This window comes from Lithobates pipiens, unplaced genomic scaffold (assembly GCF_037356315.1).
Source record: "Lithobates pipiens isolate NorthernLeopardFrog02 unplaced genomic scaffold, aLitPip1_a1.2 Scaffold_8, whole genome shotgun sequence".
Classification (NCBI taxonomy): domain Eukaryota; kingdom Metazoa; phylum Chordata; class Amphibia; order Anura; family Ranidae; genus Lithobates; species Lithobates pipiens.
The window spans coordinates 655,912,131-655,968,045 of record NW_027507903.1 but is presented as its reverse complement, the minus strand read 5'-3'; the positions used below and the strand labels follow the sequence as shown (position 1 = coordinate 655,968,045).

The 55,915-nt window shown below is 45.9% G+C and overlaps 1 protein-coding gene across 1 annotated transcript; it reads left to right on the top strand.

Annotated features, from left to right (window-relative positions):
• The first annotated feature begins 282 nt into the window (after positions 1–282).
• Positions 283–51,887, top strand: LOC143961735 (asialoglycoprotein receptor 2-like). Its single transcript, XM_077471076.1, has 9 exons — positions 283–404; positions 7,399–7,480; positions 12,128–12,199; positions 22,300–22,371; positions 23,844–23,882; positions 28,155–28,223; positions 29,377–29,528; positions 48,587–48,693; positions 51,234–51,887. Exons 2-9 carry the CDS (start codon positions 7,408–7,410, stop codon positions 51,382–51,384), a joined length of 735 nt encoding a protein of 244 aa, XP_077327202.1. The 5' UTR covers positions 283–404; positions 7,399–7,407; the 3' UTR covers positions 51,385–51,887.
• Positions 51,888–55,915: the final 4,028 nt, after the last annotated feature.

Here is a 55,915-nt window from a genome sequence, read left to right as displayed (position 1 = left end):
GCCCACCTCATTAATTTGTTCAGATTTTTTTGCAAGGTTTCCACATCCTGCGGAGAAGTTATTGCCCTGCTTAGCTTAGTATTGTCCACAAATACAGAGATTGAACTGTTTTCCCCATCCTCCAGAGTAGTAGATTAGTAGTGCAAACAAGTATATTATAAACCAATCATAGTCCGTAAATTACTGTGATTCAATAACAAGTTCATGAGTGGGCACACGTTTCTACAGGATATTACAGAAATACATGCACTTCCTCTTTATTGTGGTATTTCTAAGTTCCTAAAACTGAAATGCAGTATGTGGCAACACCTTATTTTAGGAAGTACCTAACTATAAAATCAACAGGGATCGAAGAGGCAGACTGAGCAGCGCACAGAATCGGGTTTGTCTGCAGAGGGAATCAGGTAGGTTGTAGATGTGATCATTGATTAATATTGAGGGGGGGAGGGGGGATAAGAATGGGGTCACTTTGACATAGTTGGCCAGCAAAGGGATTCATTTGATGCATTTGGCTAGTGAGGGATCACTTTGATGTAGTTGACCAGAAAGGGCTCACTTTAACACAGTTCACCAGGAAGGGATAACTTTGAGGCAGTTGACCAGAGAGGGATCACTTTGTTTCAGATGACCATAAAGGTATTACTTTAGCCCCATACACACTATCAGATTATCTGCTGATTTTTTCCTTCAGGTTTACCAAAGCCATGTAGTAGAAGGGCCTGCCTGATTGCATACACATTGAAACTCCTAAGGTTTGACCTCATATTATGTGGTTTTGGTAAATCTGAAGGAAAAACTCAGCAGAAAAACTGATAGTGTGTATGGGGCCTTTGATGCAGTTGACCAGAGAGGGATTCCTTTGATGCCTTTGACCAGAGATGTTTCACTTTGACCAGAGAGGTATCAATTTGATTCAGTTGACCAGAGAGGGATCACTTTGACACTGTTGGCCAGAGAGGGATCACCTTGATTCAGTTGACCAGAAAGGGCTCACTTTGATGCAGTTGTCAAGAGAGGGATCACTTTAACACCGTTGACTAGAGTGCGATTACTTTGATTCAGTTGACCAGAAAGGGATAACTTTGATGCAGTTGACAAGAGAGGGATCACTCCAATGCAGTTGGCCAGAGATGGATGACTTTGATTCAGTTTACCAGAAAGGAATACATTTGATGCAGTTGGCCAGAGAGGGATCACTTTGACGCAGTTGGCCAGAGAGGGATAACTTCATTAAGTTGGCCAGAGAAGGATGACTTTGATTCAGTTGACCAGAAAGGAATACATTGGACGCAGTTGGCCAGAGAGGGATCAATTGGATTCTGTTGGCCAGAGAGGGATAACTTTATTCAGTTGACCAGAAAGGGCTCACTTTAACACAGGGAGGGATAACTTTGATTATTTTGGCCAGAGGGGAATCACACTGGTGCAGTTGTTCAGCGAGGGATCACTTTGATTCAGTTGACCAGAATGGGATCACTTTGATGCACTTGACTAGAGAGGGTTCACTTTGACACAGTTGGTCAGAGAGGGATCACTTTGATGCAGTTGACCAGAGAGGGATCACTTTGATTGAGTTGGCCAGAGAGGGATAACTTTTTGGAGTTTGCCAAAGAGGGATCACTTTTACACTGTTGGCCAGAGAGGGATCACTTTGATTCAGTTGACCAGAAAGGGATCACTTTGATGCAGTTGACAAGAGAGGGATCACTTTGATGCAGTTGGCCAGAGAAGGATCACTTTAGTTCAGATGACCAGAAAGGGATCACTTTGACACATTTGGCCAAAGAGGATCAATTTGATTCAGTTGGCCAGAGAGGGATCACTTTGACGTAGTAGAATACAGAGGGATTACTTTGATTCAGTTGACCAGAGAGGGATCACTTTGACATAGTTGGCCAGCAAATGAACTACGTTGATGCCGATGGCAAGTGAGGGATCACTTTTATTCAGGTGACCAGAGAGGGGTCACTTTGACGCAGTTGACCAGAGAAAGACCACTTTGATGCTGTCGGCAAGAGAGTTGCGCAGTGTTTGAGCACCATGTCCATGTCGACACGCTGGACCCGTTTTCTCATCTAGAGTTTTTCTGTGCTTTCAGTAATTCCCACCATCTTCTAATTTGCTCCCAATGTGTCCCACCCTTCTTCCAGCCTTGTGCTCCCAGAGTAAGGTGACCAGATTTTCAAAATGAAATCCGGGGACATATTTTTTTATTTATTGGCAAATGGTAAACTATTTTATAAGCATATTTTCCTAAAATGATATATGCAGAGTATGTGGTATGTGTTTATGGAATGACTGCAGGCCCAGATTGGCCATAGGGCAAACCGGACAAATGCCCAGTGGGCCGGGGCGGCCATGCTGCAAGTACATGCGGGGCACTAAGCTCTTTGAGCCCGCGCCGCTCATGCAGCCTCTCCACGGCCGCCGAGCTGCCAGCTAAACTCAGCCCATCGGCGTTGGGAGGATGTAAACATAGAGGCCTCCCCGTGGCTGCCCGTATAGGTCGGCCATCGGTGGCAGCCTGCCAGGGGGCGTGACTGTGAAGGGGGAGGAGCCAGAGCAGACACCTGCTGCTGAGTCCTGGCAGAACACCGGATAACAAAACGCGAATTCCGCCCGTGCTCTGCGCTCACCCCCTTATAACCAGGATATGGGGAGCAGTGGGGGTGGCTGCATAGAGAACAATCATTCTCTCCATCTTCCTCCTGCAGTATCGGAATGCCTGCGAGAGGGAGAGGAGAAGCAGGAGACTGCAGGAGGAAGATGGAGAGAATGATTGTTCTATATGCAGCCGCCCCCACCGCTCCTCCTGTCCTGCTCTCTCTCTGCCACCCCCCCAGTGCGCTCCACCTCTCCCATGCCTTCTGCCACCCCCAGTGCGCTCCACCTCCCCCATGCCCTCTGCCACCCCACCAGTGCGCTCCACCTCCCCCATGCCCTCTGTCACCCCCCAGTGCGCTCCACCTCCACCATGCTCTCTGCCACCCCCCAGTGCGCTCCACCTCCCCCATGCTCTCTGCCACCCCCCCAGTGCGCTCCACCTCCTCCATGCTCTCTGCCACCCCCCAGTGTACTCCACCTCCCCCATGCTCTCTGCCACCCCCCCAGTGTGCTCCACTTCCCCCATGCTCTCTGTCACCCCCCCAGTGCACTCCAAATCCCCCATGCCCTCTGCCACCCCCCAGTGTGCTCCACCCCCCAGTGTGCTCCACGTCCCCCATGCTCTCTGCCAACCCCCCAGTGCTCTCCACCTCCCCATGTTCTCCACCACCCTCCCTGTGCTCTCCACCTACCCAAAGCTCTCCGCCACCCTCCCTGTGCTCTCCACCTCCCCCATGCTCTCCACCACCCCCCAGTATGCTCCACCTCACCCATGCCCTCTGCCACCCCCCCAGTGTGCTTCACCTCCCCCATGCCCTCTGCCACCCCCAGTGTATTCCTCCTCCCCCATGCCCTCTGCCACCCCCAGTGCACTCCACCTCCCCTATGCTCTCTGCCACCCCCCCAGTGCGCTCCACCCCCCATGCTTTTTGCCACCCCCCAGTGCGCTCCACATCCCTCATGCCCTCTGCCACTCCTCCGTGCGCTCCACCTCCCCATGCCCTCTGCCACCCCCACAGTGTGCTCCACCTTGCCCATGCCCTCTCCTACCCCCCAGTGTGCTCCACCTCCCCCATGCCCTCTGCCACCCCCCAGTGCACTCCACCTCCCCCATGCTCTCTGCCACCCCCCCCAGTGCTCCACCTCCCCATGCTCTTTGCCACCCACCAGTGCGCTCCACATCCCCCATGGCCTCTACCACCCCCCAGTGCACTCCAAATCCCCCATGCCCTCTGCCACCCCCTTGTGCGCTCCACCTCCCCCATGCTCTCTGCCACCCCTCCAGTGCGCTCCACCTCCTCCATACTTTCTGCCACCCCCCAGAGTGCTCCACCTCCCTCATGCTCTCTGCCACCCCCCCAGTGTGCTCCACTTCCCCCAGGCCCCCTGTCACCCCCCCAGTGCACTCCAAATCCCCCATGCCCTCTGCCACCCCCCAGTGTGCTCCACCCCCCAGTGTGCTCCACATCCCTCATGCTCTCTGCCAACCCCCCAGTGCGCTCCACCTCCCCATGTTCTCCACCACCCTCCCTGTGCTCTCCACCTACCCAATGCTCTCCGCCACCCTCCCTGTGCTCTCCACCTCCCCCAATGCTCTCTACCACCCCCCCAGTATGCTCCATCTCACCCATGCCCTCTGCCACCCCCCCAGTGCGCTCCTTCTCCTCCATGCCCTCTTTCACCCCCCAGTGCGCTCCACCTCCCCCATGCCCTCTGCCACCTCCCCAGTGTGATCCACCCCCCAGTGTGCTCCACGTCCCCCATGCTCTCTGCTAACCCCCCAGTGCGCTCCACCTCCCCATGCTCTCCACTGCCTTCCCTGTGTTCTCCACCACCCTCCCTGTGCTCTCCACCTACCCAATGCTCTCCGCCACCCTACCTGTGCTCTCCACCTCCTCCCATGCTCTCCACCCCCCCCCCCAGTGCGATCCACCTCCCACATGCCCTCTGCCACCCCCCCCAGTGTGCTCCACCTCCCCCATGCTGTCTGCCACCCCCCCAGTGTGGTCCATCTCTCCCATGCCCTCTGCCACCCCACAGTGCGCTCCACCTCCCCCATGCCCTCTGCACCCCCTAGTGCGCTCCACCTCCTCCATGCCTTCTGCCACCCCCCAGTGCGCTCCACCTCCCCCATGCCCTCTGCCACCCCCCCAGTGCGCTCCTCCTCCTCCATGCCCTCTGTCACCCCCAGTGCGCTCCACCTCCCCCATGCCCTCTGCCACCCCCCAGTGCTCTCCACCTCCCCCATGCTCTCTGCCACCCCCCAGTGCGCTCTACCTCCCCCATGCTATCTGCCACCCCCCAGTGCTCTCCACCTCCCCATGCTCTCCACCGCCTTCCCTGTGTTCTTCACCACCCTCCCTGTGCTATCCACCTACCCAATGCTCTCCGCCACCCTACCTGTGCTCTCCACCTCCCCCCATGCTCTCCACCACCCCCCCAGTGTCATCCACCTCCCACATGCCATCTGTCACCCCCCAGTGCGCTCCACCTCCCCCATGCCCTCTGCCACCCCCCAGTGCTCTCCACCTCCCCCATGCTCTCTGTCACCCCCCCCCCCCAGTGCGCTCTACCTCCCCCATGCTATCTGCCACCCCCCAGTGTGCTCTACCTCCCCCATGCTATCTGCAACCCCCCAGTGTGCTCCACCTCCCCCATTCTCTCTGCCACCCCCCAGTGCGCTCCACCTTCCCCATGCTCTCTGCCACCCCCAGTGCGCTCCACCTCCCCCATGCTCTCTGCCACCTCCCCCATGCCCTCTGCCACCCCCAAGTGCGCTCCACCCACCTCCCCCATTCTCTCTGCCATCCCCCATGTGCTCCACCTCCCCCTTGCTCTCTGCCACCCCCCAGTTCACTCCACCTCCCCCATGCTCTCTGCCACCCCCCTCAGTGTGCTCCACCCCCCAGTGTGCTCCACCTCCCCCATGCTCTCTGCCAACCCCCCCAGTGTGCTCCACCTCCCCATGCTCTCCACCGCCCTCCCTGTGTTCACCACTACTTATAGGTGGCAATGGTGGGCACTGATGAGGCAGCCGTGGCTCTCTTTGTGAGGGAGTGATGTCCCTCTGACAGAAGACAATGATCTGCTTTTTTTTCCCCTCACACTGACAGTGTGAGGGGAAACAAATACAGATTATCAATCTTTTGTTTACATTGCATGCTCAACTGTCATTGGCTGACAGCTGATCACGCGGCAAGGGGTCGTTATCACAGAGCGCGCCCCACGCAACCCACAGGGACATGCAGGCAGCTCATGCAGGGGAGGATGTCCATGGATGTCCTCCCAGCAATTAAGGTCCATGCTTTAGCCATCTTTCGGCTATAGCGCGGGCGGCAAGTAGTTAAAAGTCAGAGAGAACACTTTATCCCAGTCGCAAAGGGCCATATTTTAACCTAGCTCCCAGTCTCGGTCATAGAAGGGGCGGTCAGGAAATGTGTGCGATAATAAAATGCCATATGTTATAGATAAAGCATGGGGGCATTTTGAGTCAGAGAGGCACAACTCCTCAAACTGAGTTAAGTCCCCACAGAGACTTGACCTACTCAGCTCTTTATAAAAATTGCGTACTTGAAAATATTGAAGCCACTCACTCAGCCTTGTGTTCCCAGTGTGTACCAGCCTGCTTCCAGCCTTGTGTTCCCAGCGTGTACCAGCTTTCTCCCAGCCTTGTGTTCCCAGCGTGTACCAGCCTTCTTCCAGCCCTGTGTTCCCAGCGTGTACAAGCCTGCTTCCAGCCTTGTGTTCCCAGCGTGTACCAGCCTGCTTCCAGCCTTGTGTTCCCAGCGTGTACCAGCCTGCTTCCAGTTTTTCGTTTTCAATGCATTCCAGCCTTCTTTCAGCCTTGTGTTTCCATGGTTTCCCAGCCTGCTTCCAGCCTTGTGCTCCCAATGTGTCCCATCCTGCTTCAAGCCTTGTGTCCCCAGTGTGACCCAGCCTGCTTCCAGTCTTGTGCTCCCAGTGTGTTACAGTCTAGTATTCCCAGTGTGTCCCAATCTGCTTCCAGCCTTGTATTCACAGAGTCTCCCTACCTGATTCGAACCTAGCATTCCCAGTGTGTTCTAGCATGCTTTCCACAATGTGTTCCCAGTGTGTCCTTATCAACTTCCAGCTGCTTGATCCATCATCCCAGTGAGTCCCTAACTGCGTTTAGCCACGTGTTCCCAGTATGCCTTAGTAAGCCTTGCTATTTCCTTCAGCCTTATCTGTTGCCTTGTGATACATGTGCTCCTCCAACACTGCCAGGGAGTTGCGGCAGTGCAGTTGCGATCTGCTTGGGTGAGTCAGAGGACCACAGCCTGAGTATCACCTGTAGAACGATCTCTCTACCTCTAGATGGACCTTTTCAGGGCTCTCACTTTAGCGAAAGAAGCAGATTCTCCAAACATTCTGTGTCAGCTCTGTGGCTTTGGCCCATCTGCACCGCTGCCTCAACCAGTCCTGGTCATCTACTCCGACCCTCGTGGAAGATGCGTCTTAAGTCGTGATAGTAATAATACAATTAAATTCTAATGATCCCAAGGTTTTTCTGTTAAATGCTTAAAATGCTTAATTATACATTGTTATGTAAGTCGATATATTATAGAATTTATCATTGGCGTCAGTAACTTTTACAATTCTCCAAGAATAAATTCCCGATAGGTCACAATAAATGTCAATAGCATCATATTTCAGAAAAGCTCCATCTCTTATTGATAAAATGCTGTGTAGAGCGCCACTATATGTGAATTACATTACCTGAAAATCCCCCCTGGTATCTACAATATGTATATTAAGGTCTGTGTTCTTCTTCAGGGCGCTTTTATGAGAAAAAATACATATGCCAATATGGGTGATCTTCATTTAAAAAGGATGAAGAATGCATCAACAGCCAAAGGTAAGTTATTATAATGAGGGGGTATCCTCTTAATCTATTATGGACAGCTGAGGACCCGAGTCTTCATGTATAGGACACATGTCTACTAATACTAATACTGCTATAATGGCTCTACCAATCAGAAATCACTTTTTACTATATCTGTACTGAGGTAATAAAAAACAGAACCTCATTGGTTGCCCTGATTTAGTATACATTTTATACTTAAATATGATATACATGGTGATATACAATATATCTACATATTTTGTGGGAAATTAACTCAAGTGTAGAGATCATAAGGACTCTTCTTATAAGGCTTCTTCCTGACCACTATTATTAAAAACACAGATGTTACCCTGGTAGGGGGTATTGGGAATTGTTCAGCAAACAAACAATTATTAGCAGCTTCCTGGTTTGTTTTTGCAGATCTGTTGCTGTGGCCTCAAACATAGACTCTTATCTGTTCCTCCAGACAGTACCCTCTAAAACTGGACACGTGTTTCTAGCTGCCCCCTTGCAGTCATATGGACTCCTTAGGGAAGGGCAGTCTCTCCCAAAACAAAATTGCACAAGCTGGTTGCTCAAAACACACGGAGCCGAGATTGGAGAGTTCATCCCTCATAAGTCTCCACAAAGTCTCCGGGCTCTAGGACCCAAAGAGGGTTTTTCTAAACTCAGAGGAAACTGAAAATCCAGTTTCCTCCATATGACCTAAACCCCTTCGGAGCGCCTCAACCTGCCTGGGCAAAAACCCTGGGTGAGAAAAAGTCTGTGATAGAGTGTTGTAGTACTGTCACTATATATATATATATATATATATATATATATATATATATATATATAGCACCGACCCCTGAAGGAGCTGCTGGTTTAATTTGGGCTTACCGTTACCTCACCTGCTTCCTAGCCTAAAAATGTTGAAACTGACACCGAATCCTCTTTTGGATTATTTATTTAGAAAAAAGACAAAGTCTCTTAATAAAGGGTAGAGGGTTAAGGATGAGTTCAGGCACTTAAATTGCAGGGTGAAGGTATTAGAAGAATCTAGAGGATAAAACTGTTCCACAAACTGGATTCAACAACCCCCAGATAGACCTCTCTCACTAGGCCTAGCAGCTGATGGGATGCTCAGTAAAGTCTCTGCCACAGACTTGTAAGATACACTTGAGCATTACTGAGGGATTGGGATGAATTTAAAGAACTGACATACAGAACCAGCTTCTCTCAGCCAACCAGGTGATACCAAAGGAGTGTAGATCCAGGTTGCGTCCTTCAACTAAGCCTCCAGGCTCCTTCAGAGAAACCAGCCTTGCGCATGGTCTCCTCCCGAAAGAGTCCTTCCCTGGGGTTCTTCAATTGCTGGGCCTCTCCCTTCAGATGAGATGGCACCGGACCATCCCTGGATCAGTAGGCTCTGAAATTCGCTCGGGCCTATCCCTTCAGTTGCATCGCCTCGGGCCAGCCAGCCTCGAGACACAGAATGCATAGTTTCGCACCCCAGACCAGGAGGGCCACAGAGCTGGGTCAGGAGGACCACCAGAACCAAACAGACAGAAAATAATCCCCCCTAACATGGCGTTGGTACCTTAAATACCACCCCCCAGAATGCACAACAGGAAAACACTCCCACTGGGCTGGTTCTGAGAGATAAGTGGCATTCAATGCATCCAGCTAGACTTTCTACTCTTGCCGGCGGTGACAGCGACACCTACGGTCAAGGAGAACCCAGTGCAACCCAGCTGGACTGGTACTGAAACCAGAAATTTAGAGAAATTATCCTGAAGCCCAACTGTGGCTCCAGGCAACTTAATTTTTGAAAAACAATAGCGCCTGCTCATCAGGAGCCAGCGCTATATATATATATATATATATATATATATATATATATATATATATATATATATATATATATATATATATATATACAGAACCTAGGTCCTGAGGGATACTTAGTTGAAGGAGGTGCAAAACAATGCATGAAGCATTGCTGTCCATTGCTCCTCCTTGGAAATTGGCCAGCCCGGTGGAAATCCCAAAGTTCCCACAATGCACACATACACTAATATCCAAGCTGCTACCACCTACAAATGACAGGCTTGTGGGAGATCTTATTTCTGACACTCACAATTAGAGATACAGATTCAAGTGTGTAGCAATGCAGGTTTTGCCCCAAACTTTAGCTCCTTGCGTTTTAGTTAACAGGTCAACTAAATTACTTTTTCACCCACTGCTGTGAACCTCCTGATTCACAAGGAAGGTGTTCATTAGTAGCAGTATTACTACTGCCACTAATGAGTGACAGCTTCCCATTCAGGTCTGTGGTTGGCAGGACACTGTGGCTGTCAGGGGTTGAGCAACCAATGGAGCATCCCTGCCCCCATTCATCTGAATGTAGATAGTTTGACTGGGGATGTTAGTAGATGTCCTTGACCAAATATCACCACGTGGTTATATTTGCTCAGTGATGTCAGCCAGCATCCTCTGCATCAATGTTTCCATTCAGATGAATAGGGATGCATCATTGTTTGCTAGGACACCGGGGGTCACCAGCATCCAAGAACCACTATGCTGTCATTGAAGCTGTGCTGTCATTCCCAGTAAGAGGATCAGTGGCAAAAAATCATTTTGGGACATTTACTTTGCGGGACTTTCTTTGGACATTATTTTTGGGCATGATAGGACATTATTTTTTAGACATCTTGGTGCATAATTTTTTTTCTACATTTTAGTATATTATTTTTGGACATCGTGGGACGATTTGTAGACTTTGTAGGACTGTAGGACACATACTTTTTGGACATCAAGGGCCATTATTTTTGTACATCTTGGGACATTATCTTTTAGACATCATGAACATTATTTTTGGACATTGTGGGATATTATTTTTGGACATTAAGGGCAATTAACTTTTAGATATCATAGACATCATTTTCTGAACATCTTGGGACATTTTTTTTTTTTACAACATGGGACATAATTATTTTTGGACATAGTGGCACATTGTTTTTGGACATTGCAGGATATTATGTTTGGAAATCACAGGACATTCATTTTTGGACATTGTGGAACAATATTTTTTAGCCATCATAAGACAATATTTTTTGCACATACAGTAGTAGGACATGTAGTAGACATACAGTAGTAGGACATGTAGTAGACATACAGTAGCAGGACATGTAGTAGACATATGGTAGAAGGACATGTAGTAGACATACAGTAGTAGGACATGTAGTAGACATACAGTATCAGGGTATGAACCAGAACCTACACTCTCATTTGGCTATATCATGATAATGAAATAACATGAGGTGATAGTTACATATACGGTTATAGTGGAAGATTATTAAATAATAGATGTGATATAAATATAGATATATACATATAGCACTGACCCCCGAAGGAGCTGCTGGTTTTATTGGGCTTACCGTTACCTTCCCGTTTACTTCTCCATCTTGGGGGTTCCCATGGTAGATGGCCCAAAGAATGTGGAAACTGACACTGAATCTTCTTTAGGGTTATTTATTTGAAGCAGAAACAGAGTCTTTCAATAAGGATAGAGGGTTAGGAGCGAGTTCCGGTACTTTAGACTGCAAAAAATACAATGGAGTCCTTATATAAAATCCAGAGAATAAAGACCGTTTCACAACTGGATCGTACAACCACCCAGATAGACCTCCTCTCAGTAGGCCTAGCAGCCGGTAAGGTGTTTGACAAAGTCTCTGCCACAGACTTGTGAAGTACACTTGAGCGTAGGATGTTTGACAAAGTCTCTGCCACATACTCATGATGCACACTTGAGCGTTACTGAGGGACGTAGACAAATTGGAAAAGCTATCATACAGTTCCAGTATCTCTCAGCCGATCCGGCGATACCGTATGAGTGTTGATCCAGGTAGCGTCCTTCAACCTAGCCTCCAGACTCCTTCAGAGAAGCCAGCCTTGCGCACAGCCTTCTCCTGGAGAGTCCTCCCCTGGGGTTTTCCAGTTGCCAGGCCTTTCCCTTCAGATGAGATGGCACCGGACCACCTTTGGATCAATAGGCCCAGAATTTCATTCAGACTTGTCCCAGCAGTTGCGTCGCCTCGGGCTTGCCAGCCCCAAGACTTGAAATGAGTGGCTCCGCACCCCAGGCCAGGAGGGTCATGGGGGCTGGTCAGGAGGACCAGAACCTAACAGACAGAAAATAATCTCCGGAAACCCTGAAGCACGTGATGTCAGTACCTTAAATATCACCCCCCAGAATGCACAGCAGGAGAACACTCCCACTGGGCTGGATCCGAGGGAAATCAGTGGCATTCAATACACCCAGCTAGATTGCGTTTCTAACCTTGCCGGCGGTGAAAGTGACACCTGTGGCCAAGGAGAACCCAGTGCAACCCAGCTGGACTGGTACCGAAACCAGAAATTTAACAAATTAGTCCCAAAACAAATTAGTCCCAAAACCCAACTGTGGTTTCAGGAAATGTAACTTTGAAAAAAAAACCTGCTCATCAGGAGCCAGAGCTACATACAGTTATAATAAAAGATTACAGATTTGTATGCAGGGAACGAGCACACAGATGATCCGGGATGAATTTAAAATGTCTTTACATGAGATAAGAATTCTGTAGGATTATTATACCGCCTGATACACGCAGGATTATTCACTATCCTCTCTGTCTTTAGAGATTCCGGCTGCCAAGAATACACATCACCGGGTGATACTGATCCTGGGGATCCTCCTAATGTTCATTTCCTGTGAGTATCTCTAATATATTGGGGTATTGGGGTTTGGATTTGGCATCTGAACTTTGATTAAATTCATGAACTTACCTCTTAATCAGAACCTGTGATGTCCAGCTCATCACTAACTATCAGGAAACAAATATATAAAAGGCAAATATAAAAACGTAAATCCGTGAATAATGTTAAAAAGAAAAGTTGAGTGAGAAATTGTCTGGTTTTTACCCTTTTTAACTTCAAGAGACTGTTGGCCTCTCACTCCTGGGTTAAGCCCCATTCTGTTTTTCTCTAATCTTTCGAGATGGTCTTTTCAACCAGTTGGAGACCCTCCCCTCTATGTCTCTGTACATCCCTATATCTTCCTATTTATATCCCTATCTCACGTACAATCCTTGCACCCGTCACTTCCTTGAGTTGTGTCTCCGAACATTTGTCCTTTTTTTGTAAAGAATCATTTCTGGTTTTAGAAAGAGACAAGGTGGTGCTGAGGCCTAGGACTTCTTTTTTGCCTAAAGTAGTGCCAAGGTTGCGTTGCCGCAATAAAAGATATAAATATGTATTTTTTTTTAAATTCAGAAATAAATAAAAATAAGTGTAAAAACTGAACATACCTGCCATGGCCGTACCTGCCATAACCAGACAACCTCTAGTTTATAACAACACAGTGAGGAATCCCTACTGTGGACGAGTGTGGGGTGTAGCAAGATGGCAGCGGCGGAACGTCACTTCTGTAGCAAACTGCGACAGGTCACCGAATATGTCGTTACAACGTGTACAGCTGACTGTGGCTCCGTTGTGGTTCGTACTGCAGAAGCGCTGCGCCTGCGCAGTACAGGGGGGCATTATCCACCAGGGGACCTTTTTCAGCAGGACACAGGCACTTGTCAGCAAAAGAGTAAGTGTGCGTTTTGTATATATTCATATATATATATATATATATATATATATATATATATATATATATATATATATAAATGCACATTTACTTTTTTGCTGACAAGCCAGGCAGGGTTCATATTGATTTGAATTTTTAAATGTAATGTATATAAAATATATATATTACATATACAATCAGGGGGGGCGTGACCGGATGGTGATGGCGGCAGCCTGCGAGGAGTGAGAGAGGTGAGAGTGGTGTGTGCTCTCACCGCAACGCTGACAGCTGATGCCTGTGCCCGGTTAACAGAGCTTTGAGCTGTGATGCCCACAAGAGGAGAGGAGAGAGGAGGACGGATGTTAGTATACACTTCCTTAGTCAACTTGCTCCCATAGGCTGTTCTCACAGACTGGCTGGTACCTGGTGTCTTGTCCGTGGGGATCCTCCTTGTATACTGGAGCGGAGGAGCTGTTGGTCGATCCGGGGCTGTGGAGGCGCTGCAGAGGGGACTGCCTGTGTGGTCTAGCGAAATCCCGGTGAGTGCTCGGGAGACGAGGCGACAGCTCGATAAACACAACGAAGCCAGTCTCGGCATACCACATACCAGGTAAAAAAATTCTAAACCAAACAGCTAAGCAGTGGAATAAGCAGTGAAGAGAGACCTCTGGTGGCCACCTGCAATATTGTCTGGCATCTCCTGTATGTATCAGAGGTTATATATCAGTATGTGGAAAGTACTTGAGAGATATTTCTCTTTACCTAGTATAATATGCCTGCCAGCTACCTATAGTGCTCCAAAGGGAAAATAGAAAGTGTGGAGGAGTGGAACTTATATTGTCTGAACTTTCATGAATTAACCTGCTAACAAATGTGTAAGATCTGACCAGGCTTTGAAAGGAAGGAAAAAAAAAAAAAAAAAAAATGTGCCGCACCTGTTTTTGTTGCTCTTGTTATTAAGAGAGGGGGATCCTAGCTGGACAGTGGGAATTGTCGGAGCTTTTGGAGGCTATATAACTAAAGTGGATCCCCACGGCATTGCGGAGGCTGCGTTGTGAGTACCCCCCTCCCCTCCCTCCCTCTTTCCCTGGAGGAGAAGAGAGCAATCCCCCCTTTTTATTTTTTAATTTTTTTGTGTTCCTTGGTTATATACCGAATCAATTATGGCAGCAAGGAGGAGAGGGGAAGAGCTGGCAGGTCAAGAGAATGTTGGAACGCAATCTTTAAGGTCAGCTAAGGATAAAGACAAGGAAAAGAGCTCCCAGGCCATGGCAACAGGGACATCAGCAGCAGCAAAACTAGAAAAATATGCGCATACTTCTGAACATACGCCAACTAAGGGAGCTCAAGTAAAAATCTCAACAGATAGAAAGAGCCAAGGGCAATCAGGACTGGTAGGGGGAAAGAACGCAGTTAAACAAACGGTGGGTACTGTCGGGAGATCCGAAACAGTGTCTATGCAGGACCATTTGATTAATGGAGAAGGAGAACCCACATTAAAGGAGGTGTTGGGGGCGGTTAATGTGTGTAAACAATCTCTAGTAGAGCTATGTGAACAAACAAGAGGCATTAAGGAGGAGCTAGCTTTGATGCGGCAAGATCTTCAAAACACGGCTGATAGGATAACAGCAGCAGAGGGGAGAATATCTCAGATTGAAGATGAGGTATACCCATTGAATCAAGAGGTCAAAGACCTAAAAATACAGATGGGGAAATTCGCAGGGAAATTGGATGAAATGGAGAACAGGCTCCGGAGGGACAATGTGAGGCTGGTAGGTCTCCCGGAAAAATGTGAAGGCCCTGATCCAATCATATTTCTGGAAAATTGGCTTGTTGAAACCTTTGGAAGAGAGACTTTTTCCCAACAGTTCGCAATCGAAAGGGCGCATAGAGTCCCGGCTAGAATCCTGAGCCGAGGGGGCCAACCCAGATCCATCTTACTGAAATTCTTGAATTATAAAGATAAAGCGGCTGTGCTCCGAAAGGCCAGAGAAATGGGTAGTATCACTTATAAAGGGGCCAAAGTTTCATTTTATTCTGATTTCTCCCCGGACTTACAGAAGCGCAGAGCAGAGTTCGCTGAAACCAAGCGCAGACTTCAGAAATTAGATGTTACATATGCTCTGCTGTACCCAGCCCGGTTACGAGTTGCAGCCTTGGGAGAGACTTTATTTTTTGATTCTCCTGCTGGTGTGTCAGCTTGGGTGGAGGAAAAGGGGGATCGGTTGATAAGGAGGTGAAGGGTTAGGGGGGGAGGAAGGAAAGCCTCTTCCCCCCCTTCCTCCTTTTCTCTGTTTTTCCTTTTTTTTTCTTTTTTTTTTTTTTCTCTCTCCCCTTTATTTTTTTTTTTTTTTGTCCAGTCTGTTTTTTTTTTTTTTTTTTTTTGGTTTGTCCATCCCTTTACTCTCCTTGCTCCCTCCTGCTCTCTCTTCCCCTCACCCCTGACTGAGATCGTTGGGGGGGGGGGGGGTGGGTTTGGACGGGGAGATATAGTGGGTACAATGCACCTGAATTACGGGCACAATGTATATACACATGCAACGGTGGGAGGTGGGACACCCACAGTATAAAGGATTACATGAATGAAATTAGGAAGGGTAAAAAAAATGAGGCACAGGTTGGGTTTAAGGGAAGTTGGGTTAGGGAGGGGGGATAAGGTAGTATGTGAATGGGTGGGAAAGAGAAGGGAGTTTGAAGGTATGGGTGAGGTTGTAACGGTCACAGGAAAAGCCCCTAGGGGTAACCCAGAAGGGTATGGGGAGGGGTGGGGAGTAGGAACAAGGAATAAAAAGGGAAATATTGGACAGGAAAAGGGCAAAGATTGCACAGTAATAGAGGATAAATTAAAAATAACGTTGGGAATATATGAAAAGTTTATCTTTTCTCTTTCACTAAAGGGAAGTTCGGGACAGAATGGTATCACAATATTCAAAAGGATACACAAGGTTATTAGGAATTTTAGTTTGAGTAGGCTTTTTTTCTCTCCTTTTGTTCCCTCACATCTCGCAACTTTTTTTCAGAGGGGGCATAGAGAACATCCCTATGAGATCAATTATAATATTGAGATAATCCCTTTTTCCTGTCATTTTTTACTGTTTTCTGGAAAGGTATGCAGGATAGAGTTATGAATATTGGCTCCTGGAACGTTAGAGGGATGGGTACATCAGTTAAAAAAGCAGCGGTGTTTGATGCCCTCGAAAAATGTGATATCGGGTTGGTCTGCTTACAGGAAACGCATCTAACTGAGGACTCCAAGTTGGAGAACTACAGCAGGAAATTTCCCACTCAGTTTCACTCAGTCCACACCTCTTATTCAAGAGGGGTGGCTGTGTTGATAAGAAAAGAAGTAGCGTTTAACTGTCGGCAGACCAGCATCGATAAAGAAGGGAGATATGTATTTTTGCATTGTGTAATTGAAAATCGGGAGTATGTCATTGCAAATATTTATATTCCACCCCCGTTTAAACTGGATGTTTTATATAATCTAATGGAATTTATAGTAGGTAAATCTGGGATCCCAGTAGTAGCAGTGGGAGATTTCAACGAGGTTATAAATAAAAATCAGGATAGGTTCCCATCAGGGACAAATTTGCAGAGAGAGGGTGAGAGTCGGTTATCCAGGTTTATGCAAGAAGGGGGACTATTTGATTTGTGGAGAGTTCGGAATCCGGACCTCCTACAATATTCGTGTTTTTCAAGTTCTTACTCTTCACTCTCAAGAATAGATTTAGTGTTGGGGAACGAAGAAGCTAACCAAGTGGTAAGGGAAATAGTATACCAACCCAGGGGGGTGTCGGATCACTCATTGGTGACGGTATCGGTTAACTTAGAGGGGAGAAGTCCCCCGAAAGTATGGAAACTGAACCCAGTATGGCTTGAGATTATTGGGGATGCAAGCAAAGTACTATCCCAGCTAGAAGAGTTCATAGAGCTCAATAAGGATACCGCTGCAAGTGGAGTAATATGGGACGCATTAAAGGCCTACCTCAGAGGTATCCTTATTCAACAGGTGGCAAAAATTAAGAAAATATCTAGAGAATGGGAGAATACCGTTAAAAGTGAGTTAGTAGGAGCAGAAAGAGAATATATAGTAAATCCCTCCCCAGAGAAACGAAAGGTATGGTTAGATACACAGCAGAAGTATAAAGCAATGATTATCAGGAAAGCTGAGAACAAAAGACTATTCCAGAAACAAGTGGCGTTTGGGGAGGGGGAAAGTGTCGGGAAGATGCTGGCACACCTAGTGAAGACCAACTCCTCGCCATCCATCGTCCCCGCGATCAGAACAGAGAAGGGAGAAATCTCAACTCAGAATTCAGTGATTATAGATACTTTTAGATCATACTATGCAAAACTGTACAGATCGCAGGGGATGAGGGGAGACGAGGAGATGGAAAAGTTTTTTGGAAATATTAAAGTCCCTTCCCTTACCGAGGAGGAGAGAGAGACAATGGAAGCCCCATTAACATTAGAAGAAATTCAATCTGCAGTGACAGCAATGGCTAACCAGAAGTCTCCAGGACCAGACAGTCTTCCATTGGAAACCTATAAATACTATGGGAAAGTACTGCTTCCAGAGTTTCTCAGAGTGTTAAATAGGGTAAAGGAGGAAGGGAGATTGCCTACCTCGATGACGGAGGCAACGATAATCGTTCTGCACAAGGAGGGGAAGGATCCGTTGGAAACTAAATCTTACCGACCTATCTCACTTTTGTGCACGGACGCAAAAATACTAGCTAAGGTACTGGCGGCCAGACTGAATAAAATTATTTCTAGATTAATACATCCTGATCAGACAGGATTTATCCCCGGTAGATCAACTAGCATGAATATTAGAAGACTATACCTTAATTTACAGATACCAACGGAAAACATAGGGAAAAGGGCAATTATGGCTTTGGATGTAGTCAAAGCCTTTGATAGTCTTGAATGGAGATACATCTGGCGAGTTCTGAGAGAATTTGGCTTTGGCTCCTCATTCATTGAATGGATAAAAATCTTATACAATGGTCCTAGCGCTAGAATTAGGGTTAACAACGAGTATTCAGATAAGATATTATTAGAAAGAGGTACAAGACAGGGGTGCCCTTTGTCACCCCTGATCTTTGCCCTTGCAATGGAACCATTAGCCATTGCAATAAGATCTAATGCTGATATGGAAGGCTTTAAAAGAAAAGCGAGGGAAGAAAAGATCGCGCTATACGCCGATGATATTCTCCTCTATCTGGGGGACGTGGAGAAGTCAACCAGGCAGGGGATGAAAGTCCTCGGGGATTTTAGCAGCTTCTCGGGATTAACAATAAATTGGGAAAAATCATCTCTGATGCCTGTAGATACACTGGAGAGTCAAACTATATCGACAATCCCGCAGTTAGAAGTAGTGGAGAAAATAAAATATTTAGGAATATACATACAAAGTGATGCAAAAAGGTATATAAGTGATAATATCACCCCCTTACTAGTTAAATTTAAAAATAAAATCGAAATCTGGAAGAAACTCCCTCTTTCGGTTGCAGGGAGATGCAATCTTATCAAAATGCTATGGATGCCACAGTTATTGTATCTGTTGCATAATGTGCCGTTATGGATAGATATAAAGTGGTTTAAAAAAATAGAAACACTATTTAGAGAACTCATATGGAGCGGAGGTACCTCAAGAATAGGCCTACAAATTCTGCAATTACCGACAAGGAAAGGAGGAATGGCAGTACCTCACCCAAGAAGCTACTTTTTAGCTGCACAATTGCAACATCTGGGGACGAGCAATGAGTTTAGTGGAGATATAAATAGGAAGTTAATGATTACTAGGACACCTCATAAAACCATAGTAGAGGCCTTGGAGGCAAACTCATTTCCCTATAGAACGCCCACAATAAAACTCGCTCTAAAAGTATGGAAGGCAGTAAAAGCGATAAAGGGTCTAGAAGGGATGACCAAAGAAACCCCATTATGGAATAATCTGAACCTACAGGAAATGGGAATGATAGAGAGGCACAAAGATTGGGAAAGTAGGGGGATTGACAGACTGGCCCAGTTGTATGAAGGAAGTATAATAAAAACATTTAATACACTGAGAATGGAATATGATCTACCAAAACACTCGTTTTATAAATATTTACAAATCAGACACGCATTATCGAAACAATTTGGTACATCGGGGCCAGTGTGTAGCAAATCCCCCATCTATAATAGATTAAAATCTGAAGATAGTGCAAAAGGGTTTATAGCAGAAATGTATCCATATATTTGTGAAGGGAGCATAGAAACTCCAGATAAACTTAAAAGTAAAATAAAATGGGAGGAGGAAGTAGGAACATTCTCAGATGAGCAGTGGATGAGGATACTGGAGGGAGGACACTTGATATCTGTCTCACCAGCCCAGAGGGTGTCACATCTAATGCTGCTACATAGAGCCTATTATACACCGAAGAGGCTATACAGGTTTAGGCGAAGGGAAGATGATGGCTGCCCGAGATGTCAGGCGACAGGGGATCTGATGCACATGTTCTGGAGGTGCCCTAAACTGTTCCGTTACTGGTCAGAAGTTATTGCTGACTTGAATGAAACATTTGGAGTGTCGGTTGATGGGAACCCCAGAATGTGCCTATTGGGCCTGAATGAAGGAATAGGAGGGCCGGCCTGTATAAATAAAGCAGTAATGAGATGTATGTTCCAGGCAAGGAAGCTAATAGCGCAAAGGTGGCAGGCAAAAAACCCCCCATCGGTAGCGGAGTGGAGACAACTAATAACAGAGACGATCTGGAAGGAAAAAGTAGTATATGTAAGGAGAGGGAATTTTAGGGAATTTAATAAAATGTGGAAACCATGGTTAGACAAGTTGGGTTACACAGTATAAAGAACTGGAGAGAATGACGTTTGGAGGGAAGAAGGAGAGAGAGAATATGTGGTATAGGTGATAAGAAGTTAGTGGTATAGAGAGTAACACGGTCATAGTTTGGGTATGAGGGGCCCACTGCTTCTTCCTGTTATGTACGTGAGGGGGGGGGGGGGGAGAGGGGGAGGGAAATGTTAATGTGGAAAACGGAGTGTTTAACTGTATAAAGTTTATGAATGGAAAAATTATTATGGAAAATAAATAAAGATTATATAAATTAAAAAAAAAATATATTACATATACGATTCAAATCAAAAATCAATATGAACCCGGCCTGGCTTGACATCAAAAAAGTAAATGAGTGTGTGTGTATATATATATATATATATATATATATATATATATATATAAAATATATTTTACCCATACATACATTAAGTTGATTTTTAAATGTAATTTTTTGTAAATTGTTCTCACATGTGTTAAAATAACGCTTCAATAATTAATGTTGTTTTAACCACTTGCTTACTGGGCACTTAAACCCCCCTGCTGCCCAGACCAATTTTCAGCTTTCAGCGCTGATGCACTTTGAATGATAATTGCGCGGTCATACAACACTGTACCCAAATGAAATTTTTATCATTTTTTTCCCACAAATAGAGCTTTCTTTTGGTGGTATTTAATCACAGCTGGGAGTTTTATTTTTTGCTAAACAAACAAAAAAAGATGCAAAAAAAAAAAAAAATCATGTTTAATAGTTCGTTATAAAATTTTACAAACAGGTCATTTTTCTCCGTCATTGAAGTGCGCTGATGAGGCGGCACTGATAGGCTGCATTGGTGGGCACTGATAGGCTGCATTGGTGGGCACTGATAGGCATAGTTAAGGCGGCACTAATAGGCACAGATAAGGTGGCACCGATAGGCACAGATAAGGCAGTACTGATGGGCACAGATAAGGCGGCACTGATGGGCAAAGATGGGCACAGATAAGATGGCACGGATGGGTGGCACGGATGGGTGGCACTAAGGGGCACTGATAGGTACCACTGATAGATGGGACTGATGGGCACTGATAGGTGGCACTGATAGGTGGCTTTGATAGGTGGCACTGCTGGGCACTGATGGGCGGCACTGATGGGCACTGATGGGCACTGGTAGATGACACTGATGGGCACGGATATGTGGCACTGGGGTGCAGCACCGTTGTTGAGGCAGATTGTGGGCACTGATGGGTGGCACTGTGGGCACTGCTGGGTGGCACTGTGGGCACTGCTGGGTGGCACTGTGGGCACTGCTGGGTGGCACTGACGGGGGCACTTATTTTTTAATGAGGTGGCACTGGCAGGGGGCAGGTGGGCACTGGCAGGGCTGGCCGTGATTGGGACTGATGTCCCGATCACGGCCGCCGGTGATCGGCTCTTTTTTTTTCTCCTCGTGCTGTCAGCGCGAGGAGAAATAATAGCGGATTACCGGCTCCGTTGTATCACATGATCAGCTGTCATTGGCTGACAGCTGATCACGTGGTAAGGATCGACCCCTTGCTCGGATCCATGATCAGGCGAGTCTCATAGACTCGCCGATCACCACGGGACGACGTCAATAGACGTCGTCCCGGCAAAGGAGGTCCACGCTGTAACCGTCATTCGGCTATAGCGCGGGTCTCAAGTGGTTAAAAAAGAGCAATAAAAAAAAAAATGACATTTAAAAATCAACTTAACCACGACCTTTGGAAGATTTTCCCCCCTTCATGACCAGGCCAGTTTTTGCTATTTAACTGCACTACTGACAATTGGGCAGCCATGCAATACTTTACCCAAATGAATTTTATATACTTTTTTTCATACACAGGATAATACGTCCCCTTCACAGACTCAGGCGGTATATATAAAATAATACAAAAGGATCCATAGCGTAATACTGATTTTAATAAGCATACGCTTCCTGAGGATGTTAACAACCTTATCTTACCTTGGGAAGGAGGCAGATCAGGCAGACATGGATCCGGGCTGAAGCTCCTCGCTCCATTGCTTCTCCTTCAGGCCGGACAGGAAATTAGTCCCGACTGAGACCCGATTGGCCAGGGAGTCCTAAGATTCCCTGACCCATCGTGTGTCAGGAACTGTTTCCTGATTGGTTGGTATCTATTCTAGGGTGGGAAAGTCAATGTTACACTGTGAAACAAGTGATTTTTTTATTGCCTCTACATTGTGGATTCTGTAAATAGGCCGGGTGTGGCTCTCATGAGCTGTACTTTTACATTTTTTTATGAATACATTTGTATCATTTTATTAGCGGTTAACTGTATATTATCAGGCACCTATGAAGTTTTGTGTAATGTTCTGTGGGTGTATTGGGGTGTAGATCCGCAGTAATCTGAGACGAGCCACCATTGTTATCATTACAGGTTCTCATTCCAGTGAAGTTCAGAGCATCCGGAGAGCTGTGAGGAACCTGGAGGAAGTCCAGACAGCGATCAGTAAGATTATCTTATTCCAATCACTGGAACACTTACCCATCAAACCACCTTTCACCACAGTGTACAAACGGGACGTAGATATCACAAAGCCTCTCTCTGTCTGTTTGTAGAATGATGTATCCAGATATCAAACACATTAGGTGAATTTTAATAACAAAAAAACTGACATTACAGGTCCATGACATGATGGGTCCTCTTCTGTCCTCTGCAGTGGGTGGTTTGTGAGCCCTGACATCATGGCTCTGTGACATTACAGATCCTCTTCTGTCATCAGCATTGGGGGAGTCCTGACCTCATGGGTCTTCTTCTGCCCTCAGCAGTGGGTGGATTCTGATGTGATGGATCTGTGACATGATGGGTCCTTTTCTGCCTTCAACAGTAGGTGGGGGCTGACCTTGTGGGTTCTCTTCTGTCATCAGAAGTGGGTCCTGACATCATGGTTCCTATTCTGTCCTCAGCAGTGGGTGGGTTCATTACATGGTGGGTCCTCTTCTGTCCTTAGCAGTGGCTGGGCCCTGACCTCATGTGTTCTCTTTGGTCCTTAGCAGTGGGTGAGTCCTAATCTCATGGGTTCTCTTCTATCCTCCGCAGAGAGTAGGCTCTGATCTTATGGCTCCTCTTTTGTCCTCATCAGAAAGTGGGTTCTAAGCTCATGGTTCCTCTTCATTCCTCAGCAGTGGGTGGTTTCTGAACTCATGGGTTCTCTTCTGTCCTCAGAAGTAGGTGGGTCCTGATGTCACAGACTCATGACATGATGGATCCAATTCAATCCTCAGCAGTGGGTAGGTCCTGACGTCATGGTTCCTCTTCTGTCCTCAGCAGAGGGCAGGTTCTAACCTCTTGGTTCCTCTTCTGTCCTCAGCAGAGGGTGGGTTCTGACCTCATGGTTCCTAGCCTGTCCTCATCACTGGGTGAATCTTGAATGCTGCAGAGAGCAGACCTTACAATGACAAGGTGTTGCCCTCAGCAGCATGCTCCTGTGAACCCATGGATGGCATACCCACAAAGGTGTAGGACTTTGACACCCTTAGTTCACAGGAAGTGGGTTAAGCGACACTGGACATCATTCAATCTGGAAAACTGTTAAACTATAATTATTACTGCAAGGGAAATATCCAGAGATGCTTTTTATTTTATTTTTGATATTAAACTAGAGTTGGGCTTGAAAGCAGACCTTTTATCAAATAGGATTTCTACTGCCTGGTCCACCATGTTCCATAAATGGTAACAGTCCTGAAACATTGTATTACGTGTAGAAACCGCTTCTCCAGAATCCCGATATGGTCGCATGACTAAAAGCCTAGGATCAAAGTTCAAACTGGAGGATTTTTCTCTTTAGCAGAAACCATGTGAACCCAAAAGAGATGGGCAATGTAGTGGGTGCATCTTAAACGAATGTATGTAGAGTAAGAAAGGCGTATAATGATAAACCTGCTCATACTAATTGATGTTGGTTTTCCTCTCTTTCTCAGATTATGACGAGAATCCTAATTTACCATATGAAGTTATGGGTAATTATTTAATGCTCAATGTACTGTATATTATAATGGATAGATAGATACAATTTATTATTCTTATACAGGATTTATATAGCCACCAGCAATAGAAAAATCACCAAAAAAAAAAAAATTCGGACGAACGCCATTATAGTCTATAGGATACGCACATGAAAAAACAAAAGTGCTAATTTTAAAGGCTTATATGCAAGTTATTGTCATAAAAAGTGTTTGGGGACCTGGGTCCTGCCCCAGGGGACATGGATCAATGCAAAAAAAGTTTTAAAAACAGCCGTTTTTTTTGGAAGCAGTGAGTTTAATAATGCTTAAAGTGAAACAATAAAAATGAAATATTCCTTTAAATATTGTGCCTGGGGGGCAATATTGATAACATTCATTGAAAAAAATGGCAAGGGTCCCCCCCCAGTCCATTACCAGGCCCTTCATGTCTGGTATGGATATTAAGGGGAACTCTTCGCCAAATAAATAAAAAAAGGAGTAGGGCCCCCCCCCAAAATCCATACCACAAAATTATCCGAGCACGGAACCTGGCAGGCCACAGGAAAAGAGGGGGGAAGGAGAGAGCGCCCCTCCTGAACCATACCAGGCCACATGCCCTCAACGTAGGGGGGTGCTTTGGAGTCACCCCCAAAGCACCTTGTCCCCATGACGATGGGGACAAGGGCCTCCTCCCCAAAACCCTTGCCCGGTGGTTCTGGGGGTCTGTGGGTGGGGGCTTATCAGAATCTGGAAGCTCCCCTTTGACAAGGGGACCCCCAGATCCGGTCCCCCCATGTGAATTGGTAACGGGTACATTGTACCCCTACCATTTCACAAAAAAAGTGTAAAAAGTAGTAAAAATTACAAGAGCCACTTTGGGACAAAAAATCTAAAAAATCTAAATGTCCCGCTATATAAATCCATCTCATGCCGCCCGACGGACCGAAAAAAGAAAAATGAAACTGCAACAGCTCCACCTCCATGCTCACTGCACACTTCTTCTCGATGACAGCTCTTATAAAGATGAGGTGGGGCCACCCGGTGACATAAACAGGTGACCCCACCCCCCCTGATGCCACGTGACATCAGAGGAAGGTGGGGTCACCCATTTATGTCACCGGATGGCCCCGCCCTCAGCTATATAACAGCTGTTATGGAGAAGAAGCTTCACTCAGCGGGAGCCTCCCATGGAGGCGGAGCTGTTGAGTTTTTTTTCTTTTTTCGGTCCGTCGGGTGGCGTAAGATGGATTTATATTGCGGGACACTTTTATTTTTTGATTTTTTTAATAAAGGACTTGTCCCAAAGTGGCTCTTGTCATTTTTACTATTTTTTGGTGAAATGGTAGGAGTACAATGTACCCATTACCAATTCACATAGGGGGGTAGGCTGGGATCTGGGGGTCCCCTTGTTAAAGGGGGCTTCCAGATTCCGATAAGCCCCTCCCGCCCACAGACCCACACAACCACTGGGCAAGGGTTGTGGGGATGAGGCCAGCGGAGCTGTTGCAGTTTTTATTTTTTTGTTCGGCTTGTCAGGCAGAGTGAGATGGATTTACATTGTGGGACATTTTTATTTATTTTTTTAATAATTACAACAGGGGGACCCTTATTGGGGGTCTGGTATGTATATATATATATATTTTTTTTTTTTTGGTGCAGGGTTCCCCTTAATATCCATACCAGACCTCAAGGGCCTGGTAATGGACTGGGGGAGGAACCATTTTTCAATGAGTTTTATATATATTGCCAAGACCTGGCAATTCATTACAGCCGCGATCAGTTTTAAATGACATTTTTTCATTTAGAAATGTCATTTTGCTGTGGTATTGTTCTAAACACGGGAAAAATGCACCACTTTACAGGCATACTATAGACACCCCCAGACCGATATTTAAAGGAATATTTAATTTTGATTGTTTCACGTTTAGCATTAAAAACATCACTGCTCCTAAAAAAACTGAAGTTTTTAAAACTTTTTTTGCATTTCATATCCCTTGGGGCAGGACCCGGGTCCCCAAACACTTTTTTTGACAATAACTTGTATATAAGCTTTTAAAATGAGCACTTTTGGTTTTTCATGTTCGTGAACACCGCACATCTTCGCTGTTCAGTGATCAGGTTCATCCCTAATAATCAGAGAAATGTCAAATGGCAGGTAGGTTAGGGATGCAGATCATGTCTGACTATCCATGGAGTGATCTGCATCCCTAACCTACCTGCCATTTGGATGACACTTCTCTGATTATACCAAGGCTTGTGATTTTTCTCTTGCTGGTGAGTTTGAACCTCTAGGGGGTGAGTGACCCACGTGGTGAAGATCTTGGTGTACGGTGCACGCTTGTTTATTATCAACTAGGATCACCATCTACTCTACGAACTTTAACCACCTTATGCCATTCAAATGTTTCTCATATGTAACATATGAATGCCGGTCAAGATATGGATTGACAGGAGTGCTACTGTAGTATTGGAAGGTGCTTTTTTCATTGCTTCTGGACTAGATACTATTAGTTTATTAGGTTTTATATGTTATTTTAGTGCCTGCTTTTTTATGTTAACAATCATTTTTATTGATTGTTGGTTATTTACCTGTTTTAACTCAATAGTAACAGAGCACTGCGTTGGTGTAAGTAGGTCCATAGATACACTCAGTTTATTACTAGGATTTATATAGCGCCAACAGTTTTTTATATAGCGCCAACAGTTTAGGCAACCATTTACCACGTGAGGGCAGACAGTACAGTTACAATACATTTCAATACAGGAGGAATCAGAGGGCCCTGCTCATTAGAGCTTACAATCTAGGAGGGAGAGTCAAGTGATACAAAAAGGTAATAACTGTGGGGGATGAACAGACGGAGAAAATAAAAGTACAATTGTTAGGTGTGGGCAGGATAGGCTTCTGTAAAGAGGAAGGTTTTCCGGGATTGTCTAAAAGCAAACAGAATAAGAGATAATCGGACAGATTGGAGTAGGGAGTTCCATAGAATAGGATGCTTTGGAAAAGTCCTGGGGACGAACGCATGGGAGGAGGTGATGAGGCAGCTTGAGAGCAGGAGGTCTTGGGAGGAATGAAGAGAACGATTAGGTTGGTATTTTGAGACTAGGTTAGTGATGTACTTGGGGGCAGAGTTGTGGATGGCTTTGTAAGTTGTTGTTAGTATTTTAAATTGAATTTGTTGGGTGAGCGGGAGTCAGTAGAGGGATTGACAGAGAGGAGTAGCAAACACAGAGTGGTTGGCAGGTTAGATTTGGAGTAGTCGAGGCAACAGATGACCAGGGAGGGAAATAGGAGCTTATTAAAGGGGGCTCCCAGTTTCTGATACGCCCGCAGACCCCAACAACCAACGGCCAGGGTTGTGTAAAAGAGGCCCTTGTCCTCATCAACATGGGGACAGGGTGATTTGGGGTGGGGGGGCCACAGGGCTCCCCCTTCCACAAAGCACCTACCCCCATGTTGAGGGCATGCGGCCTGGTACGGTTCAGGAGGGGGGGGGGGGTGCTCGCTTGTCCCCACCCCCTTTCCTAACCGGCCGGGGCAGCATGCTCAGATAAGGGTCTGGTATGGACTTTGGGGGGACCCCATGCCGTTTTTCCAGTATAGGGGGTTCCCCTTAAAATCCATACCAGGTGATACCAGGCGACGGGGCTCACAAGGTGTCAACCTTGCTGATGAAATCGACCAGATTGACTCCCTTCTCTAGTCCCATCGTACCTGGAGTCACGTTCAAAATTAACGGACTTTAGTCCGTGTATGAGCAAATCTGTTTATTTTGAAAGTCATCGGAACTCTGCCGGAAGTCCGTCGGAACTTCGCCGGAAGTCCGCCGGAAGTCCGTCGGAACTCCGCCGGAACTCCGCCGGAAGTCCGTCGGAACTCCGCCGGAAGTCCGTCAGACCTAGTCCGCAGGACCAAGTCTGCTGGAAAGTCCGATCGTGTGTACGCTGCATAACCTCACACACTTACAGGGTGGCTGGGAGCCTGAGAGCTCGGAGTGCGGATGTAGCAGGTCTATGGAGGAACAAAGGTCCTCCTGTAAATTCTGGGGCAAGCACTTTATTGGTTGTTAGGACACTAGCAGCCCTAGCAACCAATGATGGTATACTGACAATGTAACCAGAGGAACCTGCATTGGGGACCAGGAAGGGTGGATGTTGCGTAGAAATAAAGACTGTAGGAATGTGAGGGACCGCTAACCCCTAGATACAATATTGTAGTAGCTTGTAGTTTGGAGACCTCTGGTATAAAAGGAGGCCAGCTCTCTCCTGACATTTTGTGTATTTCAGCTTCTTTTTCCAGCGAGATTCAGAGGATTTTGGAATTTATGGGGAAAATGGCAGAAGAGCTCTATAAAAGTAAGTTTATCTTAAATTATTTCATCCAAAAATATTCCAAGGGTCCACAAAACATCTACTGATGGCCGCACCTTTGTAAGTCCAGATAAAGATTAAAACCTCAATAATTTATACTAGAGTTATAATTGTACGTTTTTACATCACAAAAAGGATCAGAAAAAATTCCAAAAATATTTCACCTCAAAATGATATGTGGAGCCCTGTATCAGGGGGGTTGTGTGGGGTGATCCTCACCTTGGAACAATTCCATCCCAATGCTGTAACTCCAGTGTAAAGGGAAGCTGAGTCTCCTCTAAGTGGGAGTTCCATTTACTTTCCTGGGTTATTAAAGAGACCCTGTTATCAATTTAACAAAATGCAGGTAAAAAACTCACAAAAAAAAGCATTGTAAATATTTTGTTTTTCTTTTCCACAAACTTTTTTTTTATTTACTGGCCCCTGACAGCCCCCTGACTTCTTGCATGGTACAGGCAGAGGTAGAGGAAGGAGGTTGATGTGTTTCACGCGATTTAAGTGCTTTGTAAAAACCAAAATCATGTGAAACGTCTCAACCTCGTTCCTCTACCCATCCAGTGGTATTATGATGCTTTAATAAACTGATTGAACCAATGCATTTGTGTGGGTGTGCAGCCTATCCTATTCTTTTGGTCTACATGGTGCGCGGCTCACATCGTCTCTCTCTCTCTCTCTCACCCCCCTCTCTCTTTTGCTCAGCCCCCCCTCTCTCATGAATTTCCATGTTGGCACTTTGCAACACAAAACCAACTTTATTTTTTCAGTTTGGGCACTCGTGCTCAAAAAAGGTTCACCATCACTGATCTAGGACGTTTCCAAAGTAATATTTTATGCCCTACTTATATGTTTTTAAATCTTTGTATGATGTTGTACTAATAAACATATTACATCATTTTAAATCAATGTGTTGCAATAATAAGTGTCCTTTAAAATCCCATTAAGGGAAATCTAAAAAAATTTTTCAGTGATAAATGGATGTTGGCATGTAGTAGAGTACCCCCATTGCCCCCACAAAATGTATGTCTGCATGCTGTGCCTGATTCCCTTTTATTATAATTTTACCGTCTTGGCTAAACTGTACGGCTATAACCATAACAATCCAGCGTCACCCACCTAATCCTCTTTCCTGCTCCCTCAGACTCCTCTAATCCATTATGCAGTGAGGGATGGAGCCACTATGGACTCAGCTGTTACTACTTGTCTTCAGACAGAAAATTATGGAACAACGCCAAGGAAGACTGCGAGAACAAGGAGGCCCACCTGGTGGTCATTAATGGCCAGGAAGAGATGGTATGCACAGATATACACTTCCCATTGTATTAGTCCCATTGTCTGATCACATCACTGCCAGCAGTATTTGATTATTATGCTCCCAGCCTCACCCTGGGAAGAGATTGTCCAGTTTAGACATGTGCAATTATTTTAGTTCCAAATTCATTTTTTAACGAATATTGACAAATTCATTAATTCAGAATTTCCAAATTTTTCAATTTCTGAAATTTCTGAATTTGCGAATTTCCGAAATTTGCGAATTTCTGAATTTGCGAATTTCTGAAATTTGCGAATTTCCGAAATTTAGAATTTCCGAAAAATTTCCAATTTTCTGATTTCCGAATTTAGAATTTTCAGATTTCCGAATTTCCAATTTTCGGATTTCCGAATTTAGAATTTTTGGATTTCTGAATTTCAAGTTTCTGAATTTCGTATTTTCGGATTTCCGAATTTCTGTTTTTCGGATTTCCGAATTTTCGAATTTCCGAATTTTGGATTTCTAAATTTCGAATTTTCGGAAATTTGGAAATTCGGAAATTCAAAAATCTGTAAAAAAGAAAGAAAATCTGTTTAATTCTAAATAATAACTAACTATTAAATTATAGGTATTGGAATTCCCTTTCAAATTTGTCTGTTAGTGAGCGTAACGAATACGAATTTATCAGAAGTTACAAATTAAATTATCTGAAATTGTTCATACATATTTGACTTGTTGTGTCTGAACACTAGGGATGAGCCGAACACCCCCCTTAAAACCATTGTACCATCATTAAAATCAAGTCAACTGAATAAACTGGTCACATCAAACAGGTAGCAATTGTAAAATACTGTACAAAGAAGCATATAGAACCAACGCGTTTCACAAAAAATTGCTTCCTCGGGAGGGGGCGTGGCCTGACCTCAGCTGAAGATGGCAGCTTAGTCTGATAGCTCCTGCTGACGAGGATACCATTCCGCAACAAACAGAGGCTTTTCTTCCCTCAACCCACCCGAAAATCATGGGAACCTCTTCCCGCAGCTTGTCGGCGTCTCGGTCCAGATCCCCAAGGGATGAAGCCGGCAGGATTTCTCAAAATATCCCGGAGATGTTCCGCTGGTACAACTCCAATATGGCCGCCACACGAGGTCAGTCACCACAAACAGCACATCCCACAGGAGTGCTCCGGGAACGGATGATGTTGTTCTCACCCCTCACCACCAGCCGAGTCTTCAGGACCTGAGGTCCATAGCAGCGGACATCAAGGAGTCCCTTACCGCTGCCCTGACTGGCGCTATATCGGACCTGAGGATAGACCTCCAGGCCATGGCGACCCATATTCAGGATGTGGAGAAAACTACCTCAACCCACTCCTCGATCCTGAGGGGATCCTGTCAGATTATTGATACTCACACCCTGCAACTCCGCGAACTTAATCGCCACACAGAAGATCTGGACAACCGGGCAGACGCCATAACATTCACCTGCGAGGTCTCCCTGAATCCACTGACACGGACCACCTTAATACCGAAGTCACAGGCTTATTTAACGCCATATTGGAGAGGCCGCCTACCACTCCGATCGGTATAGAACATATTCATAGAGCCCTACGCCCAAAAGGGAAAGACACAGACCCACCCCGGGACGTAGTGTGCTGTGTAATCGGCTATAATCTAAAGGAGATTTTACACAGAGCAAGGATGGCAGCAGCGCCGATTACACATAAAGGCGCCAACATCGCTCTCTTCCAGGATCTATCCACCATAACACTGCAGAGGCGCAGGGAACTCTGCCCCTTGCTGGAAACACTTCGCCCCAAAGTTATTCCCTACCGGTGGAGGTTCCCTTTTGCTCTGTCAGCCTCGACGGGAGGGAGAACCGCGCTGCTGTGGGTGCCTGAAGATCTCAGGCACTTCTGTGACACGCTAGACATTCCATTCACCGATGTCCCAGACTGGTACGCGGAATTTCGCCCGCCCACGTCAAGACATACCCAAGCTTTCTCGGGAACCTATGGAGTACCAGGATTCCCGCTTTAGGAGATGCCGCTCGTCCTCAGAACCCAGACCTCATCAAGCCCAGCACGGAATGGATTCGGGAACCAGCCCGTAAAAAGCTCCGGATTCCAGGAGAGCTCATCGGGACCGCTGAGCATGAACTGCCGTAAGAACATTCGCCCTGATCTCCTTCTTTCTTCCTTTATCTTTCTAACTCTTTCTGTCTACACTTGCCGCAATTTCCTCTCTCCCTCTGCTATTTTCTCTGCTACTCGGTCTCACTTCCTACCCCTCTTGCACTGGTCCTACCTACCTAATGGGATTGAAACAGATTCTCCATTGATCGCACTCCTTGCATCTCCACTTGTTTTTGCTCACAACCACTGGCTCTGCTGTCCACACCATGGATTCAGATTTGGCATCTAAGTGGGTCTCACTCTATCTTTACTAAGACCGCTTGTGCGGACCTGACCATCACAGCCATGAAATTTACATTATTTACATACTGGACGCTCTGCCATGAGCTAATGAGCTCTAGGGTGCATTGATGCAAGTTTCATTATTCTCATGGTGAATTACTTCTACCATATTTAGTGGCGATTTATCAAGGGGTTAGTCTCCCCACGCTACAGTATATGAATGTTATTCTTTGTTTACTATTCAGTGGCAAGTGCGGCGGAGTAGACATGTGCATTACGTTTCGTTACGAATCGAAATCCGGACGAATTTTCATTATTCGGACATTCGGATGCATCCGAATTACCGAATTACAATGCTAATGAATTCAAACGAAATTCAAATCAAATTCGAAAAATGATATTTTGCGACCAGAATTTGGTGCCATGTATCTTGGGGCCACTTATAGCTAGGTATGCAAACACAGTAGAACTAGTACTACAACATTTCCAAATTTGGGGTTGCTAGCTATAAGTGGCCCCGAGATACGTGGCCCCAAAGTCGGGTCGCAAAATGTCATTCTCTTCTGCAGAAAAGTAATATAAATGAAATAAGATGTGTGTATTTTTTTGCACTGGTACACTGCAAGTATGAGAAGTTGAAAACAAAATAGATATTAATAGTCTGCAGGAGATCAGCAAAAATTTTAAATAGATGCTAATAGTCTGCAGGAGATCGTATGGAAACAAATAGTAATCTGCAAAAGAAATTAAAAATGAAATAGATAGTATCTATATTCTATTCTGTTCTATTGTTTTGCTAGTCTATTCTCTATTTCCATTCTAATCTTTTCTATTCAAATTCGAATTCATTCTATACGAAATTCAAATGTTGGAAAGAAATATATATTATAAAACCACCATCTTCCGAAATTCAAATTTAGTATATAAGGATTTCGATTTTAATAGAAAAGATTTTAATAGAATATGAAAGAATAGACTAGAAAAACAATAGAACAGAACAGAATAAAATATAATATATTCTATTCTGTTCTGTTCTATCGTTTTTCTAGTCTATTTTCTATTTTATTATAATCTTTTCTATCCAAATTTAAAATTAATTCATTTAAAAATTTGAATTCATACTATTCGAAATTCTAATTTATTCTATTCAAATTTGAATTTCAGAAGATGGTTGTATATTCTTTCTATTTTATTCTATTAAATTCTTTTTTTTCTATTCTGTTCTACTCTTTTGATTTGAATTAGAAATTTTGGAAGATGGTTAGTTACTTATACTTACTTATATACATCTGTCACATCAACTTTTCATACTTGCAGTGTACCAGTGCAAAAAAAAAAAACACACATTTTATTTCATTTATATTTATGGTATCAATGAAGTTGTCAGCATGCCTGATTGAAGAAGTCACGGATTGAGTCGATCGCAAGGCAAGTGCATATGCTGTATGTCATTGTCCACTTGCCAAAAGTTGTGTATTGTATTTGTCCACTTGCCACGTCACCTGCCACAAGTTGTTTATTGTCCACTTGCCAAGTCACCTGCCACAAGTTGTGTATTGTCCACTTGCCATGGCACCTGCCATGAGTGCCACTTGACCTGACACAAGTGCCACGTGACCGGCCACAAGTGCCACGTGACTTAACACGTGTGCCATGTGACTGGCCACGAGTTCCATGTGACTAAGTTGTGGATTGTCCACTTGCCACGTCACCTGCCACCAAGCGACCCCAGATATGGACAATATGAAAGTACTTTTCTGCAGCAGAGAATGACATTTTGCAACCCAAATTTAGGGCCACATATCTCGGGGTCACTTATAGTTAGAAAGACCAAATTTGGTATGAAAACACAATAGAACTAGCACTACAACATATAGAAATTTCGGGTTTCTAGCACCAAGTAACCCCGAGATACATGGCCCCAAATTCGGGTCACAAAATGTCAAGCACTTTTGTGCAGCAGAGAATTACATTTTGCGACCCGAATTTGGGGCCACATATCTCAGGGTCACTTATAGCTAGAAACACCAAATTTGGTATGCAAACACAATAGAAATAGCACTACTCCATAACCAAATTTGGTGACCCCGAGATACATGGCCCTAAAGTCGGGTCGCAAAATATTTTCGAATCTGGTTGAAATAGTTTCGAATGCGGTTGAAATAATTTTGAATCATGTTGAAATCATTTCAAATTCGGTAGAAATATTTTCGAAATTGTTGAAATATTTTTGAACAGACTGATTTTTCGAATTCGGCAGAAAACAAAAAGAAATACGAAAACGAATTTAAAGAATTTAACAAATATAACTAAACAAAATTAATTAATTAACGAATTAAAACAAAACTAAACTAAACAAATGTTTTCCTTTTGCACATGTCTACGGCGGAGTTAGGGGAATGGAGACACACAGTGGCCACGGCTTTCTAATACCTAAATTTGCAATGTGGGTACCGCCTGCCCCGAGCTATCTCGGTTACGGGAGCTACCTTATATTCAGTTTAAAACAACCGACTACCCGAGGTGCTCTATGACTAGTGCAACGGTAATGTACCTGGGTATAAGACCCAGGCCTACACTCATTCATCATACATGGCCGGTCTCCTCCCCCATCTCTCAACCACTGCCCTGTGTTTGCTTATCAATCTACTTTTGACAGCAGGTGTAGCCTATGCCCCCAGAACGCTTACTATTTACAAATTGGATGGTGGGTAACTTCAACAGTATTCTCCTCCTACTGATCAACATTGGTTCCATTTATTTAACTTTGGGAGGGGGATCCAGGGATAAGGGTGGGATGGGATTTACCTCCTGCTTGGGTAAGAGGTATGGACCACATGCCCTCCTCTGGGATTCCACCTGGATGAGGGCTAGGCAAAAAACCCCTGACATCTGCTACCCTTCTGCTAACACACCAATGGGGATCCTGTATAGTGATGGCCGAACGGTTCGCCCGGCGGTCGTTTCGCGGCGAATTTCGGTCGTACGCGGTCCGCTCGTTCGCTCGCCTTTTTCCGTCGTTCGCCCCGGCGGACTTACGTGTTTAATGTGTAAAAGAACTTTGACCTATGATGACACGTCTATCATGGGGTACAGGACAGCCAATTGAGACATGACAGCACATGGACACTTGGACATTCCCCCTAACCTATAAATACACCCGATCCGGTGGCCATTTTACATTCTTTCTTCTGTCACTATAGGGAAAGGTTGCTGTGTGGAGTAGGGAGAGATAAATCGCTAGCTATTTGGTACACAAAAGTTCTTTTCAGGACTGGTATAGGTGTTAGGTGTATATAGGTTTGCTGTGCTACTGATTCTTGCAGCAGCCTGAGTGTCTTTTGTCAGTTTAGAGAAAGGGAAAGGACGGTGTGTGCTACAGGGAGAGTCAGTTTAGTCGTCATCATCATCATCATCATTAGCTGTTACTATCAGGTCCACAAAAGAACTATTCCAGTAACCACTAATTGTTCCAGGCTCCTCTTTTTTGCCACTTTGTATAGGGACAGGAAGGAAGCAGTGTGTCAGGCAGTGAGGGTCAGTTTAAAGACTTGCTGTTACTATTAGTTCCACAAAGGTTCTTTTCAGGACTGGTATCAGTGGTATGGTAATAGGCTTGTACACGTATAATATTCTTTCTTCCAAATATAGAAAGAATATTATACTTGACTGCTGCCCTTCTGCTGCAGTCTGCTAATCATTCACAACTCACTTGTTCCACAAAGCTCTTTATCAGAACTGGTAACTTGGTCTGTGTAGGGTGCTACAGTACATAGGGTTGAGTGCGGTACAGTCTGCTGTTCTGTAAGGACCGCTATCGGTCCACAATATAGAGGGTTGAGGTGCACCACTGCTGACCGCTGCCCTATACTGCAGCAGTCCTTCATTGGTATAGGGACTGAAGTACAGTCTGCTAATCACTAACACACAACCTGCTTGGTCCACAAAAGTTCCTATAAGGACTGGTAACTTGGTCTAGGGTGCTACAGTACATAGGGTTGAGTGCGGTACAGTCTGCTGTTCTGTAAGGACCGCTATCGGTCCACAATAGATAGGGTTGAGGTGCACTACTGCTGACTGCTGCCCTATACTGCAGCAGTCCTTCATTGGTATAGGGACTGACGTACAGTCTGCTAATCACTAACACACAACCTGCTTGGTCCACAAAAGTTCTTATAAGGACTGGTAACTTGGTCTAGGGTGCTACAGTACATAGGGTTGAGTGCGGTACAGTCTGCTGTTCTGTAAGGACCGCTATCGGTCCACAATAGATAGGGTTGAGGTGCACCACTGCTGACCGCTGCCCTATACTGTAGCAGTCCTTCATTGGTATAGGGACTGAAGTACAGTCTGCTAATCACTAACACACAACCTGCTTGGTCCACAAAAGTTCCTATAAGGACTGGTAACTTGGTCTAGGGTGCTACAGTACATAGGGTTGAGTGCGGTACAGACTGCTGTTCTGTAAGGACCGCTATCGGTCCACAATAGATAGGGTTGAGGTGCACTACTGCTGACTGCTGCCCTATACTGCAGCAGTCCTTCATTGGTATAGGGACTGACGTACAGTCTGCTAATCACTAACACACAACCTGCTTGGTCCACAAAAGTTCTTATAAGGACTGGTAACTTGGTCTAGGGTGCTACAGTACATAGGGTTGAGTGCGGTACAGTCTGCTGTTCTGTAAGGACCGCTATCGGTCCACAATAGATAGGGTTGAGGTGCACCACTGCTGACCGCTGCCCTATACTGAAGCAGTCCTTCATTGGTATAGGGACTGAAGTACAGTCTGCTAATCACTAACACACAACCTGCTTGGTCCACAAAAGTTCCTATAAGGACTGGTAACTTGGTCTAGGGTGCTACAGTACATAGGGTTGAGTGCGGTACAGTCTGCTGTTCTGTAAGGACCGCTATCGGTCCACAATAGATAGGGTTGAGGTGCACCACTGCTGACCGCTGCCCTATACTGCAGCAGTCCTTCATTGGTATAGGGACTGAAGTACAGTCTGCTAATCACTAACACACAACCTGCTTGGTCCACAAAAGTTCCTATAAGGACTGGTAAATTGGTCTAGGGTGCTACAGTACATAGGGTTGAGTGCGGTACAGTCTGCTGTTCTGTAAGGACCGCTATCGGTCCACAATAGATAGGGTTGAGGTGCACTACTGCTGACTGCTGCCCTATACTGCAGCAGTCCTTCATTGGTATAGGGACTGACGTACAGTCTGCTAATCACTAACACACAACCTGCTTGGTCCACAAAAGTTCTTATAAGGACTGGTAACTTGGTCTAGGGTGCTACAGTACATAGGGTTGAGTGCGGTACAGTCTGCTGTTTTGTAAGGACCGCTATCGGTCCACAATAGATAGGGTTGAGGTGCACCACTGCTGACCGCTGCGCTATACGGCAGCAGTCCTTCATTGGTATAGGGACTGAAGTACAGTCTGCTAATCACTAACACACAACCTGCTTGGTCCACAAAAGTTCCTATAAGGACTGGTAACTTGGTCTAGGGTGCTACAGTACATAGGGTTGAGTGCGGTACAGTCTGCTGTTCTGTAAGGACCGCTATCGGTCCACAATAGATAGGGTTGAGGTGCACCACTGCTGACCGTTGCCCTATACTGCAGCAGTCCTTCAGCGGTATAGGGACTAAGAGTTTTGTCACAGGGTGATTAAAAAAATTACAGGCAGAGGAAGAGGCAGGCCCTTCCGCAGGGGTGGTAGGGGTAGGGCAGGAGCAACAGCCTTGAGCCAAAGTGGGAAGTTGCAGAAGGTGCGTTCAATTACTTTAAAGGATGCACCAGACTTGGTTGAGTGGCTCACTCCGCCTTACTCTTCTGCACCCTCCTCATCCTCTCGATCTGCACCCTCTTCTTCACTCTCTGCTATGTGCACCCCCAAAGACACTACCACCAACAACACCACCACCACATACCTTCCGCTTGAGTCACAGGAATTATTTTCCGATCCATATCAAGAGGACATTTCTGATGCGCAGCCACTCTTGGTATTGGATCAGGAAGAGGAGGTAGCAACAACCGCTACTCAGCAGTCTGACGACAGTACCCAGATCAGCCCAAGGAGGAGGTTGGTCCCCGGTGTTGCTGCCTACTCCGAGATCTCTACTTATAGCTGTGGGGAAGGGGACGTTGATGATGACGTGTCTAGTGATGTCACGAGGGTGCCCACAAGAGAGGAAGAGGAGGGGAGTTCAGAGGGAGATATGGACCAGCAGATAGGGAGGAGAAGCAGGAATAACTTACATTGCACAGGAGGGACAAAGCAGACTGCAAATGTATCAGGAGCGAGTCATCGACCATGTACGGTCACATCTGGCGCTCCCAGGACACCGGCACATGGCTCCGCAGTGTGGGCTTTTTTTAACGTGTCCGCTGCTGACAATAGCGTTGCCATCTGCAATCTTTGCAGTCAACGCATTAGTCGCGGTAAGCCCAACACTCACCTAGGGACGACCGCCTTAAGAAGGCACATGAGCAGCCATCACCGAGCCCAGTGGGAGCCTCGGAACACACAAAGCCACACTGCAGGCTCTCACCGTCCAGCCTCGTCTTCTACTTCTCCTCTCTCCTCACAATTGTCCTCCACTCCACCTTCCATCACGCCAAGCTCACGTTTTTCTGCAAAAAGGCAGGCTTCCATGGGCCTAATGTTCGAGCGTAAAAAAATGATGACGCTGGATAACCCTCTTGCCCAACGGTTGACGGCTGGCTTGTCAGAACTGATAGCCCGCCAACTACTGCCATATAAACTGGTGGACTCGGAGGCCTTTTGCAAATTTGTGGCCATTGGAACACCACAATGGAAGGTCCCAGGAAGGAAGTATTTCTCAGAGAAGGGCATCCCAGAGCTATATGGCCATGTTCAGCGGCAAGTGAATGTATCTCTGGCACACAGTGTCAGTGCCAAGATACATCTGACCACAGACACGTGGTCTAGCAAACACGGGCAAGGAAGGTATATCAGTTTTACTGTCCACTAGGTGAACCTTCTGACGGCCGTCAAGCATGTAACCCGTGGCACCCGTATAGATTTGGTTTTACCGCCACGGATTGCATGCAGGCCTGACTCTTCTTCTCCTCCTCCTCCTACTCCATCCTCCTCCCTCTCCTCCTCAGCTGCCTCCTCCTTTTCCGCTGCTAGCGTCTCTTCCGCTGCACCGACCAAGCTCCCCAGAACCTATTCCACATGCCAGGTGAGATGTTGCCATGCCGTGCTGCGTCTGTTGTGCCTGGAAGCCAAGAGCCACACTGGCCCGGCACTCCTTTCAGCTTTGCGTTCACAGGCAGATCAGTGGCTAACACCGCTCAATTTGACAGTTGGTAAAGTAGTGTGTGACAACGGTGCCAATCTGCTTAGCGCATTGAAACAGGGCAAAATCACGCACGTGCCATGCATGGCACACGTCTTAAACTTGGTCGTGCAGCGATTCCTTGTCAAATACCCTGGGGTCCAGGACATCTTGCGGCAGGCAAGGAAAATCTCAGCCCATTTCAGAAGATCTTACACGGCCATGGCTCGCCTTGCTGACATTCAGCGGCGACACCATCTGCCGGTCAGACGTCTTATTTGCGATTGCCCGACGCGATGGAACTCAACCTTCTATATGCTTGATAGGCTGCTCCAGCAGAAACGTGCAGTTAACGTCTACCTGTATGAACTCTGCAAAAGAAAGGGTTCTGGGGAGCTGGGTTTTTTTTCACCGCGCCAGTGGCTGCTCATGCGCGACGCATGCAGACTTCTGCGGCCATTTGAGGAGATCACCAAACTGGTCAGTCGCAGCCATGGCGCCATCAGTGACATGGTACCTTATGCCTTCTTTATGGAGCGTGCATTGCGTCGTGTCATTGATCAGGCTGTGGAGGAGCAGGAGCGGGAAGATGAGGAAGTCACAATGCTGGATGAATTCCCAGGGGGGGCTACTCTATCTGAGACAAGTCAACAACAGGAGTCTGAAGAGGAGTCAGAGGAGGATGGTGCCGGGGCGGATGAGGAGGAGCAAGAAGAGTGTGCTTTAAACCTTTCTGGGATCCCTGTTGTGCGTGGATAGGGAGAGGAGAATGAAGAGGACGACATTATCCTGGATGATGAGCAGGAGCCAGGCCACCACACCGCTTCCACTTTAGTGCAAATGGGGGCCTTCATGCTCCAGTGTTTTAATAGGGACCCCTGTATAAAAAGCATAAGGGTCAAGGACCAGTACTGGGTGGCAACGTACTTAGACCCCTGGTACAAACACAAAATGGCGGAAATGTTACCGCCGTCGCAGAGGGCTGTCAGAATGCAGCACTTCCAGGCCTTGCTTCGAGAAATGCTGCATTCTGCTTTTGCGTGCGCTGGCAGAGGAGCAATTCCCACTCCCAGAGAAGGATTTGCGGGTACCAATCCAACAGCGCCTGCAAGAAGAGGCCGGTTTGAAGATGTGTTGGTGACTTCGGATATGAGGTCATTCTTTCAGCTGACCCATCGACAGGTGTCATCCGGATCCAGCATCAGGGAACGCCTAAACCGTCAGGTGTCCGACTACATTGGGTTAACGGCCGATGTGGACGCTCTGAGGAGTGATGAACCCCTGGACTACTGGGTGGGCAGGCTTGACCTCTGGCCAGAGCTTGCCCAATTTGCAATGGAACTGTTGGCTTGCCCCTCATCCAGTGTCCTGTCCGAAAGGACGTTCAGCGCAGCAGGGGGGATCGTGACCGATAAGCGTACTCGCCTAGCTCATGACAGTGTTAACTACCTCACATTTATAAAAATGAATGAGGCATGGATCTCGGAGGAATTCAACACATGTGACCAGTAGACCATGTATATGTCTATAAACTATTTTTTTAATCAAGCACACAGACCTTCTTTCTTCATTTGGCTCACTTCCTTGTCCCAAAAAAGCACACCGTACTATATGCCCCTAACCTCCTCTTTGAAGAGGTTGAGCGGTGTCATATTTCTACTGGGGCTGCTTATGATATCCCTGTGCTGTGCTGACTTCCTCCTGGGGGTTCTTATTATGAGGGGATCACACCATCCCTGTGCTGTGCTGACTTCCTCCTGGGGGTTCTTATTATGAGGGGATCACACCATCCCTGTGCTGTGCTGAGTTTCTCCTGGGCCTGCTTACTATGAGGGGATCACACCATCCCTGTGCTGTGCTGACTTCCTCCTGGGGGTTCTTATTATGAGGGGATCACACCATCCCTGTGCTGTGCTGAGTTTCTCCTGTGCCTGCTTATTATGAGGGGATCACACCATCCCTGTGCTGTGCTGACTTCCTCCTGGGGGTTCTTATTATGAGGGGATCACACCATCCCTGTGCTGTGCTGAGTTTCTCCTGGGCCTGCTTATTATGAGGGGATCACACCATCCCTGTGCTGTGCTGAGTTTCTCCTGGGCCTGCTTATTTTGAGGGGATCACACCATCCCTGTGCTGTGCTGACTTACTCCTGGGGCTGCTTACAGTGCTGCTGTCAGTGCTGTATATCACGGTGCTGGTGTGAGTGCTTAATGTCAAGGTGCTGCTGTCAGTGCTGTATATCACGGTGCTGATGTCAGTGCTTAATGTCACGCTTCTGATGTCAGTACTCTCTATCACGGTGTTGCTGTCAATGCTGTATGTCACGGTGCTGGTGTTAATGCTTTATGTCACGCTTCTGATGTCAGTACTCTCTATCACGGTGCTGCTGTCAGTGCTGTATATCACTGTGCTGATGTCAGTGCTGTATGTCACGCTTCTGATGTCAGTGCTCTCTATCACGGTGCTGCTGTCAGTGCTGTATATCACGGTGCTGATGTCAGTGCTGTATGTCACGCTGCTGATGTCAGTGCTCTCTATCACGGTGCTGCTGTCAGTGCTGTATATCACGGTGCTGATGTCAGTGCTGTATGTCACGCTTCTGATGTCAGTGCCCTCTATCACGGTGCTGCTGTCAGTGCTGTATATCACGGTGCTGATGTCAGTGCTTAATGTCACGCTTCTGATGTCAGTACTCTCTATCACAGTGTTGCTGTCAATGCTGTATGTCACGGTGCTGGTGTTAATGCTTTATGTCACGCTGCTGATGTCAGTGCCCTCTATCACGGTGCTGTTGTCAGATGCCTCTATCACGGTGCATGTGTCATTGCTGTATGTCACGCTGCTGGTGATCATCTCCTGCACCCTCTTCTTTGCCTACTGTGGTCCCTGACCTTCCCTCTCCTCCATTGCCTTCATGCGCTCCACAGTCCTGAATTGTCAGAACAATTTCCCATATAAAAAAAGAATGCTTGCAGTTATCGATCCCAAATTCACCTCATACATGTGTTATGTCATTGGCCATGTGGTGGGACTATGTTTGCCCTGCTAATAATTACCTCGTGGCTGCAAATTTGACCTAAAGGTTGGCGAAGTTCGCCTTCCATTGAAGTCAATGGGGCCCGCGGCGAACGTTCGGTTTCGCGAACGGTCAGCCTCGTTCGCGTTCCGCGTTCGCGAAACGTCCCGTCGGAAAGTTCGTCCATCACTAATCTGTATGCCCCTTGTATCCTCAAGCTATTCTCCTGTATATAGCTGAGGCGATTAAAGTGGTGTTGCCACCAAAAAATAAAAAAGTGTTTAAAAATCTTAAAAAACTAAAAAAAAATTATTGGAAATTTTTTTTTTTTACTCACCTCTAAATACCTGTTGCTGGGGGGTCCCTCGTAGTCTGCCTTCTTCCTTGACTGGGCTGGTGACATCACTTCCCCTCACACCACACAGTCATCTGGGACCTGTCACGTGTCCCAGATGACTGTGCGGTGTTTCACTGCGCCCTGCGCCGCTCGCACATGTGCAGTGGGTGCCCGGCGGTGAAGCCACAGCCAGGTGCCCACAGTACAAATGACGGCGCTGCGAGCAGAGCGGAGAACGAGGGGGGGCTTCCTTCCCCCGCATCGCTGGACCCTGGGACAGGTAAGTGTCCGATTATTAAAAGTCAACAGCTGCAGTATTTGTAGCTGCTGACTTTTAATGTTTTTTTTTAGGGGCATCCCACTTTAAGGATCATATTGGGAGGGAGGGAAGCTGAGACTTTTCCGTTTCGCTTTCACACAGGTGAACATTTGACAGTTGTTATTTTATCAGTTCTTTCTTTGTTTGTTTGTGTCTGTTTTCTTAACCTGCATACACCCATTATCTTAGGTTCTTGACCCAGAGTTAATTTGTTGCCGGGTCATTAAGCCAACCAGCTCTGTCCCCGGGCAGGAACTGGAATTTAACTATAGCTTACATACCTATACTATGCCTCTCTATAAGCAGGGTTCACGGGATACCTGGACCCCTTCCTAAATCCTCAATCAGCGGGTTGCGAGATGTACATCTCTCTCCCTTCCTTCGGTTGACCTGGGCCATCCCCCCACACGGGGGTGCCAGACTGTATAGATATTTGTGTTTCTCTATCCAGACAACCCACCAACTATCTCCGGACACTGGTCATTGGGAACCTCCCTTCGATCTGATTTGGAAGTGCGAGCAGGTCTTGCCCTTCTCCGTATTATCATTTCGGACGCACACTCATGCTTAACCAGTGGCCTCCGGCTAACACGGACATTTTCCAAAGACTCACTAGTATAGGACCCACCCCGTCAGGGGACATTTGGAAATTTCTCCAGACATGCCATCCATTTCTTCTCTCGAGACCACTTTCCTCCCTTACACAAAACTTTCACATCTCACTCGGCAATTGCCAAGCGTTTAACGGCGGGACTCCGGTTTTCTAGCTTTAGCACCTGACTCCGTAGCCCCCTTCTCTTCCAGGTAAGTACACCACGTTTTAGGACCATCCGTCCTGATCACAAACAGTGCTCTTCCCCTAGACGCCTACTCCAACACGAGGCCTTCAATAAGGCATCCCCTTGCACATATCATGGCTTTCAAAACCCAGTTTAACAAACAGGACACCCTTAAGATAGTCTCCTTAAACGTACAAGGACTCAATATACCCGAAAAGCAGTCCCAAGTGTTACTATACACACACAAAAGCAGAGCAGACTTAGTTTTCCTTCAGGAGATTCATTTCAAGTCTAACTCTATCCCCAAACTCTCCAACTACAGATTCCCGTCGGTCATCCATGCCACCAACACTGAGACAAAATCTAAAGGAGTTTCAATCCTTATAGCCAAGCACTGCCCGCTCCAAATTGACGATACCTTCCTAGACCCAGATGCGAGGTTTATCTTTGTTGAGGGCAGAATGCGGGGCAAACGTATCACCCTGGCTAACATATACGCCCCCAATTCAGGGCAGACTACTTTCTTCAAAGCGACCCTGACAAAACTCTCCTCCTTCCAAGAGGTCATTCTCATTTTGGAGGGGGGCTTTAATGTCCACCTTAATCCAATCCAAGACTCCTCTACTGGTTCCTCATCTCTTCCGTACAAAGCTCTACGCACCATTAAATCACACCTACAAGAACTATGTCTTCATGATTCCTGGCGCACACTGAACCCACAGGGGAGGGATTACTCGTTTTTTTCTATCCCTCATAATCGGTATTCCAGATTGGACTATCTATTCTTACCACAAAGAGATCTATCGCGCCTCTTTGAAGCCTCCATAGAGGCTATGTACATCTCTGATCATCACCCCATATCCATGACCCTACAGATAGCCGACAATCCCCACACGCCCCCAATTTGGCGATTAGATCCCTCCTTGCTGTCAGACCCAGCGATTGCAGCTTCCATTCAGGAAAGCCTGACCAATTACTTTAAAGAGAACCACTCTCCAGACATCGACTCCATGTTAGTATGGGAAGCCCATAAATGTACAATTTGTGGGGAATTCATGGTAGCAGCAGCAAAAAGAAAGAAAGAAATAACCACATAGTGCAGCTCACCAACTGCATTAAAGCTCTGGAAAAAGCCCATAAACTTTCTATAGTCAGAGACACCCTTTCTGAATTAAACCAAGCAAGGCAAGATCTTCTACAGATTTTAAACTACCAAATCAAACGGAATTATATGCTATCGCGTAAATTCTTTTATGAATATGGCAATAAGTCAGGCAAACTACTGGCTAGAGCACTCAGAAAGCAACAGGCCATCAGAACCATTCATTCCATTACGGACTCCATGGGCAATAAAGTACTATCCAACCACATGATTGCTGAACAATTTGTTCAATACTACTCCAAACTCTATAACATACAAGATGCGTCGCCACAGGAGGAACAGGCACATAGAAGACAACTCATTGCAAATTTCCTACAAATTTATGCCCCAACCTCCATCTCACCGGAGACAGCACTTTCCCTAGAAGCGCCTCTCTCGGCGCCCGCACTTAAGATGGCCCTCAAGCAACTAAAACCTCGAAAAAGCCCCGGCCCTGGTCTTAGCGCTTGCTATTATAAATCGTATATAAAAACCCTAAAACAATATTTTCTTGCAGCATTTAACTCTTTAACGCCTGGTAAACCACCCCAAGACCTACTGAGAGCCCACATAATGGTAATCCCGAAACCCCACAAAGACGAAACACAGGTGACAAACTACAGACCCATTTCATTGCTTAACGTAAATTTAAAGATTTATGCCAAGATACTAGGTAATCCTCTTTTCCCCCTCCTGCCCCAGCTTGTGTCTCTCAATCAAGTGGGATTTGTGCCGGGGAGGGAGGGGAGAGATAATACGATCAAAGCACTCTCCATACACCATTGGCTAACCTCCTCAACACAAAAGGGATTCTTCCTCTCATTGGATGTGGAGAAGGCATTCTACAGAGTGGCCTGGGACTACATGGCAGAAGTCCTCCGGAAATTAGGCTTACCGGAACAGCTGATATCTTTTGTCATGGCTTTATACGCCTCCCCAACGGCCCAAGTCAGGATTAACGGCCAACTGTCGGGCGCCTTCTCCATATCCAACGGGACTCGTCAGGGTTGCCTGCTCTGACCCTTAATTTTTATCCTCACTCCAGAACCCCTCCTTCGCTGGCTGAACTCAAATCAGGACATCAAAGGGGTAAAGATTGGAAACACGACCCACAAAATAGCCGCCTTCGCAGACAACATACTACTTTTCCTTACTGATCCACTTGTTACGATTCCCAATCTCCTTAAAGACCTTGACGCTTTCAAGACTAACTCCAATCTACAAATCAACTTTTCAAAATCGGAGGCCTTGAATATATCCCTGAATACTGAAACGATAGACTCGTGCCAACAAAATTTTCCCTTTCGCTGGACTAATACGGCCATTACATACCTAGGCATTAAACTACACTCTAGACTAGGAAACTTGTACTCTTTTAATTAATTATGGCCCTCTTCTCCAGACTATCCAGAAAGACCTCAAGGCCTGGTCTACAGGACTATTCTCTTGGTTCGGTAGAGCCTCGATTATTAAAATAAATGTTCTACCCCGTCTGTTATACCTCTTACAAACGGTCCCAATAAAGCTCCCCCCGGCCTTTTTCCAATCATACCAGACTACCTGTGCCAACTTTATATGGAATGGACAGCGAGCCAGGTTAAGCTTTGCCAGACCGACCCTACCGAAAACAAAAGGAGGCATTAGCCTACCAGACGTCAAGAAATATTATTGGGCCAGTCACTTAGCCAGAATTGTAGACTGGAATGTTCATTCGAATACTAAGACTTGGACACAGATAGAGAACGCTTTTTCCTCGTCTTCCGATTAAACTCCTACCGTGGCTGGAGCCTGAACATATCCCTCAAACATGCAAACAAAACCCCTTAATTGCAAGCATGTTACAAGCTTTTCACTTAGCCTGCCACACCCATCACATTTCCTCCCACTGCAGCCCGATGACACCGATAAAACATAATCCTGCATTTCTCACTGGAATGTGGCCTTCACCTGACATCAGGGCCCTGCACTTCTTTTCCAATGCCCGACTCCGATCTATATCAGAACTCCCCACACAACCCTCAGGGCGCCCCTTCCCGCTGTGGGTTTATTTTCAAATCAGACACTTCCTGACGTGTCGACAAACAAAACCAGACTTTGCACGGAAGCTCACGCCATTTGAAACGCTATGCAACCAAACGGAACCACAACGCCATGTCATCTCCAGTATATATGCAATGTTCTTCTCAACACACAGCCCAAAAGCCAACTTGGCCATTCATAGCTGGGAAACTGACCTATCCTTGTCTTTGACGGACACTGACTGGACGAATATTTATACACACATTCACAAAGGCTCCACTAATGTCTCAGTACAGGAAAATAATTTTAAAATATTCTCCAAATGGTACCTCACACCCGCCAAACTCCACAAACTTGATTCAAACATAACTCCTTCATGTTGGAGATGCTCAAAAAGCACGGGCTCATTTCTACATATATGGTGGTCCTGTCTACGACTCCAACCGTTTTAGAGAGAGATTCACCGCCTTATATGCCTAATTACCACGATTCCCATCGACTTCTCCCCAGCGCAAATGCTTCTACACCATTCTGCGCTCCCCATGAAAGCATACTACCGCTCTCTAGCACAACATCTGTTAAATGCCGCAAAGATGTGCATTCCTCCTCTATGGAAATCCACTACACCTCCTTCAGTTTCTGATTGGATTAAGAGATCTTCCAACATGGCTGAAATGGAAAATGTTATATACCAAGCAAAAGACGCCCCATCTAAATACTGAGTGACTTGGGCTTGCTGGCATCACTTCAGAGCCGCGGCAGAATGTAGCCAACTGTTAACCGGAGTCCCCCCACCTTAAGAATCAGATATCCAAAATTCCCATTTGAACAGGAACACATACACTGTTTCGCAACAAACTCTACACCTCCTGATTCCCGCAGATATTAAGACCATACTATTGACAGTATATATGGAGACCGACCAACTAACAATAGACTTCTGTTAACTAATAATTCTAGATATCCTTAGAAACCAGCCCCCGAGATCGTTCCCTCTGACGATTAGCTCCTAGCGGATGGTTATTAGGACTCTGATGGGTCCTTGAGGGCAATTGGTGGTTTCCCCACCTCTCGGTAATCTACCCCTCGCCCAGAGCTTAGTAGTCGACCTGGTCGGCAACCCTATTCTTGATAGACACATACCCAATGCGTGTCAATTCTTCTGTTATGTTTATTAGTTGGTTATACTTGGTAAACTTTTTACAACATCACTGTGCTATGTTACGTGACATCACTGTAACCGTTTTTGTTTTGTAAGCCTCAATAAAAGATTTTGGAAAAAAATAAATAAATTGCTTCCTCGGGGGTTCACGCTTGATGATGACCTGCTGAGATATATAAAAAACACTCAACACCACAATATGAATGCAATCTACTCATTGGGGGGAGAACCTTTAGGGGAATCTAGGATGGAAAAGGACCTATGGGTCCTAGTAGATGATAAGCTCAGCAATGGCATGCAATACCAAGCTTCTGCTAACAAAGCAAACAGAATATTGGCATTAAAAAGGGATTAACTCCAAAGATAAAACGATAATTCTCCCACTCCCACCATGACGTTGCCTCCGGGGGAAGATTACATTTGTGTTGGGGTGTGACGTGTTCTCATCATTTTAGTGGATTTCCTCCTGGTTCCCCAGTTTCCTACCTAAACCCTAAAATATAAAGGTAGCCCAACTGTCATGTGACCTAATCAGCCATTGTGTGTGTACTAATCCACCTTCTAACAACTTCTATATTTTGTCTTTCTTAAGAATTTTCTGCTTGGGATTACAAACAAACAAACCTTTTGGATTGGTCTAACAGATGCGGATGGAACCTGGAGATGGGTGGATGGAACGTCTTATGACATAACTCCAAAGTAAGACATAGAAACCTCAATTATCGATATTCTTCTCAAATATCTCTAAGATCTGGCAAAATGATCTGAAAAGGTGGCACACCGATGGATCCTTGAGCACATTGTTAAGACTTTAATTCACTCCACCCAGTGCTGCACAATACTTTGCCACCCAGAAAACAATAATGAAATGGAGTGATAAGACTCAGGGGTAGGTGTGTTTTTTTATTGAAGTCCATGACAGTTTTAGGGCCTGGTAGCCCACTTTTATGAAAACAGATTAATGTAAAGTCCATAAACTTTCCCAGCTCACAGCATAAACAGGCAAAGAAATATCAAGCCACTTGGCTCTTTCTGCAGCAGTACTTCTGCTCTTAGTAATGTGTCCCTCGGACCAACGTCTCTTCAATGCACATATCTTCAAGCCCATCAATGCACACATCTCCTCATTAAGGCACACAGCTCCTCATTAAGGCACACAGCTCCTCTTTAATGCACCCAGACATACTGGCTCACACCTGTCTCCTAAGGTGAAGCCATGTCTCCAAAATGGGAGCGCACCTCCCTCCTGGCTGGAGCCCTGAAATGTTCTCAGTCCTTCACACACACCCTGCTGGTCTTCAACAAAACCCGGACACTGGGTTGGAGATTTCTTCTCTCCCAAGGCACTTTGACATCTCCAAACGTTCAGGAATACCAAAATCCCGGGAAAGCTGTAAAAATCGTTTTCTCAGCTCAAAATCCATACTCCGGAGTCCCGCACTCTGCACATGTGCGAACCCTGTGCCGTTTTTCAACCATTTTTCCAGTGGCAGGGCCTCAGTACATGTTTATTAATAATCTATGAGTCAGTCTTTATGAGCAAGCCCTTTTGAGCAGAACATACCAGTGGGGGGCTGGGTAGAGGGACTGACTCTGTAATAAAAGGTTCCAGCGGGGTGTCGCCTCTTCTCCTGATCGATGTACTTGATTTTCACCCTCTTGCCTCTTTGTGTGTGTGAGTGAAAGGTGAGCATCATAAAACCTGTGGATCCTATTGGAAATGCTTTCATATCCTTAAAGTGATACTAAAGTCTCAGTATTTTTCTTTAAAAATAACAAACATGTCATACCTACCTGCCCTGTTTAATGGTTTTGCACAGAGCAGCTTGGGATCCTCCTCTTCACGGGTCCCCTATCAACGTTCCTGGCTCCTTCCTCTTGTTGAGTGCACCCACAAGGGAGCAGACACAGAGGCATTGTTTATCCCCACCCCTCTCTCTCCTCATTGGCTGACTGACTTTGATTGACAGCAGCAGGAGCCAATAGCATCATACTTCTGTCTCAGGCAATGAGGAGGGAGAGTCCCAGGCAGCCAAAACACTCCTACAAAATCGCTGGTTGGAGATGGGGCTCAGGTAAGTATTAGGGGGGCTGAAGGAGGCTGCTGCACACAGAAGGCTTTTTATCTTAATTAGCGATGGGCAGAAAGCCCCCCAGTTCAGTTTTTTCTCTCCTTTCTGAGCCATGCAAGACCACATGATCTTAACTTGGAGGGATGCCATGCCAGGGAGGACCGTCTGGCAAAGCACCTAATCCTCATGTTGATGAAGATAAGGGTCTGTTCCCCAGGACCATTGCCAATGGTTGTGGGGGTCTGTGTGGGGAGCTCATCAGAATTTGTAAGCCTGTTAAAAATATGGGGGCCTACATATATAACCTCCCCTCAATGAGTAGGTGGTGCATATTAACTGTTGAACTCATAAATAAAGACGCCCAAAAAAGAGCCCTTCCTTGTAAATCCATCATCAATCAGGATGCCCTACGCCTGCCGGCTAGTCAGAATTTAAAACTGGGTTGACCTCATGTACATGACTAATCACAATGGTACTGCTTGCTTAATGACAGTTCTCTGAGCTGTCATCATCTATATAAGTGAAGGGGAGGGCAAAGCAGTGAATCATTGACAAAATATGGCCAGTGACAGTTGCTGTTACCCATGTGAGTAATATGCCAGAGATGGTTGCTAGGGACGCAGCGGGCACCAGCACTTGCCGCTTCTTTAGGAACCACTGACAGCAGGAAGCTGTTATATATAGAAGCTGTAGAAATACCACTTCCATAGATGATGCTCAGCTCCCAGGGCAGAGGGGACCAAACGTTTGGCCATTCTTCCAAACACCCTAACAGCCTAGGTTTAAGCCAAACCATTGGCTCATCCCCACTCCTCACATAGCCAATGTAGGAAAGAGATGAGGGAAAGAACTCCTCACATAGATCAATAGGTAAAGGAGTGAAGGGGAAGAACTTCTCACATGAAGGACCTGGAGGAGAAAACTCTTCACATATTCAATCAGGGAAAGAGGTGGGAGGAAGAGAACATCACATAGCTAGGCTAGCCACCACTGATCTAACCTTAGTAGATTGTACCATTGAATTGTAGTGTGTGGTCAATTCTCATGCAGCCAATCACAGTTGTTGGGCTCACGCCTTTTAAATCTCATTTTATAGCATTTCTGAGGTCCCAGTTCTGCTCAGTTCCTGTATTGATCTAAAACCTTATTGTCACTTCTGTCCTTCAGGTTCTGGATTGAGGGTCAGCCCGATGATTGGCAGGGTCATGGTTTCGGAGGAGGGGAAGACTGTGCTGTGATAAGGGATGGACGTGGATGGAATGATGGTCACTGTTCTGAAATAATAAAGTACATCTGTGAGAAGAAGATGACCTTCTGATATGGACTGAAGGACACCAGAGGACACCTTATATCTTTATCTTCTGTACCTTTGTTGGTCCTCCATCATACTACAGCCATATAGAATATACTACTGTATAATAAAATGCTGCAGGATATGCTGAGACTTGTTGTTCTTCTAGAATTGAAGGATCTCAGAGCATCCAATCTGCTGTTTTCCAACCTTTTCTTTAGTCTTGCACAGTTGTATAGGGTCTTGTATTTCACCACATGCTATGAGCATCTCACAATGTACATTAGAAGCTACAAAGAGTCAGATAGAGCCCCACCTGATTTCTTGGCTGGAGGAGGTCCAGTGTCACCTAGGTCTCTTCTCTCCAGCCTGAGTGTCCCTGACCCACCATAAGTCATTCACTGAATTTCAGGTCTTTCAAACATGGAGGGTCAGCATCACATGTGGGTGTTATCTAGGGTGATCTGCATGCAAACCAGTGAGTCATTCTCCTTCTTTAGACGTACCATTTAACATGTCGTCAGCATTGGGGGGGGGGGGGGGGGTTTCCTTGCCAGAGGGGACAAGGTCTTTAACCAATTTGATACCGAGCACTTTCACCCCCTTCCTGCTCAGGCTGATTTTCAGCTTTCAGCGCTCTCTCATTTTCAGTGACAATTGTGCGGTCATGCAACGCTGTATCCACATGAAATTTTTTATCATTTTATTTTCACATAAATAAAGCTTTCTTTTGGGGGTATTTTATCCCCACTGCATTTTCTACTTTTGTCTAAATAAACAAAAAAAGATGTAAAATTCTGGAAAATAATGTGTTTTTCTTCATTGCTGTTATAAAACTTAAATAATCGCTTTTCACAAATTTAGGCCAAAATATATTCTGCTCCATTTTTTTGGTGAAAATAACCCAAATCAGTGTATATTATTTAGTCTATAGGTAAGTTATAGAGTTCACAATCACAAACTATGGCACATATATCTGAAAAATGATCAATCCTGATGTACTGACGGACAATCTCGTTTCTTAAGGCCCAAAGACATCAGGACAGTACAAATACCCACCAAATGACCCCTTTTTGAAAAGTAGACAGTCCAAGGTATTTAGTAAAAATCATGGCAAGTTTTTTGAAGTTGTAATTTATGACAATTTTTTGGAAAATGAAGAAATAAAAAACAAAATATTTACAATTTTTTATTTTTACATACTGTCACCAGTATAATAGTACATCATATAACGGGTGTGGCGGTGATGAGGAAAACTGACTGGTGAAAGTATGAAATATTTATATATATTTATATTTATATTTATATATATTTAAATATTTTTTATTTAATTTTCACCATTTTTTTATTTTTTAAAGAATTTTTTTGTGACCAGAACAACCCAGTGTTAACATAGTAACATTATAGTACTCTGGGAGGTGATCAGGATTTTTTATTTTTTTTTACACACTATGATTGCTTATAACAGTGAATATCACTATTATAAACCACCATTTTTTGGGAATAAAATCGATTTATTCTGTGTTTACTATTGTGAACTGCAGTAAATGTAGGCAGGTGCAGCAATCTATTTTATACTTTGCAGGTGGCGCTCCCCCGCAGTGGCATTGCAGCTAGAGAGGAAGTCAAGAGGGACATGGTTCCTCTATGGTCACTTGGGAAGCCACCCGATTGGATGCTGCTGCCCCATGTGACTTCAGCAGCCATCATGTGTCAGGCAGAGCCTATTTTAGGCCCTGGCTCCCAGGTAGGGATGAGCCGAACACCCCCCCCGGTTCGCACCAGAACTTTCGAACGGACCGAAAATTTGTGCGAACTTTAGAACCCCATTGAAGTCTATGGGGCTTGAACGTTTGAAATAAAAAGTGCTAATTTTAATGGCTAATATGCAAGATATTGTCCTAAAAAGGGTTTGGGGACCTGGCTCCTGCCCCAGGGGACATGGGTCAATGCCTAAAATGTTTTTAAAAACTGACGTTCTTTTTTTGGGAGCACTGATTTTAATGATGATTAAAGTGAAGGAAAAAAAGTGAAATATCCCTTTAAATATCATGCCTGGGGGGTGTCTATAGTATGCCTGTGAAGTGGCACATGTTTCCCGTGTTTAGAACAGTCCCTGCACAAAATGACATTTAACTGAAAACAAGTAATTTAAAACTGCTTGCGGTTTTAATGTAATATTTGGTTCCGACAATATGGATGAAAATCATTGAGAAAAATGGCATGGGTACCCCCCCTGCCCATTACCAGCCCCTTTGGGTCTTGTACAGATATTAAGGGGAACCCCGTACCCAAATAAAAAAAAGGAAAGACGTGGGGCCCCCAGGCCCTATATACTCAGAACAGCAGTATACAGGCGGTGCAAGCAAGACAGGGACTGTGTAGGTTTGTTGTGTTAAGTAAAATCTGTTTGTAATTTTGAACTGGTACATTTTTAAAGTGTAGCTCCAGTTAAAAAAATCTATTTTTAAGCTTTTTGGAAAACATAGGGAAGGGTTATCACCCCTGTATAATTTTTTTTGCCGTGCGTCTTTTTTCATCTCACTTCCTGTTGTCTCCTTCCATTTGCAAGTAGGAGACGTTTATAAGTTGGATGTTTGAAAGTAGGGGCCTGCACTATATGCTCTGCAGAAATGGCAGAACAAGGTGTTGGTGTTGCCACAACATTGTAAGCCCTGAAAGTGACTCTTGGTGGGCGCTGGAGCGCCCTGCTGTGAATGATTATATCAAGAATTGTAATTGCATGCCATTGTTGAACAGTGGTAGAAAAACGGGGCCTTTGGTGGTTGTGGTGGTGGTGCTGGTGCCACAACACTATAAGTCCTCACAGTTACTCTCGGTGGGCACAGGAACGGGCCCTGCTGTGAAATATTATATCAAGAATTGTAATTACATGCCCCTGTTAAACAGGGGCTGAAAAATTGGGCCTTAGGCACTGCTTGCTGGTGCCACGACACTGCAACCTCTCCCAGATACTCTAGTTGGAGTGTAGGAATTAGCCCTGCTACAAAGCATTGCATCAAAAATTGTAATTACACGCCCCTGTTAAACAGGGCCTGAAAAATTGGGCCTTAGGCACTTGGTGCTGGTCCCACGACACTGCAACCTCTCCCATATACTCTAGTTTTAGTGCAGGAATGAGCCCTGCTGCAAAGCATTGCATCAAAAATTGTAATTACACGCCCCTGTTAAACAGGGGCTGAAAAATGGACTGGTGGCATCACCCAGAACCAAAAATGTTCTTCCAAGATATCAGCGGAGGAGGAAAAGGATAGACAGTCAACATAACAGGACAGTCACTCAGCATCGGAATAGGCAGTCTTGAAGGGATGTAATATTTAAAAAAAAATGATTCGGTTGCATAAGCTTCAGGCGATTGGTAGCTGTGGGTGATCCAAGACTGATTCATCTTTATGAAGGTCAGTCGATCAACCGAGTCGGTGGACAGGCGCACCCTGTGATCAGTAACAAAGCCACCAGCAGCACTGAAGGTGCGTTCCGAAAGAACGCTGGATGCAGGACAGGCCAGTAGCTCAATTGCATACTGTGCAAGCTCTGGCCAGTGATCCATCCTCAAGACCCAGTAAGCCAGAGGATTTTCAGTAGGAAAGGTGTCCAAGTCTGACCTTGCCCCTAGGTATTCCTGCACCATGTAAATCAGACACTGGCGATGGTTGCTGGAACTGATCATACCTTGGGGCTGCGGACTAAAAAATTGTCTGAACGCATCGGTCAGACAGCCACCTTCTCCACCGCTCCTTCTGACCAATGCTTCAGCAACAAGTTGTCCAGGACCAGGAGTTTGTAACCTCACAGTCTCTGGGAACGCATTGTACAGACCTTTCTGCAAGGCCTCCTGGAGATGTCTCATCCTCTGCTCCCTCTGCGACAGCAAGATAAGGTCCTCAACCTTACCCTTGTACCGTGGATCAAGGAGAGTGGCCAGCCAGAAATGATCCCTCTCCTTGATCCGAAGAATACGAGGATCCTTCTGCAGGGTTTGCAGGATCAGGGAGGCCATGCAGCGTAGGTTAGCTGAGGCATTCGGTCCGGAATTCTCTGGGTCACTAGGGACAACATGATCCGCAACTACCTCCTCCCAGCCACGTACAAGTCCACGGGTTTCTTGGGACTGGAAATCATCCCTACAAGACTGCTGCTGCAGATGCTGAGTGCCAGGCTCCACCTCCATGCTGACACAATGTCAGGTCACCTTGAGGCAAGGTGACAGATGCTTACTGGGTTAGGGGTGCACCGCAAGGCTGTGGACCCTACGGCTGACTGCTGCAGACGGGGGACAGATCCCACTGGGGTAAGAGCGTAAGATTCCCCGGGGCGCAGAGTCTAAGAGCCAGCTGGTGTTCACCAGAGCCTCGAGTGGTGAGGATGGTCTTGGCTGCAACTGGCTCCAGGTCGCGACCCCCAGGGTCCCCCAGCTCACACCCACAGTAGTCAACAGGAGGATAGGGATGGTGAGGGACAAAGCCAAGGTCGGGGCCACAAGCAGAACAGAATAGTCGGGTACACGCCAAAAGGTCAGGGTCACAGGCAAGCAGGG

Bases quoted from the DNA above. Each gene is read 5' to 3' on its own strand.
- LOC143961735 (XM_077471076.1), top strand. From the start codon at position 7,408: ATGAGAAAAAATACATATGCCAATATGGGTGATCTTCATTTAAAAAGG. The intron at 7,481-12,127 runs GTAAGTTATTAT...CTCTGTCTTTAG, and splicing joins GAATGCATCAACAGCCAAAG to AGATTCCGGCTGCCAAGAAT. The intron at 48,694-51,233 runs GTAAGACATAGA...TCTGTCCTTCAG, and splicing joins TCTTATGACATAACTCCAAA to GTTCTGGATTGAGGGTCAGC.